This window comes from Apium graveolens, unplaced genomic scaffold (assembly GCF_009905375.1).
Source record: "Apium graveolens cultivar Ventura unplaced genomic scaffold, ASM990537v1 ctg7863, whole genome shotgun sequence".
Classification (NCBI taxonomy): domain Eukaryota; kingdom Viridiplantae; phylum Streptophyta; class Magnoliopsida; order Apiales; family Apiaceae; genus Apium; species Apium graveolens.
In genome coordinates this window covers 8,464-80,208 of record NW_027420692.1, presented here as the reverse complement: position 1 = coordinate 80,208, position 71,745 = coordinate 8,464, and the positions used below count along the sequence as shown (strand labels likewise).

General features: G+C 36.6%; 6 protein-coding genes and 2 pseudogenes across 23 annotated transcripts; 2 read left to right on the top strand and 6 right to left on the bottom strand.

The window, feature by feature from the left end:
• Positions 1-877: 877 nt before the first annotated feature.
• LOC141704458 (uncharacterized) lies at positions 878-1,821 on the bottom strand. Its single transcript, XM_074507710.1, has 2 exons — positions 1,573-1,821; positions 878-1,486 (listed from the first exon to the last, which is right to left on the bottom strand). The coding sequence occupies exons 1-2, from the start codon at positions 1,819-1,821 to the stop codon at positions 878-880; spliced, it is 858 nt and encodes a 285-aa protein (XP_074363811.1).
• Positions 1,822-10,198: 8,377 nt separating this feature from the next.
• Positions 10,199-14,930, top strand: LOC141704451 (uncharacterized). 18 transcript variants are annotated; one of them, XM_074507705.1, is made up of 8 exons: positions 10,199-10,623; positions 11,000-11,149; positions 11,248-11,325; positions 11,630-11,658; positions 11,848-12,304; positions 12,392-13,091; positions 13,344-13,532; positions 13,975-14,259. In XM_074507705.1, the coding sequence occupies exons 2-5, from the start codon at positions 11,117-11,119 to the stop codon at positions 12,059-12,061; spliced, it is 354 nt and encodes a 117-aa protein (XP_074363806.1). In that variant the 5' UTR covers positions 10,199-10,623; positions 11,000-11,116; the 3' UTR covers positions 12,062-12,304; positions 12,392-13,091; positions 13,344-13,532; positions 13,975-14,259. The 18 variants fall into 18 exon arrangements, with proteins under 18 accessions (XP_074363806.1, XP_074363807.1, XP_074363803.1 ...); XM_074507690.1 differs by adding exons at positions 14,330-14,462; positions 14,682-14,930 and having other exon boundaries at positions 10,281-10,623; positions 11,248-12,304; positions 13,977-14,138; XM_074507701.1 differs by having other exon boundaries at positions 10,281-10,623; positions 13,977-14,259.
• A 4,882-nt stretch (positions 14,931-19,812) lies between these two features.
• On the bottom strand, positions 19,813-22,813 carry LOC141704456 (transmembrane E3 ubiquitin-protein ligase FLY1-like; annotated as a pseudogene).
• A 906-nt stretch (positions 22,814-23,719) lies between these two features.
• LOC141704455 (uncharacterized) lies at positions 23,720-24,124 on the bottom strand. Its single transcript, XM_074507709.1, has one exon. It carries the CDS (start codon positions 24,122-24,124, stop codon positions 23,720-23,722), a length of 405 nt encoding a protein of 134 aa, XP_074363810.1.
• Positions 24,125-24,699: 575 nt separating this feature from the next.
• Positions 24,700-26,507, bottom strand: LOC141704454 (uncharacterized). Its single transcript, XM_074507708.1, has 2 exons — positions 26,202-26,507; positions 24,700-25,977 (listed from the first exon to the last, which is right to left on the bottom strand). Exons 1-2 carry the CDS (start codon positions 26,505-26,507, stop codon positions 24,700-24,702), a joined length of 1,584 nt encoding a protein of 527 aa, XP_074363809.1.
• Positions 26,508-35,039: 8,532 nt separating this feature from the next.
• Positions 35,040-36,579, top strand: LOC141704453 (amino acid transporter AVT6C-like). The gene is made up of 5 exons (XM_074507707.1): positions 35,040-35,185; positions 35,284-35,361; positions 35,886-35,961; positions 36,163-36,342; positions 36,428-36,579. Exons 1-5 carry the CDS (start codon positions 35,153-35,155, stop codon positions 36,577-36,579), a joined length of 519 nt encoding a protein of 172 aa, XP_074363808.1. The 5' UTR covers positions 35,040-35,152.
• Positions 36,580-43,690: 7,111 nt separating this feature from the next.
• On the bottom strand, positions 43,691-46,297 carry LOC141704450 (transmembrane E3 ubiquitin-protein ligase FLY1-like). Its single transcript, XM_074507688.1, has 7 exons — positions 46,190-46,297; positions 46,042-46,101; positions 45,780-45,873; positions 45,501-45,665; positions 44,572-44,900; positions 43,937-44,053; positions 43,691-43,808 (listed from the first exon to the last, which is right to left on the bottom strand). Exons 1-7 carry the CDS (start codon positions 46,295-46,297, stop codon positions 43,707-43,709), a joined length of 975 nt encoding a protein of 324 aa, XP_074363789.1. The 3' UTR covers positions 43,691-43,706.
• A 20,990-nt stretch (positions 46,298-67,287) lies between these two features.
• Positions 67,288-69,999, bottom strand: LOC141704452 (transmembrane E3 ubiquitin-protein ligase FLY1-like; annotated as a pseudogene).
• Between the last annotated feature and the right edge of the window lie 1,746 nt (positions 70,000-71,745).

Genomic DNA, 71,745 nt, shown 5'->3' with positions numbered 1-71,745 from the left:
GTAGGTTCCTAGCACGACGAGCCCTGTTACTTATTAAGATCCTTCCCATGGGGTTTTGAACTTTCTCGTGATGGTGGGTTGTGAAGCCGCCGACTCTCGAAGGACTAGATCCCCAACCAAAAACTATTTAACCTTTACTTTCTTGTTGAAATAAGCTGTTGTACGCACTTGCTGTTGGAGTACTCTCTTCGATGGCTCGTCCCTAACTTCTTCCATAAGAACATTATGAAGTTGGAATCCTTCTCGTGAGGCTTCAACATCAAAATACTCGACCCTTGATGAGTTAAGAAACACTTTGACGGGTAAAATTGCTTCCAAGCCAAAAGCCATCTTAAAAGGGGATATGTCCGTCGCACTTCTAGGGGTCGTTCTTTAAGACCAGGGCATATTCGGCAACTCATAGATTTCTTAAATCCTTGTTAGATTATGCGTTAGACACTTCAACTTGTCTGTTAGCCTGGGGTTATGCCACCGAGGATTTGATGTGTTTAATCTTAAGTTGTCAAAGTGTTTTGGTGAACTTTTCTCCTTCAAATTGAGTTTCATTGTCAGTTACCACAATTCTTGAGACCCCAAACCTGAATATAATGAACTCCATTAGAAACTCGATCATCTCCTTCTCTCGGATTTTGGCTAATGGTCTTGCCTCAATCCATTTTGTTACGTAGTCAACAGCCACTAAGATGTTTTGTGCCTGGTTTTTGGACTTCGGGAAGGGACCCACGATGTCTATACCCCATTGGTAGAAGAGACATGGGTTGACAATCTGGATCATTTCCACCGAGGGCTGATGAGATACCGCTCCATATATCTGACATGATTTACATTTTCGCAAGAAATCCTCACAGTCACTTCGCATTATGGGCCAAAATAAACCCTACCTCATTATTTTAAGGGCTAAATTCTTTCCACCCAAATGATCCCCGCAAATTCCTGTATGGACTTTGATTATCGAGGTGTGAGACTCTTCTGGTCCCAAGCATCGGAGTAGTGGCTCCACGAGCCCTCGTCGATATAATTTGTTTTCTAGCACATAATAGTTATTTGCCTTGTATGAAATGGCTCTGGCTTCACCCTTATCTTGTGGCAATTTATTCTGCAAGATGTACTTCAAAATAGGTTGACGCCAATCTGTAACAGAGGAGATTTCATTAACCTTCAGCATGTCGACGTATGGAGTATCCATATCAATAGAGGAAGCATTTCTTTCTTCGACATAAATTGCCTCTGATGTTGCAGCGACGGATGATGCTAATTTAGACAAGGCGTCAGCCCATTGGTTGTCTTCCCTGCAAATGTTCTTGATTGTCCATGACGAAACTTTCCCCAGCAGAGACATGGCTAGATTCAAATATGTCGACATTCGAACATCATGTGCCTTAAACTCGCCTTGTAGTTGTTTGGTGACAAGCTGGGAATCACCAAATATTTCTAAAACTTTCACTTCTAGCTCAATCGCTAGGCGTATTCCTGCTAACAATGCTTCCTATTCAGCTACATCGTTTGTTATCGGGAATGAGAATTTCAAAGTTTGTTGTATTTTGAAGCCCTCTGGACTGATCAAGATCACACCTGTACCCCCTGATTATGTTGTTGAAGATCCGTCGACATAAAGAGTATAGGCATCTGTGGGAACATCGTTTCTTCAGTTGTAGATGTGTCAAAATTGCATTCTACAACAAAGACTGATAGGATTTGGGATTTCATTGCACTATGGGATAGGTACTCGATGTGAAACTGGCTAAGTTCGACCATCCAAGCAGCGAGACGCCCTGTCATATCTGCTCTGTGCAAGATGCGCTTCAGGGGTTGATTAGTCATGACTTTAATAGGACGCCTTTAAAAGTAGTGACGGAGCTTCCTGCTTGTTATGGCGAGAGCATAAACTAGTTTCTCCACATGTGGGTAGCGAGTTTCTGCATCTTTCAGAGTATGGCTAACATAGTAAACTAGGGCTTCACATCCCTCGACATCTTTGACTAGAACGGAGGCTACCGACCCATCAGAGGCTGAGATGTACACTTCCAAAGCTTCACGAGACAATGCTCTTGCTAAAATTGGTGGGCTTGTCAGGAAATTTTTCAATACTTCAAAGCTTTCTTTACATTGATCATCCCACATCAACTTCTTATTCTTTGAAGCCTCTTTGATAACCTTAAAAAATGGACAACATTTTTAGAGGCTTGTGGTATGAAACGACGAAGGGCCGCTATCCATCTAGTGAGGCGTTGCACCTCTTTAATGGTCGAAGGCTCCTTCATTTCAAATATAGCTATTATTTGGGAGGGGTCAGCCTCAATCCCTTGTTGGGAGAAAAGAAATCCCAACAATTTTCCAGATGTTAGATCAAAAGAACATTTTAACGGATTTAATCACATTATTACGATGAACATTCTCAAAGGTTTCTCGAAGGTCTAGGGTATGACCGCTTAAAAATTTTGACTTTGTTATCATATCGTCGACATACACCTCGGGGTTTCGACCCAACTGATTTTTAAATATTTCATCCATCATATGCTGAAATGTCGCACCGACATTGATCAACCCAAAAAGCATGTTTCGATATTCGAAGACATCTCGATGTGTGATAAACGTCGTTTATTCCCAATCTTGATCATCCATCCTGATTTTATTATAGCCTGAGAAAGCGTCCATGAAAGATAGCATTTCATGACCCGCCATTGCGTTTATAAGTTGATCTATATTTGGCAAAGGATAATAATCCTTAGGGCATGCTCTATTGAGGTCGGAGTAATCAACACACATTCTCCATTTTCCATTACTTTTCTTAACCAGGATAGCATTAGCAATTCATGTAGGAAATTTCACCGGTTCGATAAATCGTGCCACTAAAAGTCGATCAAGCTCTTCGTCGATAGCTCGACATTTTTTATCTAAGAAAGTCCGCCTCTTTTGTATGACAGGATTCTTTTGACGGTCGACATGTAGAGAGTGTCTTGCAACATCAGTTGGAATTCCAGACATGTCGGATGGTGACCATGCAAATATGTCCGAGAACTCCCGAAGCAACCTCGTTAATTCATCTTTTATTTGAGGATTTAAATCTTTTCCAATTTTAACCGATTTGCTGGGGGAATTTTCATCAATCGCAATCTCGATCGTTTCACCGACAGGTGAGAACGAGGGATCCCTTGTAATGTCGAAAATGCTACCGGCATCTATCTGAACGACTTCATTGACAGATTGAGTGTCATTATCTTGCTTCTTATGCACAACAGTAGTGAAGTAGCATTGTCTTGACACAGCTTGGTCGCCACACATCTCTCCCACTCCAAACTCAGTCGGGAATTTCATTTTTAAGTGAGGGATCGATGTAATGGCTTATAATGCCGAGATTGTCATTCTCCCTAGTATAGCATTGTGACTTGAGGTTGCACTTATTACGTGGAACTTAGCTATCTTCCATACTTGACAAGGCATCGTGCCGAAAAGCACCGACAGGTCAATTATCTCGACCACTTTCACCTCATTACATGTGAAGCCATAAAGAGGTGAATGGGTATTTTCTAGCTTTCTATCTCCTGTATCCATTCACGGTAAAGCATGATGATAGAGGATGTCGACAGAACTACCGTTATCGACAAGGATCTTTTTTACTATGTTAGTGTTGATTTTGGCGGTGATAACCAGCGCATCTTGATGGCCTCGTATGATATTTGGGGCATAGCTCTAATCCAGAAGGATATGACGAGAGATGGAAAAGGCTTGTATCTTTTGGGACACTTAGGATTAACATTACACACTTCTCGAGCGTACGACTTACGAGAGTTGTTTGACACGCCTCCGGCGGCGTAACCCTCAAAAATTATGTCGACTATTCTGTCATCTTGTCTCTAATGAGTTTGGCCTTGTCCTTCGATATAATGGACGAAATGGCCTTTTCTGATTTTGGATTGAATGTGATTGCTTAATTGGTAACACTGTTCTATAGTGTGTCCAGTATCTTCATGATAGTCGCAAACTATGAGTTTGGTAAACTCTTTATCTTTTCTGTCCCGGGCCTGCCATTTTTGGTCTGAGAAAGACCATCATTGATATTCATGACCCCTCGCGGTTCGATGTTCTTCCATTCTATTATCTCTTCTTGCTGCTGAACGTCGAGGGTATTTGGAATTATATCCTCGCGATCTCGGAGTCCGGGGACTATGAGCTCTTGACCTGTCATATTTGTAACTAGAGCGTCTCAAAGATCTTATACTACCCACTGCCTCTTGGAGTGTCATACGGTGTTCAAAAATTTGGAATGTTGCATGAAGGTGTTGAGGATGTTTTTCTATGAGTTCTTCTAGTAAAATGTCATGTCGGTTTCCATCAATGTCTGCTGCTAAATAATTCACCGCCAAAGGCTCCTCTAGGTCTGTTATCTCAGATATAGCTTGACGAAAGCGACCTAAATAGCTTCTCAGAGATTCGCTAGGCCGTTAACTCATCGTAATCAAAGATTCCGTAATTTTGCCCCCTTTATAGTTGCTTGAAAATCTTTTTTGAAATTTAATCTTCAACATAGTCCAAGAGTCAATTAACCTAGATGGGAGATTGTTGTACCAACGTAGGGTTGTGCCTTATAAGCATGTAGAGAAGAATTTGCAACGGGCGACTTTTGAGTGTTCGTAAAACACCATTCGACCGTCAAAGGTGTTAAGGAAACCCGATGGGTCAGAGGATCCATCAAATTGATCAAGTGCCAGAGTTTTTAAAGTCCTGTCTATTTTTGCTTTCTCGATGCTTCGAGAGAGAGGGCTTTCCACCGGGGCTTCGAACCTCGATTGAGTGCGAACTAGATCTCGCAACTGGGCCATATCTTCCTGCATTTTTAAGAACTCCTCCTGTAAGATCGAGTCTTTTGACACCGACCCTTGCGAAGTTCCCCCTAAAGACACTGTCTTAGGATGTCGGGGTCTTGAATATATAGACTCAGTAGAAACCTCATCTTCATCATAATAGTAATCATCATCATCCTCCGAAAGCTTTACATAATCAAGTTCCTCATCACCACCTTCCTTAATCAACGCTTGTTTCAACTCTTACTGCAAATGTTGAATCTCTCTTATTTTTTCCAATTTCGCCTCTAGTCTTTGAGTTTCAGCTTCTAACATCTTGAGCTCTTCATATGAGCCTTCTACACCGTCTATCTCTTGTTCTCGTAACAGTTTCTTCTGCCGCAACTTTTGTAAATGCAACCTAGCATCACTGGAGAGCACCTGCTTCCCCTTTTCTGTTAAAATACGAGAGCGAGTATCCTTAATCATTTTCCTCTTGCGTTTGACTGGTTGTCTATGCGCCTGAGATCCTTCAGGTGGGGGGTTTTCCTCCACCGGAAGCAACATGTTCTGATTTTTGAACAGTTTGGATCTCTGTCGTGTTCCCACATTTCTCTAGATCTGTTTCTTCAATGATCATGTTGGAGTATCAAATTTAAGAGCTCCTTCTAGTATCAAATGATGACCCTAGTTTGAGCCATGTTTATATGAGGAACTATACTCTTTATTGATACTTATTTTTCCAACCTTTTACAAGTAGGGCAATTACACTATATTTATATGGAGTCTTTAATGGGTTTCCCCCTTACAATTGGGCTTCTATTGGGCATTTTATTACAAACATCTATTCTAAGGTTCTAATTTCCTATTCGAAGTCCTCCTCATTTCCTTGGCCCAACATTGTCCAAAAGTACCATGCAAAAATCTCGATGTTAAGTGAAATCAATGGCTGTCATGCAGATGACAAATTCACTGGCTCGGTTTATATCCCGATCCAACTTTTATCGTAATTATATTTTATTGGAAACATCTGCATGAGGATCTATGAAAGAAAAAGATTAAAGTTAGGATATGATTTTCATAATTTGATGAAAAAAATTACGAAGCCAAGGATTACATAGGACAAAAGTTGCAAGCAACAAAGAAAAAAAGCATTATACAGACATGACTCATGTATAAAGCAACTGATCTTTCTTGGAAACTGTTGTTTATAATGATCAAGTGAACCAGCAACTAAATTGACACAATACTACGCTCTAAAAAACATATCACGATTCCCGGCCTAAATGTTGGACAACATATTACAATTTACATTAAGGTTTTTTGAAAAACACAAGCAATTTAGAGTGATGTTTGATCACATCTATGTGAGAAATCCTAAGTATGAAATTGATTACAAATTTTAGATTTTCTTTCCTCATTTGTGCTATGTGATTTGTATTTTTAGTATATAATTATTTGATAACTACTTGGATTAAAAATATGAATAGTGTGTAGCCTTACTTGTAGACTGCAAATTTGTTGTATGGATGCATTAGAGGATATTTTACACATTAAATTGTAGGTAGGTAGCTAACTAATAGATGTGATGGAAGTTCATATACGATGCTGACCTTTTTATAAATAATTTTAATTCAAATAAAAAATTAAAATTTTACCTCCAAATAAATGTAGACCTCACTTCTTTTGAGAGCACTTTTTTCATTGTTTCCTGCAATATAAATATTTAATATTTTAAAATTAAAAAATGAAAATGATCCATGACTTCTGTTAAACCTTTTATATGTATCAATTTTTTTCTTAAGGAAAAAAATTCATGTTAACAATTTTAGGCTATATCTTAATAAAAAAATCTAAAATCGAACTTAATTTAATTTGATTTACCGTAATATAAATTAGTATAATTTTTATAAATAAACATAGATGTGTACATATATGCATGGTACACTTAATCATGGTTTGAATCACATATATCCGATCAGCTGGTTCCCCGCTGACCAGAAGATGACGGGGTAAGTCGATTCATATTAAAATCAAGATGGTTAGCATTTTATAATTATAACTAGTTATAATTGGGAAAAGTTGGAAAAATTTACCAATATAGGAAATTTTTTAATTGTATTATTCTTGTTTTTGATGATTTTATTGAGTTATAACTCAAAAGTAGTATATGATTAGAACAATTAAGTCAATTTTGGTATAATAGGAATGATAGGATAGCAAATATATTTTAAAATTTTGAGATTATATTGTTCAATGATTTTATTGAGTTACAGTTCAAAAATAGTTAGAGTATTACAACAGTGATTTAAATTTTTTAAAATTTATTTGGAAAGAGACGTAGATGGGTAGAATTTTAAATAGGGAAGGATGGATGATGTGTAAAATGTCAAGGCTAGATATAGATAAGGGATGGATGTAAGGGTAGATATAGATATGGGATGGATGTAAGGGTAGATATAGATATGGGATGGATGATGTAAAGTAAGGGTAGATATAGATAAGGGATGGATGGATAACGCACAGGGTAGATATAGATAAATGATGGATGGATGATGCAAAGTGCTCACACGAGGACGTGGGAGCGACTTTCAGCACATAAACATAATCGAAAAAAAATTAACACAAAAATACTAAAATTCATGAAAAATACTTAATTCAGACGCTCATATTAATCTTAATAATTGATTGGAGTGGGTAATGAAAGATGCATGAATCTCAATACAATCCACTCACACAATTTTTCTCTCTTGCTATGTCCAATTAAGGTACCGATGGATGATGAAAAATGGTTTGATGAGGAAGATGTGGGATTTGAGCATATAAACACAAATAAATTGTTAAAAAACCTAAAATCTTATCTTCAAGGATTCATGAAAAAATTGTTAATTCAGAGGCTCAGAATCTTATGAGTTGATTGAAGTGGATACCGAAAGATCTACAGATCCGAACATATTCCACTTGCACAATTTATGTTTCTTTCTATATCCAAGCAATTGGTTGAGAATCGTCCAACAATCTACAACAAGAACGATTGACCATGAATTGTCCAACGATCTGGAACAAGAACGATTATACAAACGCGTGCTCTCTCAGTGTTTCTCTCACTTGTGGGCGGCTAAGTATTTCACAGTATATGATATGAGTAATATTATTTTGAGAAGGAAATACATTTTGTGTGTATATAAAGGGAAGAGGAAAATCATATTTCCCTAAAGTGTTCAATAAAATTACTATTCCAACCCTTTATATCATATTTACAATTTTGTAATTAATTTATATAATTTTATCTAGTTAAATGTGAAATAATGTTATATTCGTAACTAGTATTTTTACAAACCAGAAGAATTTATCAATTTAGTACAATATATTTAACCAACTTGAAAGGCATGAAGAAATTTAGAAAATGTAATATTTACTTTCTACTCTTTTTTGGATAACAACCTTGTAACTAATTTTTTGACATTAACTTAAACACGGTATATTAATATACATATTAAAAAAATTATGTTGAGTAATGAGAAGAACTCCCTTCATCCAGTTTTTCCTTTTCATTAATCAGAATTCATATTTTATTCAATCAAACAAAAAAGGGTAATAATTGCGCTAATATAAAATTGAGACAATGATATTCACGCTCTATTTATCATAATTTTTGGATTGGACAAATCATTTAGGATAAGAAAAAAATAGTAGAAATGGACAACAAGACTAAAATGGACGGAGTGTATATAACATTACAAAAAAAAGTATAGTTCGGTGTAACATGTAAAATGGTCTAATATATGAAATTTACCAAATTCGATTCTCTAAGACATTAGACTTCTTTTACTTAGATTATATTCAAGAATATCGAATATCCTAGAGTTATATCACTATCTTCAATGGAAGATCAAGAACATAGGTATTCTACATAGTACTCATATTAATATACGACGTTCTTTTGCTTTTTCCAAACTTTCTAATATTCTTTTAAATTGTAAGAACGATAACTACAATTTTATAAACTTGCACGAACTTTATGGAATCATGATTTAAAGAAAAGTCTACAGAACATAGGATTTCATGTTCAATTGTTAGGTTCAAATCACATATATTTGAGAGGTGAAGTTGTCTCTTGGTGAAGAAAAAAATGGTCAAAGGTAAAGAATAATGATTTTAAATTTGCCTTATTTAGTTTGAAAGAGTATCGACAAGACTTGTTTTTTATCCTAAATTTCTAACAACTATTGTGTTCCTCCCATGTTAAGTTGTTCACTCATGGGTGTAAATTTATTAATGTGTTCTATTATGTTAGAATTAGGTGTGTAGATCTATTAAAGTATTCTGTTGTTGGTTTATGAAGATGTTATTGGTATTTCATGTTCATCAAGGGCATGGGTGTAGATTGATCATCAAGGTACTCTGTTAACGAGAATGTCCTATTGTTGAGGCTCTTTAAGCATATATATTTCTATTTACTACTAAGAAGCAGGCACCCAAAAAATCTTCTAAAAATATTCAAAATACTACCCTGCTACTCTAAACAAACAAAATAAAGATATGTTTACACAAAATCCGAACCACAAGATCAAAATCAAATCAACCGTAATCAGTAGGACTCTCTAGTTCTCTCACTAAGCAGGGATTTCTTTTGAAATTCCTACAATTTATAAGTATGTATTATATGAGTAAAATTCTATGAAGACCATGTTTTTCTTGGAGACCACGGAGACCACTTATGTTTTGATAACTAAAATCTTGCATAAACATTATAAAATATAATATTTTACGAATTATGTTCTACAAAGATCATTATTTTATTCAAAATATTGAATATCATACATGTACTTGCATGTAGAACATTACAAAATGTTTTATCCTACGAAACATGTTTAGTTTGCAAAAAAAATTGTTTAGATTGCAGAATATACACATTATACTTATTAAACTTAAATGATATTCAATAATTTTAATAAATTAGTGATATTCATAAACATGCTTCAGGAAATAATATATTTCATAGGGTTTTGATTGCAGAACATAGGTGGTCTGCGTGGTCTACAACAAAAATGTGGTGACTCATATATATATATATGCATTTTTTCAAATAGAAATAATCCTTAAAATGAAAACTAGAAAATAACTTTTAAAATTTGTATTAAGCTTTCTTTATTTTTAACACTAACATTTTACTAGTTCACACAATAACTTTCCTAATTTTAAAATTTAGCCCTCCACGTTAGTAGGGACCCACCACTACTAGAAATAGTGCCTACGACATCACCCTTTTAACATCGGTTAGAAATTTCACTAATGTTAAAAGCAGTTTTAACACCGGTCGCTTCAAAATCGATATTAAAGGTATTGTCAGACATCGGTATCTTAACTAACCGATGTTTATAATCGTTTTTTTTTAAAAAAAAAGGTCCGCTTGTTTCTTTCCCCCGTTAATACACCAAAAAATTCCCCGCTTAACCAAAAATTTTATTCTCAGTTTTTCCGGTGCCCCCTCCCTCTCTCATTCTCTCTTCTCTTTTCTCTCCTCTCTCTCACTGTCTCATCTCTCTTCTCTCAGTCTCTCTTCTCCCTCATCTTTCACTGCCTCTCTTCTCAATCACTCTCTCTAAACCTAATTATACCCCTATTTGTACTAACCTTTAATTAAACGGGATTAATTCCTAAATCGAGCTCGATTCGTGCTAAATAATCTTGAAAGAAGTTGGGTCTACTCAATTTATGTGAGAAAAGTAAGTTTATTTCGAATTTATTTTCAAATTTTATGTTTTTATTTTAATAAAGTTTTGTTTACAGGTCTTTGGAGCTTTGTTAGTGTTAAAAGAAATTGGGTTTGCTTGATTAGGTAAGATTAACTTCTAATCTACTCGATTAAAAGTTGGTGTATGTATTGTTAATCTTGAAAGAAGTTGGGTTTACAGATCTTTATAAGCTATACTGGTGGCCTTGTTATTGTTACTGCTAGACACGTGTTGTATTGATATTAATTTTTTAGAATTTCATGTTGAATCGGAATTTTTGGAGCAAAGCCTATTCAAATTAGAATTTACTGTTGTCATTTCGTACTCGCATAAATGATTTTATTTGTGTAGCTTATAGCTGAAGATTACATTGATGTTCTAACATTAGTGGGGGAATGCTGTGTTTTTCGGTGGCTGTGCAGGGTCCCAAATATTATATTTTCTTAATGATTTGAACTGTTATTTTATCCATGTCTTCAGAGTGCAGCACGTGTGTTGGTTCCTGCTGAATTTGGGGATCATGGGATTAAAGGAATCATACTGGCTGCTAATTATGCCAGAGAAAATAAAGTTCCATATCTTGGGATCTTCTTAGGAATGCAGATTTCTGTTATTGATTTTGATCGATCTGTAAGTTAGAGTTTAATTTATAGATTTATTTATGTAGAACGTTCACTGAAAGATAATATACACTTAAGATTAACTGCATTGCTTCATGCATCTTGTAGGTGTTGGGTCTAGAAAAGCCAAACAGTTCAAAATTTGATGCTCGGACACTAGATCATGTTGTAATTTTTATGCCAGAGGTACATGCCCGTTCATGATAATACTTGACGGTTATGACATCGACAGATGCCTTTTACATTCCTGAGCTCTAAATGCATCACTGCAAAGCTATATGTTATTAGTCGCGGTTAATTAGTGCCACAGGATATCTTGCATGTTCCAACTAATTAAATGTATAAGAATGTTACAACTAAAAAGTTGATTGATGCTGGTCTGGATTGCGGAGCATGCCCATAATATATGTATATAAGACTGGACAAGAGAAATAATGCTTGTCCAGGTATTGGATGGTTCTGACGATATGTTGGTTCGACATCTTATCAGGGAAGAAGTGCTAAAATGGCAAGGCAAAGGTTTGAACATTTTGTAGGAATCAACTTACTTTAAGCTAACCTTGCACGTGTTATATTCACAGAGTCTATTTACTCATCAAGAATCATGTATCTGGAAATTCCTACCGTTCATTAGAGTTTACATTACCTATTTATGGCACCTGAGTGTGTGTATAAATGTCTAATAACATTTTAATGTGTTGTTTACAGGGGATGTATTATCAGGAAACCAGCCGGACAGACCAGTTCACTTGGGAGTACTGCAAGAATGGTTTGGCATCCACTGGTGGAACACTCGAGCTTTCGCTCTTTTGTTTACTCTAATATTCATTTCACTACCACTAGTTTTGTTCGGTCGAGTAGGTCAATACAAATAATCAATGTAGACCTCTCTCGTACATACATTAGCTATGTTCCAGTTTAGTGATCCCTGTATCCGTGTTCTTTGTTTTTTGTTTTAAAGAATCATTAAGGTTTTGTTCAGCAGTATCAGTTCTGTTAGCATTGGTGTTTGTGGGGATATGCTCAGGAATGGCAATCTCAGCACTCTTAGAAGGCAAAACAAATACACCAAAGCTCATACCTCAGTTGGACAATCGAGCCTCCTTCTTTAACATCTTCGCTTTATCTCCAGTCACCGTCACTACATTCACTTTTCACTTCAATGGTTAGTTAAAACTAATAGAAACAAGTACTCTTATAAATGACACTAATTTTCTGAGGAAATTACTTATGAAAATGTTTTTAATTTCAGTTCATATTATTGGAGGGGCGCTTAGGGAAGCATCAGATATGACCTCAGTTGTTCGAATTTCTCTAGTACTTTGCTCAGGAATCTACTTTACCATTGGGATCTTCGGATACCTGTTGTTTGGGGATTCCATTATGGCAGACATACTTGTAAATTTTGATCAGGGTTGCCAGAAGTTAAAGCTACCCTTGTGATTTAATGGGTAAATGAGATTGATCGATTTAACTTAAGAGGTAGCAACAAGGTGCTAGTGTGTCATGGAGGCAACAGAGGCAAAACCCTTCATGAATTCTCAGATTATGATTTTGTTATTACTACATATTCTATTGTTGAAGCTGAGTAGAGGAAAAATGTTATGCCAGCTAAACATAAGTGCATTTGGTGTGGAAAGTTATTATTTTATGAACATAAGATATCTATTCACCTGAAATATTTTGGCGGTCTAAATGCTATTAGAACTAATAAGCAGTCGAAACAGAAGAAGGGTAAGAATCCTGAACTAAACAGATCAGAGAAAGGCAAGGGTGTTGAGTCGGTGGATGAAGGAAAGGAGGAGTCTTCAAAGAAAGGGAAGCATTACAACAAGGATAAGACTTTTGGAGCTGGTTCTTCTACCAACAAGTCGGAAGGAGTTGAATATGGATCCTGTAACGGCAAATCTACTTTACACTCCGTGAAATGGGATCGTATTATACTGGAAGAGGTGAGTAGGTGGTTACTGTTAGAAATTATTTCATACTTGGCTGGTCTGATTTCTTATCTCATGTGTGTGGATATGTACATATTTAATTCATCTTTCTCACGGTTACTCTTTTTTGCATCTCTTTGAATCCAGATGATGTAGAATAAATTAGGAGCTGCTCTAATCATTTTTTTTGTCCAAATTTAAGCTTATAAGTGTATTTTTTCTGGTCAAGAGTGTCACCAAATTTCTTACTTATAGCTGCTACTACAGCAGGAAGCATCCATTGGGATGACTTTTGTTCGGATGGGATTTTTCACAACAAATTGTATGTTTGATAAATTCCTGAATCGGCTACTGGTGATACCCCTTTCTACTCTAGCAGGACTATCCAGAAGTGTTATTGATTATTTGTCAGGAGCCACATTCCAAATTACAGGATTTTTTAGTGTTCATAATAAGGTAAGTTTCATATATTGCTTCGCTACACTATTATTTATATATTTTTGTAATTGATATGAAAGGCTCTACAAACATATTCTGATGTGACACGACCCTGGCTAATTTGGTAAAGTTGTTTTAGATAGATTCTCTTCTTCTCACTCTAGCAGCTACAACAAAGCCTTAATCAGTGATTTTTTTCTTATCTTGAAAGCTCTTTGAAGTACCCTATTTCGAATTATTGTTTAGTTGAGCTGAGAGCAATGGTTCCTAATCAAGGTCCAGGACACCCTACTTTAGTCATTATCCGAGCTGTTGAGCAAATTATGAGAGAGAATTTATTCAACTGTAAAAGTTTTAAAGCAATAGCGGCTAGAGATAACTTTTTAATTTCAGCTTTGTGCTAAATATTCGGTTGTATTGCTTTTAGACTGATTATTAACTCATATTGCTCTGCGACTAGAGAACACAAAGGCAAGATCTATGAAGTCATTGACAAAGCTAGAGCTTTTGTGGAAGTTGTACGTGATGCTACGAACTTTGCTTCAGCTAATACTATTTATGGTTTCGCAGCATATCCATCTGGGGAGAATTGCTTGGGGAATGCGCCTTTAGTGAGCTAGATAGGTTAGGAATGTAATTGTAAGTAGATAGTTTTTGATGTTGATGTAGATGTAGATATAGAAATATGTTGTTTGAATGCTGATATATAAGTTTTTTGGTATATATTTGTTCTCTTTTAAGATTATTTTTTATTGATATAGCTTTTAATTATTAAATGGGTTATTCTAATTGAGAGCTTTGTTTCTGTATTCAAGGGGTTATCCTCATTGAGAAACTTTGGAGGTAATTCTCCAATTTAAAGTTGTATGCTTGGAATCACTTACCTTGTAGTCTGGTGGATCAATTATCATGTAATCCGATGGATTATCGTCCTTGGTGGATAAGAGGGTAAGCCAAGGCTATACCTATACCTAAATTCAAGTGAGACATGTAATAATCGGAAATACCTAAAATCGTCCTTGCATGTGTTATATTCACAGAGTCTATTTACTCATCAAGAATCATGTATCTGGAAATTCCTACCATTCATTAGAGTTTACATTACCTATTTATGGCACCTTAGTGTGTGTATAAATGTCTAATAACATTTAATTGTGTTGTTTACAGGGGATGTATTATTAGGAAACCAGCCGGACAGACCAGTTCACTTGGGAGTACTGCAAGAATGGTTTGGCATCCACTGGTGGAACACTCGAGCTTTCGCTCTTTTGTTCACTCTAAAATTCAAGTGAGACATGTAATAATCGGAAATACCTAAAATCCCAATAACATATGTAGGCCTTGGTTCATTGTGACTAGGCCTTATTGTTTGGTATTTTCAGACCCAGTTGGAGTCATAGTTAGATTTGGAGTCGATTCGGGAGTTTTTGTATTAAACTTGGATTAAATATAATTAAATTAAAAATATGATATTTTTATAACCATACAAATTAATGAGCATGTTCAATTTTTAATTAAATTAATTTAATATCTAAATAATTAAAACAATAAAATTAGTTGTTGACCTCTAATTGAAGATGAAACAAAATTGAGTAATGAATTCATTGCTAAACTCTATTTCAATACGTCATTTTTACGTTAAGATTTTAGCGACACCAATGATTTAACCAATGTAAAAGTTTTACTTAATTCATTTCAGTTAATACCTTTTTAAGTTGGTAGTTCTACTCAAAATTTTGTTGTAATACAACCTCTATTTTTTTATATAACGCTTTAATTTTTGCACATATTTCAATCCGCTTATTTAGAAATATAATTTTTTAAATTGTTTTTGTGAATTAAAATACTTATCTATTTTTATTCACAGAAAGAAAATTGTGCAAATAAACTTTATCTGCCTAGTTAAAGAACATTGAAATGTGTGTAAAAGTTAAAGCGTCATATAAAAAGGGCGTAATGATTTAGCTCAATGCCAGTTATCATGTGAAAATTCCTTAGTATAAAAAACTAATAAGTTTACATAAGTTCATAAAGAGTTTTTTACAGTTAAGCATCGTGCGTGCATGAGTTCGTCAGTATGTGAGTTATCATCAAGAAGCACTTAAATTTTACTTTATTGTATTTGACTGGTTAACTACATATCACAACCGGCGTTTCTTGAACACTTTACATCCTCGGCTCTTCTATTTTTTAAGTATGCAATACAACATTTTACATTCATTCAATCAATTATACAAACATGAGCAAGTTAGCTAGGCTACAGCTAATTTGTAATCTGCATCCTTCAGAGTTTCTGGATTGATTGTTTTCTCTATTGTATCAAGTTACACATGGACGGATTTAAGGTGGGCATGGGTGGCCATAGTCCCCTCAAAACCTCTTCATGAGCTTACAATGTTCCAAATTATGTATAAAAATTGATTAGATAGTGTATTTCGTCCTCCCATAAATTTATGATCCCCATATAAATTCACAAATCTTGGAGCATCTCCAACAATGGATTGCCAAAATAGTTATTAACCTTGTCAAATCATCATGGATATTAATATTTTATTTTTACTTAATTTCATATTAACTTGGAAACATTGTACTCCAATAGTTAGTAACATTTGTAGTCCCTGAATTAAATTATAAATAACTCAAAAACTAAAAAAAGTATTATTAATATACACATTTTATACTTATATATATAGGATCTTACTCCACTGAGAAACTGTTTTATTGTGAAATATGAGATTCAATCATAACCACTGATTCTTATATATTATTTAATACTTTACCACACATTAATTTTTTAATATTTAAATATTTTATCACCCTATTCTTTCAAATTCCACCACCTGCCGCCTCCAACCACCGCCGACCTCCATTTTAGGCGACCAACATTTCCGGCGACCACTACCACGAGCATATATACAAACCACCAATTACATAAGAATCGCCAAATACAAGCCAAAATCACCACAATTAAATTAAAACGACTAATACACAACAAAGAAAAATGCAATTTTGTGATAAATTATATCCGTACATGATAAAAGGCTAGTGGAATTTTTGTGATCAAAAATATAAATCGGAGGCTATGTATATCTTTGTAGTCGTTAATTTTTAAGTGAAAGACGTCGGAGGCGATGAGGATGGTGCTGGAGGTAGGGGATGAAGATTGAGAGAGAGATATGGGAGGGGGAAGGTGAGAGAGAGAGATGAAAGTCCGAAAATGAGTGATGGAGCGGCGACGACATCGGGTGGTGGAGGTGGAGAGAGAGAGCAAAGGTTGGGGTTGTGTTGATGAGAGGGACTGATAAAGAAATTTTTGGGTTGGAACAATAATTGTGTGGTGGGGATTAAAAGAAATTTATAAAAAATTTAAAATAGAGGGCTGAGATAGTTCTCATATCTCACGTTTCTCATTTGACCAACTCCCTATATATATATATATATATATATATAGGGAATTGCTCAAATGAGAACCTCTATTTTGGTGAGATATAAGATCTAATCTCGGCCCTTAATTTTTATTAATTTTTTATAATCTAAACCACACATTTCTTATCCCTTCTTCCTTCCTGCCAATTTCATCTCCTCCGTTTCTCTCACCTCTCACCTGCCACAAATCATTCACACACACTTATATACATACATAATATATCCACCTTCTACACTCTCCTCTCTCCACCGCCCCCACCCTCCGCCACCCGCCGTCGCAGCCGCCTCATCAAACTTCCACCATTTCTTTTCACCTCCGCCACCACCATCCACCATTGCCGCCTGACCTCCTCTACATCTTTTACAATACACATCACATACCTCTTTTTTAATCTCCAACTCATCAACTCTCTACACTGCTTATTTTCTTTCCCACCGGAACATTCACCATCGATGCCGGAATCTCAATCCTTAACAACCACTTCAGTTTTAAAATCACTGATGACGGAGATTTACATGGCCTCCTCTATACCCCCATTGTAAAAAATTCATTCAACCTGTACATATTTAATTTATCACAAATTTTGTTTTTGTGTTATGCAACATCTCTGTAGTTTTAATTAGTTAATTAGAGTTTGTGATGATTGTTGGGATTGATTGAGGTCGTCTAATGATTTTTTGGTTGTGTGATTCGATTTTGGTGCTTATAGTTTATTCGTTGGTGATTTAAATTTAAATATGGTGGTCGGAGTTTATGAAAGGAGCTGGTAGCCGGATCTGGTGGACATAAATAGTTGTTAGATGTGGTAATTTTAGGTTGTCGAAGGCGATTTTTTATATTCTGGATTTGATTTTTCAATTTTTAGGTGGTGATTTTTTATTTTCCGGAGGTGATTTTTGATTTGACAGTGGTGATTTTGAATTTGACGATGGTGATTTTCCGGTGGCTGCCGGTGGTGGTGGTGGCGGTGGCGGTGGCGGTCGGCGACGGTGGTGGCCGAAAATGGAGGTTGGAGGTAGTGGTAAGCAGAAAGAAGATATGAAAGAGGTGATAGTTAGAGATGATGAAATATAAAAGGAGGTGATAATTAGATCTAGTAATTTTTGTGATGATATTGGTGATCATAGTCAATGAACGGAGTTGGTGGCCGGATCTGGTGGATAAAAGTGGTGACCAGTTGTGATGATTTTTTTTCTTCGATGTTGATTTGTTGTTTACAGGTGCCCGGAGGGGTGATTTTTATGTTTCCGACGGTGATTTCTTATTTTGACAGCGGTGATTATATGTTTGACAGTGGTGATTTTCTGGAGGTCGCCGGAGGTAGTGGTAGCTGGAAATGGTGATGTCCGACGATTGGAGGCGGCGGTGGTTGGCTGGTTTAGAAAGAAGATGGGGGAGGTGATAGTTGGTGAAGATGATGTTGAGATTTAAAATGAGTGGTGTAGATTAAAAGTAGTTTTAAATTTTGTGTGGTGTAAATTAGATCTCATATCTCATTTTAAAATGAGTTCTCATTTGAGTAAGACCCTATATATATATATAATTGGAACAATGTAAGCTCGTGGGGAGGTTTTGAGGGGACCATGGCCACCCCATTCCCCCCTAAAATCCGTCCCTGTGTAGTTTGATACAATAGAAACAATGATCAATTCGGGAACTGTGAAGGATGCTGAGTACAGGCTAGCTGAGCTAACTTGCCCATGTTTATATAATTGAATGGATGTAAAAAAATGTTTGTAATGGATACTTAAAATGCAGAAGAACTGAAGATGTAGAATGTTAAAAAATAGTAAAATCGCAAGTAAAATTTGAACTCAAGTAATTATATACATTGGAGGGCTTTTTGATGGATAACTCACCCAAATGCATGTAAACTTTTTATATTTTTACGGTTAAGAATTTTCACTTGGTAAACGCAATTGAGCTAAAGTATACTGTACTCATCAATCAAAATTTTCAAAACGACCAACTTAAAAAAAACATTTCATCAAATATTAATAAAGTATTTAGTATTTACTGATCAGAAGTCCATGTTAGCTACATTCTCCACATCATCCACTCACCATTCTCCTGGATCACTCCTCCGTCCTCTTGTCTTGCCTTTGGACTGATTAGGACCACCTTCATTTCTGGTATCCTTATAATTTTTATTTTATCCTTGTTGTTGGAAAATTTATGTCTTGGTGCTTATCATAAACTTTGTTCAACCTATTGAGACATGAATGAAATGTTAATAGAGATGTGCTGTTTTTGTTCAACACTTGTGGTCTTGTCCGCATTTCTTAGATTTTGTCTATTAATCATCATGGTAAAAGAGCTACTAATGCAGCACATTTCCTAAGTTTCTTTTGAGTTTTTTTAGTGCACTTTTTGCTTCTTTTTCATTCCTTGAAAGTATGAAGATGGAGAGAGAGAGAGGAGGGGGAAGGAGAGAGATATAAAAGTCCGGCGATGAGTGATGGAGCGGCAGCGGCGTCAGGTGGTGGTGGTGGTGGAGGTGGAGAGAGAGTGCACGGGTTGGGGTGGTGTCGATGAGAGGGAGGGATAAAAAACTGTTGGATTGGAGCAATAATTGTGTGGTAAGGATTAAAAAAAATTATAAAAAAATTAAAATAAAGGACTGAGATTAGATCTCATATCTCAATATAATTAGGCATCTCATTTGAGTAACTATATATATATATATATATATAGATTAGATAATTTGATGTGCCCCAGATATATTCACAAACCTTACACATTTTGAGGTTTTATACACATAAATTCACAGTATGGTTCTTGCGAATCCATAATGTCTCAAAAAATTTTGGCTTCAAAAGTCATGTTCTATATTTTGGCATTCCAAAAAAAATTTCTGGTTCCGGCCCTTAGCTACACTGGTGGAAGTCGCCGCCTGCATGGTTGGGCAATCCATCTTTATATCCATCCACTTAAGTAAGCAATGTGAATGGAAGACATGTTCACATGGCGTTACCTGCACATATAGGTTCGGACAACGTTAGTTACATAGCCTTAAACTTCAAGCTGAAAGCTGTCCAAAAGTACCATGCAAAAATCTGGATGTTGAGTGAAATCAATGGGCACCATGCAAATGACACAGTCACTGGCATGATTTACATCCTGATCCGGCCGTTATGATAATTATATTTTTGTGGAAACATCTGCATGAGGATCTATGAAAGAAAAAGATCAAAGTTAGGATATGATTTTCATAATTTGATAAAAAAAATTGCGAAGCCAAGATTTACAGAAGACAAAAGTTGCAAGCAACAATGAAAAAAAGCATTATACAGACAGGACTCATGAATAAAGCAATTGATCTTTTCTGGAAACTGCTATTTATAATGATCAAGTGAACCAGCAACTAAATTGACACAATACTACACTCTAAAAAACATATCACGATTCCCTGCCTAAATGTTGGACAACATATTACGATTTACATCAAGATTTTTTGAAAAACACAAGCGATTTAGAGTGATGTTTGATCACATCTATGTGAGAAATCCTAAGTATGAAATTGATTGTGCGGTTCCTCATTTATTTAAGAATCCTTTAAGCATTACAATTATTGCAGCTCCTCAGAATATTGGTTGGCACTCTCTTTACAACAATATACAGGGATTAGGCATTCTCTACCTTGATTTTATATAAAAATAACAGGGAAGAGTTACATAAACTAATTAACAAAATAGAGAAGGGTTGCACGAACTAATATATTGTGAAAAGTTACATCAAACCTGCCAAAAAATGAAGAATCGACATCCAAGATAGTGCTGCAGTAAAAGAATATTTGCTTGCAACCCAGCAAAACCCACCAAATAGAGGCACCAACTCCTTTCAGGCTTAATGTGCATGAAGTTGCGGGGATATCTAAAGATATATAAAGGAATTGCAAGCCGAGTTACACTCATTCCAATAATGTAACTAGGATGTAGTGGCTTTCTTGGGTCACGAAAAACATTTGTGGCAATCTGAGGTATCCAGTAGGAGTGCACAACCAGAGTAATAACTAGAAGGAATTTAGGGAACTCGTACGTGATCAGAATACCTCCCAGAAGGATACCACCTGAAAACGTAAACCATAAAGATGTGTGAGTGTGAAGTAGCACTACTTCCCTACTAAGAATAAATATCCATAACTTTTAGGTTAATATAATTGATACTAATGCTAATAAGTTGAAACATTTATTCCACAAAAAAGTTATATGCCATCAAATGTTTTTATCAGAAATCTTATTTTACAAGTACACAAATGCTTTTCTTTCAAATGTAGAAGAAGAGGATAGCTTAGGATTGCAACTGTTCTAGAGCAGAACTGGCAACTATATATATCCTCTCAAAAGATTCATGATTATGTTTTCTGGTATACTATTATCTTCTGTTACTAGAATGAACCTTACATATACTGCCAAACACTACAACAACACAACGTTGCACAAGCTCATGTAATAAAATGATCATAATCTTAGCATTTCATGTAGGAATGTCAGAACAGGTAATCCAAGTAACAAAGATACATGTTAAATTGGGGAAGCAATTCAAAATTTAAAATTAAAAAAAGGTATCTTCCTATACACAGTGGCCCGAGATTCAGGTATAAGTGCATTCATAGTGATAAATGTTCAATGTGAATCTCATGTTATGAATTTCAAAGGTATGCATACAGGACATAAATTCATTACAAACAGCTAAGCAAAAGTTTTACTCACAGAAATAAATACAAAGAACTGAAAGTTCACGCCTCGCTTCCACACTCTGTATGTAATTTGTAGGCCTATTTGCCTTCCATATATGGAGAAAAAATCTCAACTCACAAAAAGAGAAGACAACAAACTTGAAGAATGCGGCAGTGGCAAATGCGTTATACAATTGTTCTGCATACATGAAGAAGTGACAATTATGGAGAACACAAGTAGTGAGAAATAGTTTTTTAAAATAATAAAATTTGGTCAATGCCAAAGACAGAGAATAAGTTTTATTCTAATTACCAACTGTGATTCCTGCAGTCAGATGTAAAAGACAAAGGTATGCATCCATGATAGGCTGTTGTCCAATTGTGAAACTTGAAACTTTGACAGCTCCCTGACAGTAGGATGGAATATCCGTCAGCTAGTATATAACGAAACTGCAGATATCCATAAAATAAGAACGGTACAAGTGTCTCAAAACAACAAAACTGCAGTAGCTGATCACTGGCACAAATTGAGAATCCTGTAGAAGCAACAAATAGGATCAAGATGGAACCCTTACAGATTGCGTGTTGCTATGTTTCCTTTGCTGAATTAACAGGAGAACTTGAAGGAGAGAGATCTAATATATGGCAGACGGTTAAGGAAAATCAATCATTCTCAATCTATCAATACATAATGTTTTCCAAATCTCATTGATATAGTCCCAAGTTCTACAGCTTATCACGGTCCTGCTGCTGCATATGATATGCCAGTGTGCCACAAGTAACAGGGTAAATTATGTGAGAAGGAACCATACAATGGCAAATAACATTACTATTAATTTGTGATAACAATTACTGATATGAGATACTTTAATCAACAATTTACTATCAATTATCATATGGCCAAAACAACATTCAATTCAAATTGTTATGATAATTACCGAGTAATATGGATTGGAGATATTGTAATCATCTTTGTATCCAGATTCTCCAGATTTTTCTCTGCAGTATAATTATACATATATCAGTACTGAACACACTATAAGATTTAAAACTGGAGTCACGGGTGCAAATCATATCAATATGGGTAGGCTACTGCTCGAAGTAATCGTAAGGGCCATATATAATCCCCTTCTATTTTGATTGTTGCACCCCACACTTTATGTTCATCTTCAAACACCTTATAGAATATAACCATCCCCTACCGATTAAAAAATGGAAACTAAATATGAGTTCTTTTTAAGGAGAAAAACGACAAAAATGAGCCACATCAAGATTAAATCAACAATAGCATAATACAAACATCCTAATTAGGCTAAACATGCAAGATGATAATGTAAACTGAAGTAAACAAGTATGTTGCCTACCCCATAGAAGAACACTATAAAACATTAAATAATTACAGATGAAATCACTAGGCAAAAACTTCAGCCACAAAAATCAAGCGAGGGAATAAGGACGAAAATCATAACAAGAAAAGCTTGACATCTAATCCAGTAAACAAAACACACAAAGTTTGTCAAACTGAATCACAAGGTATAGGAGTTGATGCAGGCTTTTACGGAAACTCAACATAAAGAGCCAAACAGCAGAGCAGTAATTAATAGTGATCAGAAAACAAGAAGAAAAAAGGAAAGGCTCTTATATTTTCACTTAACAGGTGAGGCCCAAGTAAGGATCTAAATATTCTAACTTAAAGAACCTAAAGTTTTGTGCAATATATTCAAATCATAGTAGTCCTCGGTTCTGCCTTCCAATCAGCAGAAACCAATCCACTAGGCGATCTAGCCAATCATATTCAAAGCAACGTAGATCTGTTGAAGGTTTTCAGAAGTAACAATCCTTGTTGAAAGTGGTAGCTTGGTTTGCAAAGGTCAATAAGTCTGCTTCTCTATGGTAGATTCCTCCTAAAGGTTAAGAATGGAGTCATGGACGTTGAAATGCAAAACCATCTCTATCTTGTAACACCATAAACCTGGCTTGATCTTGTAAAGAGAAATAACAGGCTATTAACCGGGATCTCATATTAACCCCTTTTCATTAAGAATAATTTTTATAGTCTGAAAGTTGACATTTTTCATTCTCACAATTCAAATAACTTAACTATTGATAATACTTCTTCAAGTGAATAGCATTCCAAGCATTTTTTATGGGTGTACCATCGAGCATAGACAGTCGGTAGGTTCCTGGCGTGACGAGCCCTGTTACTTGATAAGGTCCTTCCCATGGGGCTTTGAACTTTCCCGTGATGGTGGGTTGTGAAGCCGCTGACTCTCGAAGGACTAGATCCCCAACCAAAAACTGTTTAACTTTTACTTTCTTGTTGAAATAAGCTATTGTGCGCGCTTGCTGTTGGAGTACTGTCTTCGATGCCTCATCCCTAACTTCTTCCATAAGAATATTGTGAAGTTGGATTCCTTCTCGTGAGGCTTCAACATCAAAATACTCGACCCTTGATGAGTTAAGAAACATTTCGACTGGTAAAATTGCTTCCAAGCCAAAAGCCATCTTAAAAGGGGATATGTCCGTCGCACTTCTAGGGGTCGTTTTGTAAGACCAGGGCACATTCGGCAACTCATAGACCCACGGTCTTAGTAATTCATCGACCCTTTTCTTAAGTCCTTGTAAGATTATGCGTTAGACACTTCAACTTGTCTGTTAGCCTGGGGTTATGCCACCGAGGATTTGATGTGTTTAATCTTGATTTGTGAAAGTGTTTTGGTGAACTTTTCTCCTACAAATTGAGTTCCATTGTCAGTTACCACAATTCTTGAGACCCCAAACCTGAATATAATGAACTCCATTAGAAACTCGATCATCTCCTTCTCTCGGATTTTGGCTAATGGTCTTGCCTCGATCCATTTTGTTACGTAGTCAACAGCCAGTAAGATGTATTGTGCCTGGTTTTTGGACTTCGGGAAGGGACCCACGATGTCTATACCCCATTGGTAGAAGAAATATGGGTTGACAACCTGGATCATTTCCACCGAGGGCTGATGAGATACCGCTCCATATATTTGACATGATTTACATTTTCGCAAGAAATCTTCACAGTCACTTCGCATTGTGGGCCAAAACAAACCTTACCTCATTATTTTAAGGGCTAAATTCTTTCCACCCAAATTATCCCCGCAAATTCCTGTATGGACTTCGATTATCGAGGTGTGAGACTCTTCTGGTCCCAAGCATCGGAGTAGTGGCTCCACGAGCCCTCGTCGATATAATTTGTTTTCTAGCATATAATAGTTTCTTGCCATGTATGAAATGGCTCTGGCTTCACCCTTATCTTGTGGCAATTTGTTCTGCAAGATGTACTTCAAAATAGGTTGATGCCAATCTGCAATAGAGGAGATTTCATTAACCTTCAGCATGTCGACGGATGGAGTATCCATATCAATAGAGGAAGCATTTCTTTCTTCGACATAAATTCCCTCTGATGTTGCAGCGACGGATGATGCTAATTTAGACAAGGCGTCAGCCCATTGGTTGTCTTCCCTGCAAATGTTCTTGATTGTCCATGACGAAACTTTCCCCAACAAGGACATGACTAGATTCAAATATGTCGATATTCGAACATCATGTGCCTTAAACTCGCCTTGCAGTTGTTTGGTGACAAGCTGGGAATCACCAAATATTTCTAAAACTTTCACTTTCAGCTCAATCGCTAGGCGTATTCCTGCTAACAATGCTTCGTATTCGGCTACATCGTTTGTTACCGGGAATGAGAATTTCAAAGTTTGTTGTATTTTGAAGCCCTCTGGACTGATCAAGATCACACCTGCACCCCCTGATGATGTTGTTGAGGATCCGTCGACATAAAGAGTACAGGCCTTCTGTGGGAACATCGTTTCTTCAGTTGTAGATGTGTCAAAATTGCATTCTACAACAAAGACTGATAGGATTTGGGATTTTATTGCACTATGGGATAGGTACTCGATGTGAAATTGGCTAAGTTTGACCGTCCAAGCAGCTAGACGCCATGTCATATCCGGTCTGTGCAAGATGCGCTTTAGGGGTTGATTAGTCATGACTTTTATAGGACGCCCTTGAAAGCAGTGACGGAGATTCCTGCTTGTTATGGCGAGAGCATAAACTAGTTTCTCCACATGTGGGTAGCGAGTTTCTGCATCTTTCAGAGTATGGCTAACATAGTAAACTGGGGCTTCACGTCCCTCGCTGTCTTTGACTAGAACGGAGGCTATCGACCCATTAGAGGCTGAGATGTACACTTCCAAAGCTTCACGAGACAATGCTCTTGCTAAAATTGGTGGGCTTGTCAGGAAAGTTTTCAATACTTCAAAGCTTTCTTTATATTGATCATCCCACATCAATTTATTGTTCTTTGAAGCCTCTTTGATAACCTTGAAAAAAAGGACAGCATTTTTTAGAGGCTTGTGGTATGAAAAGACGAAGGGCCGCTATCCATCTAGTGAGGCGTTGAACCTCTTTTATGGTCGAAGGGTCCTTCATTTTAAATATAGCTATTATTTGGGAGGGGTCAGCCTCAATCCCTCATTAGGAGAAAAGAAATCCCAACAATTTTCCAGATTTTAGATCAAAAGAACATTTTAACGGATTTAATCACATTATTACGATGAACATTCTCAAAGGTTTCTCGAAGGTCTAGGGTATGACCGCTTGAAAATTTTGACTTTGTTATCATATCGTCGACATACACCTCGAGGTTTCGACCCAACTGATTTTTAAATATTTCATCCATCATACGCTGAAATGTCGTACTGGCATTGATCAACCCAAAAAGCATGTTTCGATATGCGAAGATACCTCGATGTGTGATAAACCCCGTTTGTTCCCAATCTTGATCATCCATCCTGATTTGATTATAGCCTGAGAAAGCGTCCATGAAAGATAGCATTTTATGACCCGCCATTGCATTGATAAGTTGATCTATATTTGGCAAAGGATAATAATCCTTAGGGCATGCTCTTTTGAGGTCAGAGTAATCAACACACATTCTCCATTTTCCATTAGTTTTCTTAACCAGGATAGCATTAGCAATTCATGTAGGAAATTTCACCGGTTCGATAAATCGAGCCTCTAAAAGTCGATCAAGCTCTTCGTCGATAGCTCGACGCTTTTCATCTGAGAAAGTCCGCCTCTTTTGTCTGACAGGATTCTTTTGACGGTCGACATGCAGAGAGTGTCTTGCAACGTCAGTTGGAATTCCAGACATGTCAGATGGTGGCCATGCAAATATGTTCGAGAACTCCCGAAGCAACCTCGTTAATTCATCTTTTATTTGAGGATTTAAATCTTTTCCAATTTTAACCGATTTGCTGGGGGAATTTTCATCAATCGCAATCTCGATCGTTTCACCGACAGGTGAGAACGAGGGATCCCTTGGAATGTCGAAAATTCTACCGGCATCTATCTAAATGACTTCATTAATAGATTGAGTGTCATTATCTTGCTTCTTATGCACAACAGTAGTGAAGTAGCATTGTCTTGACATGGCTGGGTCGCCACACATCTCTCCCACTCCAAACTCAGTCGGGAATTTCATTTTTAAGTGAGGGATTGACGTAATGGCTTCTAATGCCGAGATTGTCGTTCTCCCTAGTATGGCATTGTGACTTGAGGTTGCACTTATTACGTGGAACTTAGCTATCTTCCATACTTGGCAAGGCATCGTGCCGAAAAGCACCGGCAGGTCAATTATCCCGACCACTTTCACCTCATTACCTGTGAAGCCATAAAGAGGTGAATAGGTATTTTCTAGCTTTCTATCTCCTGTATCCATTCATGCTAAAGCATGATGATAAAGGATGTCGACAGAACTACCGTTATCGACAAGGATCTTTTTTACTATGTTAGTGCTGATTTTGGCGGTGATAACCAGCGCATCTTGATGGCCTCGTATGATATTTCGGGCATAGCTCTAATCCAGAAGGATATGACGAGAGATGGAGAAGGCTTGTTTCTTTTGGGATACTGAGGATTAACATTATACACTTTTCGAGCGTACGACTTACGAGAGTTGTTTGACATGCCTCCGGCGGCGTAACCCCCGAAAATTACATCGACTATTATGTCATCTTGTCTCTGATGAGTTTGGCCTTGTCCTTAGATATAATGGACGAAATGGCCTTTTCTAATTTTGGATTCAATGTGATTGCTTAATTGGTAGCACTGTTCTATAGTGTGTCCAGTATCTTCATGATAGTCGTAAACTGTGAGTTTGGTAAACTCTTTATCTTTTCTGTCACGGGCCTGTTCGCGGTTCGATATTCTTCCATTCTATTATCTGTTCTTGCTGCTGAACGTCGAGGGTATTTGGAATTATATCCTCACGATCTCGGAGTCCGGGGACTATGAGCTCTTGACCTGTCATATTTGTAACTAGAGCCTCTCAAAGATCTTATACTACCCACTGCCTCTTCGAGTGTCATACGGTGTTTAACAATTTGGAATGTTGCATGAAGGTGTTGAGGATGTTTTTCTATGAGTTTTTCTAGTAAAATACCATATCGGTTTCCATCAATGCCTGCTGCTAAATAATTCACCGCCAAAGGCTCCTCTAGGTCTGTTATCTCAGATATAGCTTGACGAAAGCGACCTAAATAGCTTCTCAGAGATTCGCTAGGCCGTTGTCTCATCATAATCAAAGATTCCGTAATTTTGCCCCCTTTCAAGTTGCTTGAAAATCTTGTTTGAAATTTAATCTTCAACATAGTCCAAGAGTCGATTGACCTAGATGGGAGATTGTTGTACCAACGTAGGGTTGTGCCTTATAAGCATGTAGAGAAGAATTTGCAACGGGTGACTTTTGAGTGTTCGTAAAACACCATTCGACCGTCAAAGGTGTTATGGAAACCCGATGGGTCAGAGGATCCATCAAATTGATCAAGTGCCAGAGTTTTTAAAGTCCTGTCTATTTTTGCTTTCTCGATGCTTCGAGAGAGAGGGCTTTCCACCGGGTCTTCGAACCTCGATTGAGTGCGAACTAGATCTCGCAATTGGTCCATATCTTCCTGTATTTCTAAGAACTCCTCCTGTAAGATTGAGTCTGTTGACACTGACCCTTGCGAAGTTCCCCCTGAAGACACTGTCTTAGGATGTCGGGGTCTTGAATATATAGACTCAGTAGAAACCTCATCTTCATCATAATAGTAATCATCATCATCCTCTGAAAGCTTTATATAATCAAGTTCCTCATCACCACATTCCTTAATCAACGCTTATTTCAACTCTTGCTGCAAACGATGAATCTCTCTTATTTTATCCAATTTCGCCTCTAGTCTTTGAGTTTCAGCTTCTAACATCTTGAGCTCTTCATCTGAGCCTTCTACACCGTCTATCTCCTATTCTCGTAAGAGTTTCTTTTACTACAACTTTTGTAAATGCAACCTAACATCACTGGAGAGCACCTGCTTCCCCTTTTCTGTTAAAATATGAGAGTGAGTATCCTTAATCATTTTCCTCTTGCGTTTGACTGGTTGTCTCTGCGCCTGAGATCCTTCAGGTGGGGGGTTTTCCTCCACCGGAAACAACCGTCTTGGTTTAAGGGTCGACGATATTTTATCATTTTCTGCAGGAGCAACATGTTCTGATTTTTGAATAGTTTGGATCTCTGTCGTGTTCCCACATTTCTCTGGATCTGTTTCTTCAATGATCATGTTGGAGTATCAAATTTAAGAGCTCCTTCTAGCGTCAAATGATGACCCTAAGTTTGAGCCATGTTTATATGAGGAACTATACTCTTTATTGATACTTATTTTTCCAACTTTTTACAAGTAGGACAATTAGCCTATATTTATATGGAACCTTTAACGGGCTTTTCCCCATACAACTGGGCTTCTATTGGGCTTTTTATTACAAACATCTATTCTAAGGTTCTAATTTCATATTCGAAGTCCTCTTCCTTTCCTTGGCCCAACACTTTCCAAAAGTACCATGCAAAAATTTGAATGTTAAGTGAAATCAATGGCTGTCATGTAGATGACAGATTCACTGGCTCGGTTTATATCCTGATCCAACTTTTATCGTAATTATACTTTATTGGAAACATCTACATGAGGATCTATGAAAGAAAAAGATCAAAGTTAGGATATGATTTTCATAATTTGATGAAAAAAATTACGAAGCCAAGGGTTACGGAGGACAAAAGTTGCAACCAACAAAGAAAAAAAGCATTATACAGACAGGACTCATGAATAAAGCAACTGATCTTTCCTGGAAACTGTTGTTTATAATGATCAAGTGAACCAGCAACTAAATTGACACAATACTACACTCTAAAAAATATATCACGATTCTCGGCCTAAATGTTGGACAACATATTATAATTTACATTAAGGTTTTTTGAAAAACACAAGCAATTTAGAGTGATTTTAGATTTTCTTTCCTCATTTGTGCTATGTGATTTGTATTTTTATTATATAATTATTTGATAACTACTTGGATTAAAAATATGAATAGTGTGTAGCCTTACTTGTAGACTGCAAATTTGTTGTATGGATGCATTAGAGGACATTTTACACATTAAATTATAGGTAGGTAGCTAACTAATAGATGTGATGGAAGTTCATATACAATGCTGACCTTTTTATAAATAATTTTAATTCAAATAAAAAATTAAAATTTTACCTCCTAATAAATGTAGACCTCACTTCTTTTGGGAGCACTTTCTTCATTGTTTCCTGTAATATAAATATTGAATATTTTAAAATTAAAAAATGAAAATGATTCATGACTTCTGTTAAACCTTGTATATGGATCAATTTTTTTCTTAAGGAAAAAAATTCATGTTAACAATTTTAGGCTATATCTTAATAAAAAAATCTAAAATCGAACTTAATGTAATTTGATTTACCGTAATATAATAAATAAACATAGATGTGTACATATAAGCATGTAACAGTTAATCATGGTTTGAATCAAGTTCTTCTTCTCGTATGGTTACACTAAATATAAAATAATTTTTTTTTGTTTAAGAAAATCTGAACACAAAAAATCAAGATGATTTAAAATGTAATCATAATAAAGTATACATTCATTACTTTGTAAAATGACCCATTCCCGAGCACAAATACACACACACACATATATATATATATATATTAAAAATTGATTCAGATGACGGGGTAAGTCGATTCATATTAAAATCAAGATGGTTAGCATTTTATAATTATAACTGATTTTATTGAGTTATAACTCAAAAATAGTATACTACTAGAACAATTAATTCAATTTTGGTATAATAGGAATGATAGGATAGCAAATATATTTTAAAATTTTGAGATTATATTGTTCAATGATTTTATTGAGTTACAGTTCAAAAATAGTTAGAGTATTAGAACCGTGATTTAAATTTTTTAAAATTTATTTGGAAAGAGACGTAGATCGGAAGGATGGATGATGTGTAAAGTGTCAAGGCTAGATATAGATAAGGGATGGATGTAAGGGTAGATATAGATATGGGATGGATGATGTAAAGTAAGGGTAGATATAGATAAAGGATGGATGGATGATGCACATGGTAGATATAGATAAAGGATGGATGGATGATGCAAAGTGGTCACACGAGGACGTGGGAGCGACTTTCAGCACATAAACATAATCGGAAAAAAATTAACACAAAAATTATAAAATTCATGAAAAATACTTAATTCAAACGCTCATATTAATCTTAATAATTGATTGGAGTGGGTAATGAAAGATGCATGAATCCCAATACAATCCACTCGCACAATTTTTCTCTCTTGCTATGTCCAATTAAGGCACCGATGAATGATGAAAAATGGTTTGATGAGGAAGATGTGGGATTTGAGCATATAAACACAAACAAAATGTTAAAAAACCTAAAATCTTAACTTCAAGGATTCATGAAAAAATTGTTAATTCAGAGGCTCGAAATCTTACGAGTTGATTGAAGTAGATACCGAAAGATCTACAGATCTGAACATATTCCACTTGCACAATTTATGTTTCTTTCTATATCCAAGCAATTGGTTGAGAATCGTCCAACAATCTACAACAAGAACGATTGACCGTGAATTGTCCAACGATCTGGAACAAGAACGATTATACAAACGTGTGCTCTCTCAGTGTTTCTCTCACTTGTGGGCGGCTAAGTATTTCACTGTATATGATATGAGTAATATTATTTTGAGAAGGAAATACATTTTGTGTGTATATAAAGGCAAGAGGAAAATCATATTTCCCTAAAGTGTTCAATAAAATTACTATTCCAACCCTCTATATCATATTTGCAATTTTGTAATTAATTTATATAATTTTATCTAGTTAAATGTGAAATAATGTTATATTCGTAACTAGTATTTTTACAAACCATTTAGTACAATATATTTAACCAACTTGAAAGGCATGAAGAAATTTAGAAAATGTAATATTTACTTTCTACTCTTTTTTGGATAACAACCTTGTAACTAATTTTTTGACATTAACTTAAACACGGTATATTAATATACATATTAAAAAAATTACGATGAGTAATGAGAAGAACTCCCTTCATCCAGTTTTTCCTTTTCATTAATCAGAATTCATATTTTATTCAATCAAACAAAAAAGGGTGATAATTGTGCTAATATAAAATTGAGACAATGATATTCACCCTCTATTTATCATAATTATTGGATCGGACAAATCATTTGGGATAAGAAAAAAATAGTAGAAATGGACAACAAGACTAAAATGGACGGAGTGTATATAACATTACAAAAAAAAGTATAGTTCTGTGTAACATGTAAAATGGTCTAATATATGAAATTTACCAAATTCGATTCTCTAAGAAATTAGACTTCTTTTACTTAGATTATATTCAAGAGTATTGAATATCCTAGAGTTATATCACTATCTTCAATGGAAGATCAAGAACATAGGTATTCTACATAGTACTCATATTAATATACGTTCTTTTGCTTTTTCCAAACTTTCTAATATTCTTTTAAATTGTAAGGATGATAACTACAATTCTATAAACTTGCAGGAACTTTGTGGAATCATGATTTAAAGAAAAGTCTACAGAACATAAGATTTCATGTTCAATTGTTAGGTTCAAATCACATATATTTGAGAGGTGAAGTTGTCTCTTGGTGAAGAAAAAAATGGTCAAAGGTAAAGAATAATGATTTTAGATTTGCCTTATTTAGTTTGAAAGAGTATCGACAAGACTTGTTTTTTATCCTAAATTTCTAACAACTATTGTGTTCCTCTCATGTTAAGTAGTTCACTCATGGATGTAAATTTATTAATGTGTTCTATTATGTTAGAATTAGGTGTGTAGATCTATTAAAGTATTTTGTTGTTCGTTTATGAAGATGTTATTGGTATTTCATGTTCGTCAAGAGCATGGGTGTAGATTGATCATCAAGGTACTCTGTTAACGAGAATGTCCTATTGTTGAGGCTCTTTAAGCATATATATTTCTATTTACTACTAAGAAGCAGGCACCCAAAAATAATCTTCCAGCCTCTCCAATGTATTTGTAAATATCCATCTACAAGTCTAGTAAAAAAGTAATGTGTAGAATTAGAAGTGAAATTGGAAAATGAGGAGGATGGACAGACGGAGGATGATATCTATGCATCCAAAATTTGTAACACAGTAGTCTATCGCATGGTTTTCAACTATTTCATGTCATTCTAGTGTTGTATGTTTAGTACACATTGTTACGTATTAATCATTAGTAAACGACTACCTACAAAATTTTTAATATTTCATCTTTATATAATAGTATAGATATATCAAAATAAATATTTTATTTTATTTTGAAATTCTTCGAGGTGATTTTTAAGATCTAAAAATATTCAAAATACTACCCTTCTACTCTAAACAAACAAAATAAAGATATGTTTACACAAAATCCGAACCACGAGATCAAAATCAAATCAACCGTAATCGGCAGGACTCTCTAGTTCTCTCTCTAAGCAAGATTTCTTTTGAAATTCCTACAATGTATATGTATGTATTATATGAGTAAAATTCTATGAAGACCATGCTTTTCTTGGAGACCACTTATGTTTTGCAACTAAAATCTTGCATAAACATTGTAAAATGTAATATTTTACAAATTATATTCTACAAAGATCATTATTTTATTCAAAATATTGAATATCATACATGTACTGCATGTAGAATATTACAAAATATTTTATCCTACGAAACATGTTTAGTTTGCAAAAAAATTGTTTAAATTGCAGAATATACACATTATACTTATTAAACTTAAATGATATTCAATAATTTTAATAAATTAGTGATATTCATAAACATACTTCAGAAATATGGTCTCCATAGAACTTGACCCATATATATATATACATTTTTTCAAATAGAAATAATCCTTAAAATGAAAACTAGAAAATAACTTTTAAAATTTGTATTAAGCTTTCTTTATTTTTAACACTAACATTTTACTAGTTCACACAATAACTTTCCTAATTTTAAAATTTAGCCCTCCACATTAGTAGGGACCCACCACTACGAGAAATAGTGCATACGACATCACCCCTTTAACATCGGTTAGAAATTTCACCGATGTTAAAAGCAGTTTTAACATCGGTCGCTTCAAAAACGATGTTAAAGGTATTGTAAGACATGGGTATCTTAACTAACCGATGTTTATAATCGTTTTTAAAAAAAAAATAAAAAAGGTCCGCTTCTTTCTTTCCCCCCGTTAATACACCAAAAAATTCCCCCTTAACCAAAAATTTTATATTGAGTTTTTCCCCCTTTAACCAAAACCGTTCCCCCTCTCTCTCATTCTCTCTTCTCTTTTCTCTCTTCTCTCTCAGTGTCTCATCTCTCTTCTCTCAGTCTCTCTTCTCCCTCATCTCTCACTGCCTCTCTTCTCAATCACTCTCTACAAACCTAATTATACCCCTATTTGTACTAAATAATTTTGAAAGAAGTTGGGTCTATTCAATTTATGTGAGAAAAGTAAGTTTATTTTGAATTTATTTTCAAATTTTATGTTTTTATTTTAATAGAGTTTTGTTTACAGGTCTTTGGAGCTTTGTTAGTGTTAAAAGAAATTGGGTTTGATTGATTAGTAAAGATTAACTTCTAATCTGCTCGATTAAAAGATTAAAAGTTGGTGTATGTATTGTTAATCTTGAAAGAAGTTGGGTTTACAGATCTTTATATAATCTGTACTGGTGGCCTTTTTATTGTTACTGCTAGACAGGTGTTATATTGATATTAATTTTTTAGAATTTCATGTTGAATCGGAATTTTTGGAGGAAAGCCTATTCAAATTAGAATTTACTGTTGTCATTTCGTTCTTGCATAAATGATTTTATTTGTGTAGCTTATAGCTGAAGATTACATTGATGTTCTAACATTAGTGGGGGGATGCTGTGTTTTTCGGTGGCTGTGCAGGGTCCCAAATATTATATTTTCTTAATGATTTGAACTGTTATTTTATCCATGTCTTCAGAGTGCAGCACGTGTGTTGGTTCCTGTTGAATTTGGGGATCATGGGGTTAAAGGAATGATACTGGCTGCTAATTATGCCAGAGAAATAAAGTTCCATATCTTGGGATCTTCTTAGGAATGCAAATTTCTGTTATTGATTTTGCTCGATCTGTAAGTTAGAGTTTAATTTATAGATTTATTTATGTAGAGCGTTCACTGAAAGATAATATAGAATTAAGATTAACTGCATTGCTTCATTCATCTTGTAGGTGTTGGGTCTAGAAAAGCCAAACAGTTCGAAATTTGATGCTCAGACACTAAATCATGTTGTAATTTTTATGCCAGAGGTACATGCCCGTTCATGATAATAATTGACGGTTATGACATCGACAGATGCCTTTTACATTCCTGAGCTCTAAATGCATCACTGCAAAGCTATATGTTATTAGTCGCGGTTAATTAGTGCCATAGGATATCTTGCATGTTCCAACTAATTAAATGTATAAGAATGTTACAACTAAAAAGTTGATTGATGCTGGTCTGGATTGTGGAGCATGCTCATATTAGTATGTATATAAGACTGGATAAGAGAAATAATGCTTGTCCAGGTATTGGATGGTTCTGACGATATGTTGGTCGACATCTTATCAGAGAAGAAGTGCTAAAATGGCAGCGCAAGGGTTTCAACATTTTGTATAGGAATCAACTTACTTTAAGGTAACCTTGCACGTGTTATATTCACAGAGTCTATTTACTCATCAAGAATCATGTATCTGGAAATTCCTACTATTCATTAGAGTTTACATTACCTATTTATGGCACCTGAGTGTGTGTATAAATGTCTAATAACATTTTAATGTGTTGTTTACAGGGGATGTATTATCAGGAAACCAGCCGGACAGACCAGTTCACTTGGGAGTACTGCAAGAATGGTTTGGCATCCACTGGTGGAATACTCGAGCTTTCGCTCTTTTGTTTACTCTAATATTCATTTCACTACCACTAGTTTTGTTCGGTCGAGTAGGTCAGTACAAATAATCAATGTAGACCTCTCTCGTACATACATTAGCTATGTTCCAGTTTAGTGATCCCTGTATCCCTGTTCTTTGTTTTTTGTTTTAAAGAATCATTAAGGTTTAGCTCAGCAGTATCAGTTCTGTTAGCATTGGTGTTTGTGGGGATATGCTCAGGAATGGCAATCTCAGCACTCTTAGAAGGCAAAACAAATACACCAAAGCTCATACCTCAGTTGGACAATCGAGCCTCCTTCTTTAACCTCTTCGCTTCATCTCCAGTCACCGTCACTGCATTCACTTTTCACATCAATGGTTAGTTACAACTAAGAGAAACAAGCACTCTTAAATGACACTAATTTTCTGAGGAAATTACTTACGAAAATGTTTTTAATTTCAGTTCATATTATTGGAGGGGCGCTTAGGGAAGCATCAGATATGACCTCAGTTCGAATTTCTCTAGTACTTTGTTCAGGAATCTACTTTACCATTGGGATCTTCAGATACCTGTTGTTTGGGGATTCCATTATGGCAGACATAATTGTAAATTAATCAACTTGTGATATGTCCTCTTGTTGTTATTATTTAATGGGTAAATGAGATTGATCCATTTAACTTAAGAGGTAGCAACAAGGTGCTAGTGTGTCATGGAGGCAACAGAGGCAAAACCCTTCATGAATTCTCAGATTATGATTTTGTTATTACTACATATTCTATTGTTGAAGCTGAGTACAGGAAAAATGTTATGCCAGCTAAACATAAGTGCATTTGGTGTGGAAAGTTATTATTTTATGAACATAAGATATCTATTCACCTGAAATATTTTGGCGGTCCAAATGCTATTAGAACTAATAAGCAGTCGAAACAGAAGAAGGGTAAGAATCCTGAACTAAACAGATCAGAGAAAGGCAAGGGTGTTGAGTCGGTGGATGAAGGAAAGGAGGAGTCTTCAAAGAAAGGGAAGCATTACAACAAGGATAAGACTTTTGGAGCTGGTTCTTCTACCAACAAGTCGGAAGGAGTTGAATATGGATCCTGTAACGGCAAATCTACTTTACACTCCGTGAAATGGGATCGTATTATACTGGAAGAGGTGAGTAGGTGGTTACTGTTAGAAATTATTTCATACTTGGCTGGTCTGATTTCTTATCTCATGTGTGTGGATATGTACATATTTAATTCATCTTTCTCACTGTTACTCTTTTTTGCATCTCTTTAAATCCAGATGATGTAGAATAAATTAGGAGCTGCTCTAATCATTTTTTTTGTCCAAATTTAAGCTTATAAGTGTATTTTTTCTGGTCAAGAGTGTCACCAAATTTCTTACTTATAGCTGCTACTACAGCAGGAAGCATCCATTGGGATGACTTTTGTTCGGATGAGATTTTTCACAATAAATTGTATGTTTGATAAATTCCTGAATCGGCTACTGGTGATACCCCTTTCTACTCTAGCAGGACTATCCAGAAGTGTTATTGATTATTTGTTTTGTCAGGAGCCACATTCCAAATTACCGGATTTTGGTAAAGTTGTTTTAGATAGATTCTCTTCTTCTCACTCTAGCAGCGACAACCAAGCCTTAATCAGTCAGTGATTTTTTTCTTATCTTGAAAGCTCTTTGAATTACCCTATTTCGAATTATTGATTTAGTTGAGCTGAGAGCAATGGTTCCTAATCAAGGTCCAGGACACCCTACTTTAGTCATTATCCGAGCTGTTAAGCAAATTATGAGAGAGAATTTATTCAACTGTAAAAGTTTTAAAGCAATAGCGGCCAGAGATAACTTTTTAATTTCAGCTTTGTGCTAAATATTCGGTTGTATTGCTTTTAGACTGATTATTAACTCATATTGCTCTGCGACTAGGGAGCACAAAGGCAAGATCTATGAAGTCATTGACGAAGCTAGAGTTTTTGTGGAAGTTGTACGTGTTGCTACCTACTTTGCTTCAGCTGATACTATTTATGGTTTCGCAGCATATCCATCTGGGGAGAATTGCTTGGGGAATGCGGCTTTAGTGAGCTAGATAGGTTAGGAATGTAATTGTAAGTATATAGTTTTTGATGTTGATGTAGATGTAGATATAGAAATATGTTGGTTGAATGCTGATATATAAGTTTTTTGGTATATATTTGTTCTCTTTTAAGATTATTTTTTATTGATATAGCTTTTAATTATTAAATGGGTTATTCTAATTGAGAGCTTTGTTTATGTATTCAATGGGTTATCCTCGTTGAGAAACTTTGGAGGTAATTCTCCAATTTAAAGTTGTATGCTTGGAATCACTTACCTTGTAGTCTGGTGGATCAATTATCATGTAATCCGATGGATTATCGTCCTTGGTGGATAAGAGGGTAAGCCAAGGCTATACCTAAACCTAAATTCAAGTGAGACATGTAATAATCGGAAATACCTAAAATCCCAATAACATATGTAGGCCTTGGTTCATTGTGACTAGGCCTTATCGTTCGGCATTTTCAGACCGAGTTGGAGTCATAGTTAGATTTGCAGTCGATTCAGGAGTTTTTGTATTAAACTTGGATTAAATAAAATTAAATTAAAAATATGATATTTTTATAACCATACAAAAATTAATGAGCATGTTCAATTTTTAATTAAATTAATTTAATATCTAAATAATTAAAACAATAAAATTAGTTGTTGGCCTCTAATTGAAGATGAAACAAAATTGAGTAATGAATTCATTGCTAAACTCTATTTCTATACCTCATTTTTACGTTAAGATTTTAGCGACACCAATGATTTAACCAATGTAAAAGTTTTACTTAATTCATTTCAGTTAATACTTTTTTAAGTTGGTAGTTCGACTCAAAATTTTGTTGTAATACAACCTCTATTTTTTTATATAAGGCTTTAATTTTTGCACATATTTCAATCCGGTTATTTAGAATTATAATTTTTTAAATTATTTTTGTGAATTAAAAAACTTATCTATTTTTATTCACAGAAAGAAAATTGTGCAAATAAACTTTATCTGCCTAGTTAAAAAACATTGAAATGTGTGTAAAAGTTAAAGCGTCATATAAAAAGGGCGTAATGATTTAGCTCAATGCTAGTTATCATGTGAAAATTCCTTAGTATAAAAAACTAATAAGTTTACATAAGTTCATAAAGAGTTTTTTACAGTTAAGCATGGTGCGTGCATGAGTTCGTCACTATGTGAGTTATCATCAAGAAGCACTTGAATGTATAATTTTACTTTATTGTATTTGACTGGTTAACTACATATCACAACCGGCGTTTCTTGAACACTTTACATCCTCCGCTCTTCTATTTTTTAAGTATGCAATACAACATTTTACATTCATTCAATCAATTATACAAACATGAGCAAGTTAGCTAGGCTACAGCTAATTTGTAATCCGCATCCTTCAGAGTTTCTGGATTGATTGTTTTCTCTATTGTATCAAGTTACACATGGACGGATTTAAGGTGGGCATGGGTGGCCATAGTCCCCTCAAAACCTCTTCATGAGCTTACAATGTTCCAAATTATGTATAAAAATTGATTAGATAGTGTATTTCGTCCTCCCATAAATTGATGATCCCCATATAAATTCACAAATCTTGGAGCATCTCCAACAATGGATTGCCAAAATAGTTGTTAACCTTGTCAAATCATCATGGATATTAATATTTTATTTTCACTCAATTTCATATTAACTTGGCAACATTGTACTCCAATAATTAGTAACATTTGTAGTCCCTAAATTAAATTATAAATAACTCAAAAACTAAAAAAAGTATTATTAATATACACATTTTATACTTATATATATAGGATCTTACTCCACTGAGAACCTGTTTTATTGTGAAATATGAGATTCAATCATAACCACTGATTCTTATATATTATTTAATACTTTACCACACATTAATTTTTTAATATTTAAATATTTTATCACCCTATTCTTTCAAATTCCACCACCTGCCGCCTCCAACCACCGCCGACCTCCATTTCAGACGACCAACATTTCCGGCGACCACCAATAATCATCACCGTCAAATATAATATCACTTACCACCAGAGAATGAAAAATCACCACAATAAGAAATCACCACCATAATAGCATAAATCACTCTATCTGACCACCGGTAAACAGAAAATCACCGCCGGAGAAAAAATCACCATAATTGATCACTTCCTCTACCCACCAGATCCGGCCACTAACTCCATCATTAACTCCAATCACCAATATCATTACCAAAACCTCCAAATTTAATTAAAGAACACCACATTTAAAAAAAAATTATCACAATATCACTACCACGAGCATATATACAAACCACCAATTACATAAGAATCGCCAAATACAAGCTAAAATCACCACAATTAAATTAAAACGACTAATACACAACAAAGAAAATGCAATTTTATGATAAATTATATCCGTACATGATAAAAGGCTAGTGGAATTTTTCTGATCAAAAATATAAATCGGAGGCTATGTATATCTTTGTAGTCGTTAATTTTCAAGTGAAAGACGTCGGCGGCGATGAGGATTGTGCTGGAGGTAGGGGATGAAGATGGAGAGAGAGAGAGAGTGGGAGGGGGAAGGAGAGAGAGAGAGAGAGATGAAAGTCCGAAAATGAGTGATGGAGCGGCGACGTCATCGGGTGGTGGAGGTGGAGAGAGAGAGCAAAGGTTGGGGTTGTGTTGATGAGAGGGACTGATAAAGAAATTTTTGGGTTGGAACAATAATTGTGTGGTGGGGATTAAAAGAAATTTATAAAAAAATTAAAATAGAGGGCTGAGATAGTTCTCATATCTCATGGTTCTCATTTGAGCAACTCCCTATATATATATATATATATATAGGGAATTGCTCAAATGAGAACCTCTATTTTGGTGAGATATGAGATCTAATCCCGGCCATTAATTTTTATTAATTTTTTATAATCTAAACCACACATTTTTTATCCCTTCTTCCTTCCTGCCAATTTCATCTCCTCTGTTTCTCTCACCTCTCACCTGCCACAAATCATTCACACACACTTGTATACATACATAATATATCCACCTTCTACACTTTCCTCTCTCCACCGCCCCCACCCTCCGCCACCCGCCGTCGCAGCCGCCTCATCAAACTTCCACCATTTCTTTTCACCTCCGCCACCACCATCCACCATTGCCGCCTGACCTCCTCTACATCTTTTACAATACACATCACGTACCTCTCTTTTAATCTCCAACTCATCAACTCTCTCCACTGCTTGTTTTCTTTCCCACCGGAACATTCACCGTCGATGCCGGAATCTCAATCCTTAACAACCACTTCCGTTTCAAAATCACTGATGACGGAGATTTACATGGCCTCCTTTATACCCCCATTGTAAAAAATTCGTTCAACCTGTACATATTTAATTTATCACAAATTTTGTTTTTGTGTTATGCAACATCTTTGTAGTTTTAATTAGTTAATTAGAGTTTGTGATGATTGTTGGGATTGATTGAGGTCGTCTAATGATTTTTCGGTTGTGTGATTCGATTTTGGTGCTTATAGTTTATTTGTTGGTGATTTAAATTTAAATATGGTGGTCGGAGTTTATGAAAGGAGCTGGTAGCCAGATCTGGTGGACATAAATAGTTGTTAGATGTGGTAATTTTAGGTTGTCGAAGGCGATTTTTTATATTCTGGGTTTGATTTTTCAATTTTTAGGTGGTGATTTTTTATTTTCCGGAGGTGATTTTTGATTTGACAGTGGTGATTTTGTATTTGACGATGGTGATTTTCCGGTGGCTGCCGGTGGTGGTGGTGGCGGTGGTGGTGGCGGTCGGCGACAGTGGTGGCCGAAAATGGTGGTTGGAGGTAGTGGTAAGCAGAAAGGAGATATGGAAGAGGTGATAGTTAGAGATGATGAAATATAAAAGGAGGTGATAATTAGATCTAGTAATTTTTGTGATGATATTGGTGATCATAGTCGATGAACGGAGTTGGTGGCCGGATCTGGTGGATAAAAGTGGTGACCAGTTGTGATGATTTTTTTCTCCGATGTTGATTTGTTATTTACAGGTGCCCGGAGGGGTGATTTTTATGTTTCCGGCGGTGATTTCTTATTTTGACAGCGGTGATTATATGTTTGACAGTGGTGATTTTCTGGAGGTCGCCGAAGGTAGTGGTTACCGGAAATGGTGATGTCCGGCGGTTGGAGGCGGCGGTGGTTGGCTGGTTTAGAATGAAGATGGGGGAGGTGATAGTTAGTGAAGATGATGTTGAGATTTAAAATGAGTGGTGTAGATTAAAAGTAGTTTTAAATTTTGTGTGGTATAAATTAGATCTCATATCTCATTTTAAAATGAGTTCTCATTTGAGTAAGACCCTATATATATAATTGGAACAATGTAAGCTCGTGGGGAGGTTTTGAGGGGACCATGGCCACCCCATTCCCCCCTAAAATCCGTCCCTGTGTAGTTTGATACAATAGAGACAATGATCAATTCGGGAACCGTAAAGGATGCTGAGTACAGGCTAGCTGAGCTAACTTGCCCATGTTTATATTATTGAATGGATGTAAAAAAATGTTTTTATTGGATACTTAAAATGCTGAAGAACTGAGGATGTAGAATGTTAAAAATAGTAAAATCGCACTCAAGTAAAATTTGAACTCAAGTAATTATATACATTCGAGGGCTTTTTGATGGATAACTCACCCAAATGCATGTAAACTTTTTATATTTTTACGGTTAAGAATTTTCACTTGGTAAACGCAATTGAGCTAAAGTATACTGTACTCATCAATCAAAATTTTCAAAATGACCAACTTAAAAAAATATTTCGTCAAATATTAATAAAGTATTTAGTATTTACTGATCAGAAGTCCATGTCAGCTACATTCTCCACATCATCCACTCACCATTCTCCTGGATCACTCCTCCGTCCTCTTGTCTTGCCTTTGGACCGATTAGGACCACCTTCATTTTTGGTATCCATATAATTTTTGTTTTATCCTTGTTGTTGGAAAATTTCTGTCTTGGTGCTTATCATAAACTTTGTTCAACCTATTGAGACATGAATGAAATGTTAATAGAGATGTGCTTGTTTTTGTTCAACACTTGTGGTCTTGTCCGCATTTCTTAGATTTTGTCTATTAATCATCATGGTAAAAGAGCTACTAATGCAGCACATTTCCTAAGTTTCTTTTGAGTTTTTTTAGTGCATTTTTTGCTTCTTTTTCATTCCTTGAAAGTATGAAGATGGAGAGAGAGAGAGAGGAGGGGGAATGAGAGAGATATAAAAGTCCGACGATGAGTGATGGAGCGGCAGCGGTGTCAGGTGGTGGTGGTGGAGGTGGAGAGAGAGTGCACGGGTTGGGGTGGTGTCGATGAGAGGGAGGGATAAAAAACTGTTGGATTGGAGCAATAATTGTGTGGTAAGGTTTAAAAAAATTATAAAAAAATTAAAATAAAGGGCTGAGATTAGATCTCATATCTCAATATAATTGGGGATCTCATTTGAGTAACTCCATATATATATATATATAGATTAGATAATTTGATGTGCCCCAGATATATTCGCAAACCTTACACATTTTGAGGTTTTATACACATAAATTCATAGTATGGTTCTTGCGAATCCATAATGTCTCAAAAAATTTTGGCTTCAAAAGTCATGTTCTATATTTTGGCCTTCCAAAAAAAATTTCTGGTTCCGTCCCTATAGCTACACTGGTGGAAGTCGCCCCCTGCAGGTTGGGCAATCCATCTTTATATCCATCCACTTAAGTAAGCAATGTGAATGGAAGACATGTTCACATGGCGTTACCTGCACATATAGGTTCGGACAACGTTAGTTAAACAGGGAGTGCCTAGCTACCTTTTAGCCTTAAACATTTTTAATTCACTAAATTTTACATAGCCTTAAACTTCAAGCTGAAAGCTGTCCAAAAGTACCATGCAAAAATCTGGATGTTGAGTGAAATCAATGGGCGTCATGCAAATGACACAGTCACTGGCATGATTTACATCCTGATCCGGCCATTTATGGTAATTATATTTTAGTGGAAACATCTGCATGAGGATCTATGAAAGAAAAAGATCAAAGTTAGGATATGATTTTCATAATTTGATGAAAAAAATTACGAAGCCATGGTTTACAGAAGACAAAAGTTGCAAGCAACAATGAAAAAGAGCATTATACAGACAGGACTCATGAATAAATTGACACAATACTACACTCTAAAAAACATGTCACGATTCCCTGCCTAAATGTTAAACAACATATTATAATTTACATCAAGGTTTTTTGAAAAACACAAGGGATTTAGAGTGATGTCTTATCACATCGATATGAGAAATCCTAAGTATGAAATTGATTGTGGTTCCTCATTTATTTAAGAATCCTTAAGCATTATAGTTATTGCAGCTCCTCAGAATATTGGTTGGCACTCTCTTTACAACAATATACAGGGATTAGGCATTCTCTCCCTTGATTTTATATAAAAATAACAGGGAAGAGTTACATAAACTAATTAACAAAATAGAGAAGGGTTGCACGAACTAATATATGGTGAAAAGTTACATCAAACTTGCCAAAAAATGAAGAATCGACATCCAAGATAGTGTTGTAGAAGAAGAATGTTTGCTTGCAAATTAACAAAACCCACCAAATAGATGCACCAACTCCTGTCAGGCTTAATGTGCATGAAGTTGCGGGGACATCCAAAGATATATAAAGGAATTGCAAGCCGAATTACACTCATTCCAATAATATAACTAGGCTGTAGTGGCTTTCTTGGGTCACGAAAAACATTTGTGGCGATCTGAGGTATCCAGTAGGAGTGCACAACCAGAGTAATAACTGGAAGGAATTTAGGGAACTCATACGTGCACAGAATAACTCCCAAAAGGATACCACCTGCAAAACGTAAACCATAAAGATGTGTGAGTGTGAAGTAGCACTACTTCCCTACTAAGAATAAATATCCATAACTTTTATTCCACAAAAAAGTTATACGCCATCAAATGTTTTTATCAGAAATCTTATTTTACAAGTACACAAATGCTTTTCTTTCAAATACAGAAGAAGAGTATAGCTTAGGATTGCAACTGTTCTGGAGCAGAACTGGCAACCGTATATATCCTCTCAAAAGAATCATGATTATGTTTTCTGGTATAATAATATCTTCTGTTACTAGAATGAACCTGACATATACTGCCAAACACTACAACAGCACAACGTTGCACAAGTTCATGCAATAAAATGATCATAATCTTAGCATTGCATGTACGAATATCAGAACACGTAATCCAAGTAACAGAGATACATGTTAGATTGGGGAAGCAATTCAAAATTTAAAATTGAAAAAGGTATATTCCTATACAGAGTGGCCCGAGATTCAGGTATAAGTGCATTCATAGTGATAAATGTTCAATGTGAATCTCAAGTTATGAATTTCAAAGGTATGCATACAGAACAGAAATTCATTACAAACAGCTAAGCAAAATTTTTACTCACAGAAATAAATACAAAGAACTGAAAGTTCACGCTTCGCTTCCACACTCTGTATGTAATTTATAGGCCTATTTGCCTTCCATATATGGAGAAAAAATCTCAACTCACAAAAAGAGAAGACAACAAACTTGAAGAATGCAGCAGTGGCAAATGCGTTATATAATTGTTCTGCATACATGAAGAAGTGACGATTATGGAGAACACAAGTAGTGAGAAATAGTTTTTCAAAATAATATAATTTGGTCAATGCCAAAGACAGAGAATAAGTTTTATTCTAATTACCAATTGTGATTCCTGCAGTCAGATATAAAAGACAAAGGTATGCATCCATGATAGCCTGTTGTCCAATTGTGAAACTTGAAACTTTGACAGCTCCCTGACAGTAGGATGGAATATCCGTCAGCTAGTATTTAACGAAACTGCAAATATCCATAAAATAAGAACGGTACAAGTGTCTCAAAACAACAAAACTGCAGTAGCTGATCACTGGCACAAATTGTGAATCCTACAGAAGCAACATATAGGATCGAGATGGAACCCTTACAGATTGTGTGTTGCTATGTTTCCTTTGCTGAATTAACAGGAGAACTTGAAGGATAGAGATCTAATATATGGCAGACGGTTAAGGAGAATCAACCATTCTCAATCTATCAATACATAATGTTTGATCAAGTAATGTTAGAGAAGGATACAAAAGTGACCATCAGGTTATAATTAAATGCTTTGTCAAAAAACATCTCAGTGTTTACAGAAGTTGCATTCAATTGCATGGGCGGCAGACAATCTCCATTGTCATCCATCAAAAATCTTACCAATGCGGCCATTAAAGGCCTTGAGCTCCCGAATCTTAGTAATAAATACAGCAAATAATAACCTTAGTTTTTTATCCATAACATTTGGCGCCGTCTGTGGGAAAGCACAACAACAACCATGGCGAGAACACGGAGAACAATTAGAGCTCTGGAGGAAGGAACACCATCAGGGACAACTCAGGTGATTTCGTCAACCATGGAGATTCCTCCCCATTCAACGTATGCATCTACTCAAGGGAAAGCCCAGATAGGGGCAACTCAACCTCAGCCACAAGGGACAACTCCCCCGACTATTCAAGGTACAAATCCTCAAGTTCAACAAGTACATGTACCTGTGAATTCTCGACCCGTCGGGTATGAATATTCAACTATTGTTACTACTAACCCCCCTTATGGGATGCCCCTTCACCCTTAGGTTGGAGGAAGTGGATATGCTGGGCGAAGTGAAGCACGAGGGCAGTCGCCCCCCATATACGAGGTTTGGCTCCTATCCCCGAGGATCGGGAGTTTTCTGGTCCTTACACTGAGAGAGACTCCGAATCTTCGGATGATGAAGTGGCCCCGAGAAGGAGGTGTCCTGGCAAAGAGCCAATGGCCGATGGGAGGCAATGCCCTCAAAGCACCCCAGGGGCGAATCCCCAAGAAGTGCAGGAAAGGATCAGGGCTCATGTGGCTGAGATCCAAAGGCTGAGGCGTGATTTGGAGGCTCACCAGGCCACCAGACCCCAGATACCTCCTAGGGGGAGAAATCCTCCTCCTGTCATAGACCTGGATGGTCCGGTACGAAGAAGGGCTGTCGTCCCAAGAACTGATCCAAGCAATCTCCTTCCCCTTGGAGATCCTGATGATCCAACTCCACCCTTCACAGAAGAGATAATGAATGCCCATATCTCAAAAAAATTCAAGATACCCACTATCAAAGCCTATGATGGCACGGGAGACCCCGCTAATCATGTTAGGACATTCTCTAATGCACTGCTGCTGCAACCCGTGAATGATGCTATAAAGTGTCGGGCCTTCCCTCAAATCCTGTCGGGTATGGCTCAAAGATGGTAGAGTCGCTTGCCCCCAAACTCCATTGGATCGTTCAGAGAATTAAGTCAGGCTTTTATTAAGCAATTCATCAGTGTAAGAGTCCATGAGAAAAGTTCAGTATCTCTTATGAGTCTTGTGCAGGGAGCTAAGGAATCCTTGAGAGATTACCTGAATCATTTCACAAAAGAGGCTTTAAAAGTCCCGGACCTTGATGATAAGGTAGCCATGATAGCACTGCAACAAGGAACTAGGGACGAGTTTTTCGAGATGTCCTTGGCCAAACGTCCCCCTGAAAGCATGTTGCAGCTCCAAGAGAGGGCAGGGAAGTATATCAAGGTTGAAGAAAGTATGAGGAAGACTGTAGTAAGTAATGAGCCCACTGGAGGCAAGAAGCGGAAAACTGATTTAGAATATATTGCAAAGGACAAATATCCTAGAACCGAACAAAACCCTGATTTAACCCCCAAGAAGGGAGGACCTGGGCAAAAGTTCACTGAATACGCTAAGCTGAATGCTCCTAGAAGTCAGATTTTGATGGAGATTAAGAAAGATAGAGATATTCGCTGACCTAAGCCCTTGAAGGCTGATCCCGCCAAGCTAGATAAGAGCAAGTATTGTAGGTTTTATAAGGATGTTGGCCATGACACCGATGAGTGTAGGCAATTGAAAGATGAAATTGAGTTTTTGATTCGAAAAGGAAGATTGAACAAGTATACTGGAGATGGAGGGGACAGAAATAATAATGGAAGGAAGAACTTTGAAGATCGTAGGAGGGACCAAGACGATCAGGGGCGGAATCCCCAACCTAGAGGGCCGGTTATAAATGAAATTTTTGGAGGACCACGACGCCCTCGAGGACCTGTGATAAACACGATCTTTGGAGGTCCAACTGCTGCTGGATTGTCCAAAAATTCCAGAAAGGCATATACTAGGGAGGTTATGCATATTGTTGGAGAAGCCCCGAAGAGGGCCAGGACAGAAGTAACGTTGGCTTTTGATGATTCTGACCTAGAGGGCGTGAAGTTCCCTCATGACGACCCGCTGGTCATAACACCGATAACAGGAAATAGCCCGGTTAAGAGGGTCCTTGTGGATAATGGTGCTTCTGTGGATATCTTGCTCCACGACACCTTTCTAAGGATGGGGTATAACGACTTCCAGTTGACACCAACCGACATGCCGATATATGGATTTGCTGGAGTAGAATGTCCTGTGGAAGGGATAATTAAATTGCTAACCACCATAGGTACGGAACCAAGGCAAGCAACGCAGATGCTGGATTTCGTGGTGGTAAAGGCTAGTTCAACTTATAATGCTATCATGAGGAGAACAGGGATACATGCCTTCAAGGCAGTCCCCTCTTCCTATCATTCAGTTATGAAGTTTCCCACCCGAAACAGGATTGGAGAAGAGAGAGGAGATCAAAAAATGGCTAGAAGCTGTTATGTGGCCTCTTTGAGAGCGGATGGAGTCGGGGGGCAGGTTCTTCCTTTCAAAGATATGGATGTCCTAGAAAATGACGAGAATGGAGGAAGGCCAGCAGAAGACTTGGTTTCCGTTCCTTTAGACCCCGAAAATCCTGAGAGGATGACTTTCATTGGAGCCACATTAGAGGAGCCCCTTAGAGGGCAGTTGGTGAAATTTTTGCAAGAAAATAGTGATGTATTTGCATGGTCAGCAGCTGATATGCCAAGCATAGACCCAGAATTGATTACTCACAGGTTAAACATGGATCCAAGCCGGAAGACAGTAAAATAAAAGAAAAGAAATTTTGCCCCAGAAAGACAAGAGGCTATAAAACAGGAAGTAGAAAAACTCTTAGAGGCTGATTTAATTGAGGAGATTCAATTTCTGGAGTGGTTAGAAAACCCTGTAATGGTGAAGAAGGCTAATGGAAAGTGGAGGATGTGTATAGACTTCACTGATCTGAATGATGCATGCCCCAAAGACTATTTTCCGCTGCCAAGAATTGATACTTTGATTGATGCCACTACTGGACATGAGATGCTGAGTTTCATGGATGGATTTAGCGGATACAACCAGATCAAAATGCATAAGGATGACATTCCAAAGGTATCATTTATCACTGACTTTGGTGTTTATTGTTATCTTGTTATGACGTTTGGTCTCAAGAATGCAGGAGCCACCTATGAAAGGTTGGTGAATAAACTTTTTAAGGATCTTATTGGTAAGACTATGGAAGTCTATGTTGATGACATGTTAGTCAAGAGTCTAGTAAAGACTGATCATATAACCCATTTGACGGAAGCTTTTGAGGTCCTGAGGTACCACAAGATGATGTTGAATCCTACGAAGTGTGCTTTCGGAGTAAGATCTGGAAAATTCTTGGGATTGATGGTCTCAAAGAGGGGAATTGAGGCTAACCCGGATAAAATAAAGGCGATCCTGGACATGGAACCACCAAAAACTGTCAAGGATGTTCAGAAGCTCACAGGAAGGGTTGCTGCGCTAGGACGATTCATCTCCAAGTCGGGAGACAAGTGTTTGTCATTCTTCAAGTTACTAAAGAGCATCAAAGACTTTGTATGGAGTGAGGAAAACCAGAAGGCATTTGAAGAGTTAAAGAAGTATATGGCCCAGGCCCCGTTGTTGGCCAAGCCAGTTCTGAGTGAAGTTTTATTCTTGTACTTGGCTGTTTCAGAGAGCGCCTTGAGCGCGGTGTTGGTTAAGGAGGAGCTAAAAGTCCAGAAACCCGTGTATTATGTCAGCAAAATTCTGCATGGTGCTGAATTAAATTATTCAACTATTGAGAAATTTGCTCTAGCCTTGGTAATGGCTTCAAGAAAACTGTGTCCTTACTTTCAGGCTCATCAGATTGAGGTGCTAACGAATCAGCCACTAAGAAATATCATTCACAGTCCCAAGATAAGTGGGAGATTGATTAAGTGGGCAATAGAGTTGGGAGAGTTCGATCTCAAGTATAAGCCACGTACGGCCATAAAAGCCCAGGTACTAGCTGACTTCATGGTGGAATGTACCATACCCAACCAAGAAGTCGGGGGGCAGGAAGATACCATACCTCAAGATAAGGGAGTCGATAATGGGGACAGAGAGAAGGATGATAAGGAGAAAGAATATTGGGTTCTCTATTTTGATGGAGCATCAAAAACAAATTCCAGTGGAGTAGGGTTGGTTTTGCAAAGTCCTGATGGGTTCTTAATTGAGTATGCTATGAAGCTAGACTTCCTAACCACAAACAATGAGGTAGAGTATGAAGCCCTGATAGCTGGCCTTGGTCTAGCTGGGACACTTAGAGTCAAAAACTTAAAGGTCCGTGGAGACTCGAAGCTGATCATATCCCAGGTAAAGGGAGAATTTGAGACAAGGGATGATACGATGGCTAAGTATGTCCGCCTAGTAAGGGCTGTGATGACCCAATTTAATGAATGCCATGTTGAACACATTCCAAGGGAAGAAAATGCTAAAGCAGATGCGGTATCAAAGTTTGCTTCATCTGAGATAGAAGAAAGTTCAGGAAGTGTGTACTTCCGTGTTTTGAAGACACGAAGCATAGATGTTAAGCTTGTGGCTCCCATAGGCCTGGGGACGTCATGGATTGATCCTATCAAGGCTCACATTCAAATCGGTTGGTTACCAAGTGATGCAACTGAAGCACGGAAGATAACTGTTCGAGCACTAAGGTACTCTTTGATAGATGGGATTCTTTACAAAAGATCTTTCGTGGTTCCCTACTTGAGGTGTCTCAGGCCCGATGAGGCACGCTTGGCTCTTGAAGAAGTGCATGAAGGTATTTGTGGACAACACTTGGGGGGCATGGCCTTGGCTCATAAGATAACTCATTTAGGCTTTTATTGGCCAGAAATGATGCCTGATGCCAAAAAATACGTGAAGAAATGTGACCGCTGTCAGAAGCATGCACCTGTTGTTAGACAACCCCCCGAGATGCTGACCTCTATCAACTCGCCCATTCCTTTTGCTATGTGGGGAATGGATATTTTGGGGCCTTTTCCCATGGCCACAACACAAAGGAAGTTTCTGATTGTAGCCATTGATTATTTCACCAAGTGGATCGAAGCCAAACCCTTGGCCAAGATCACAACTAAGCAGGTTGCACAATTCCTGTGGGAAAACATTATGTGCCGATATGGAATTCCCCGTATCCTCGTCAGTGACAATGGAACACAATTCAACAATGAGGAATTCAAGAAGTATTGTGAAGAAAATGAAATTGAGTTACGGTTCACCTCTGTGCCTTACCCGCAAGCCAATGGGTAAGCGGAGGTAGCAAATCGGATAATCCTGGATGGACTAAAGAAGAGGATCGAGAAGTCAAGAAATAATTGGGTGGATGAAATACTTCCAATATTATGGGCCTACAGGACTACCTGTAGAGTCACGACAGGAGCAACTCCCTTCATGTTGGCATATGGGGCAGAAGCAGTAGTTCTAGTAGAGATATCACATTCCTCTCCAAGGATTCAGGCTTTCAATGCAGAAGAAAATGAAGAAGGGCAGAGGTTAGCCCTGGATTTAATCGATGAAGTACGAGATAAGGCTAATGCAATGATAGTAGAATATCAGAAAAAGGCTTCATTCTACTACAACCTAAGGGTTAAAGAAAGGTTTTTCAAACAAGGTGACCTAGTCTTGAGAAAGATAGAAGCTTCTTGTGTCGGACAAAAAGGAAAGCTTGCCCCGAATTGGGAAGGGTCGTACAAAGTCAAGAGCGTTCAGGGTAGAGGAACCTACAAGCTGGAAACTATGGATGGTTTTGAAGTCCCGAGAACCTGGCATGCACAAAACCTGAAGGTTTACTATGTGTAAGATAGTCGAAGTACGATTCTTGCTTGTCATTATGACAAGCAGGTTTAAAAGCACCTTGAAGCTTTGCTTACGTAGGACTTTATATTCTATTAGAGTTTACATTGTCAAGTTATTATTGATTAGGGTTGAACCCATGCTATGTAAGGTTTTGGAAAACCAGACTTCGTATTAAAGAGTTTGAAATTATTTCAATCTAAGGATGCTTAAAGTTTAAGTGCATATTAAGTACTATAAAGAAGAAAGAGGCAAATAAGGAAAACAGCATATCTAATATAGCCCCGAAGGGTAACAACTTCTGACATAAACTAAATTCACATATTTTCTCGAAAAAAGATATACAAAAAAAACTTAGGCCTCGGAAGCCTCGGATTCTTCAGAACCACTATCTGAAGTCTCCTCGGACGTCTCAGTTGTCCCCTCAAAAGTCCCCGTAGAGGTCCCATCAGATCCACCTTCGGATGCTTTGGATGATGCGGGAGACACTGGATTCTGAGGCGCAGCCCTTGGAGGCTCTTCCACCCTGACCTTCTTCTCAGCAGGCGCAGAATCTTCTTCGGAAGAAGTCTCCTCCTCCCCAGAGCTGGACTTGAGTTCTTTCCTCTTGTGGCCTGGGCTCCCCGAAGGGCCGTCTTTGATCAAATCAACCAGCTTGTCAGTAACACCCCCAAGCTCCGGGACTCGCACAGGGCAAGGAAAGGAGGACCGCTCAAGGATTTCTGGAAACTCATCTTGGACGGCCTCTACAGCAGCATCCCAGCCTTCTTTATAGCTAATTGGGTGAAGAAGGGCATCGTGCTCCACCATCAAGTCTTTGAACTCCTGGGTGTCCATCCAGCCGTCAAAGGCTTTATCTTTCTGCGCCTTCAGAATAACATTTTCGACCCGGGCCGTTTCCAGGTCAGAAGTGGAAGAGGCCAGTTGAGCTTCAAGGGCCTCTATTCTCTGGTTGGCCTCCTCCAACTTCTTGTTAGCATCTTCCAGGCCAACCTTCCAAGCCGTAGCTTGGTGAATTGCCCCTTGGAAGTGGGCGTTAGCCTGCAAGAGAAGCAGCAAAAGTATGAGAAAAGAAACATGAAAAGGCAAGTATGAAGGGCATAGGTAAATGACGTACCGTCGTCAAAGCCTGCGCTCCGAAAAGCTCATTCCCCTCTAAGTCCTGTTGAAGGACAAAGTCTTGATAATCCACCGGGGAGATGGAATGCTTGGACCATTCCTTGGACAGCGCCGTGCTGCCAGTGATTGAATCCTTGCCCCGGATCCCCCAAGCAGGTTGAAAATAGGCCCCTGGCCTCTGCTTGGTGCGCAAAACCTGGCTGGGGCCTTCCTCGCCCGGTTCTATTGCTTGAAGAAGGAACTCAGGGAAGCGGTCACCAAGGCGTGGGACTTTAAAGACCTTTCCAGCCCTCTTCATCCTGGTTGTCTCCAGGTCCTTAGGCTTGGTAGCCTCCTCAATCTTCTCAGCCACTGCAACAAAAGAAGTAAGTTGAAAAATCAATGGAATAGAAAATGAAGGAAATAAAAAGGAGGTAAGGAAGGGAACTTACTTTTCTTATGAACGGGCGAGAGGCCGCGTTCTACCAGGACGGTCTCCCGGATAAGGTCCCAAGAATGGGAAGTCCCATTGTCTTGCGTAAGGAGGTTGAAAGCTCTAGCCTCCTCCTCAGACAAAGTTATATCATTTGGGCTCCCATCCACGGCCAGCCCAAAGGACGACCGAAATAGGGTGCCCCAATCTCCACCTTCCCAAACAATGAATAAAAAATCTTTCTTTCACCCCAAGTTGTTGTCGAGGATGGACTTCCCATTCACAATATGGGGAATAGTGGGGCGCTGGTTTAGAGAAACCCAACCCGGACTTTTATCAGGGCTGTTTTTGAACTGGAAAATTTTCCTGAAAATGGCAACGGAAGTAGGGACCTCGTGCTTGGCACATTGTGACAGTTAGCACAGAATAAGCCTCCAAGAATTGGGGGGGGGGGAGTTGGCAAGGGCTGATGCCCACATCAGCCAGTAACAAGGGAATGAATGGATGAAAAAGGAGTCTGATACCTACCCTTAGAGTATCCCTATAGACGCATAATGCGTCCTTTTTCCACTGGCAAGCCCTGTCAGCCGGACCCGCGAGAACAAGCTTAAAAGGTTCCTTGATTTTGAAGCAGCTGCTCAACTTTTCCAGCTCCTTGAGATCCCATAAAGCGCTAATATGGTCGTGCGCGTCCAGATGCGCATCAGACGGGTACTCGTCCCCTCGAGTGTTGATCATGTCGATCAAAGAAGTGTACCTCGATCGAATAGGAAATTCATTGGACTTTCTAGCCACATTCATCTCGGCCAAGCGAGTTATTTTTTTGTCAGCCATCTGAAAAAAGGGGGGCACGTAAGCAGGCTATCTTAAAAGGGCACACAATGGAAAAATAGACACGAAAAGTAATGGGAGGAATTTTACCTGAAAAAGCACTCCTAAAAAAGGATTTGAGCTCCGACTTGTTGTTATTGCTCTGAGAATCTTAGCAGGAGGAGAAAGAAGAAAACTTAGAAATGAGAAGGTGAGAAGTAGTAGTCTCTCCTCAGTCCTTTATGTAATTGGAAAAGGAAGTTGAAGGGACGAAGGCCCATTAAGGACAAAGGCCCATAGGAAAAAGCCCAGAAAAAAGGAATATTCTAGAATATTCCTAGGGATTCTAGAGGATTCTAAACAGGGTATACTAAGCTCAGATTAATATTAAGCCCAATAAAGATTTGAAAAAGCCCAAATAAAAAAGGCCCAGTAAGATTTGGAAAAGCCCAATAAAAGAGGCCCATTAAGATTTGTAAAAGCCCAATAAGATTTGGAAAAGCCCAATAGAAGAGGCTCAGTAAAATTTAATAAGGCCCAATAAAGAAGGCCAGGCCCAAATCCAATTAGGATTTGGAAAATACAATACCCTAAATTAAAGCCAAATGAAGAAGGCTAGTGGAAGACCAGAATCCAGGTCGAAATCCAGGTCGTGAATCCTGCCCGAAATCTTTCGAGCAGACACCCGAAAATAACGGGTAAAAAAGACCAGAATCCAGGTCGAAATCCAGGTCGTGATACCTGCCCGAAATCTTTCGAGCAGACACCCGAAAATAGCTGGAATAACGGGACTGAATTAAGGTCGAAACTTCAACCAGGAATGAGGTCGAATAAACCAAGCATCTTTCAAGAATGTGGATTAAAAATCCAGGTCGAAGTTCGACTAGGATCCTGGTCGAATTCCAGGTCGTGGATCCTAGTCGAAATCCTTCGACAGGAAGCAAGAGAATCAAAAAAATTTCGAACAGGATTCAGGTCGAAATGTCGACTAGAATCCTGGTCGAAATCCTAGTCGATAGGCTCAAGACCAGGAGCTAAAAAAAGTGGGGGAGTTTTCGACCTAGATCCAGGTCGAAAGTTCGACTAGGATCCTGGTCAAATTCCAGGTCGTGGATCCTAGTCGAATTCCTTCGACCAGGATGGCAAGGCTGACCCCTATTTCGACTAGGATCCAGGTCGAAATTTCGACTAGGATCTTGGTCGAAAAAGGGCTGGAAATCTAAAAAATCAAGAAATTAAGGATAAATCCCAGAAAATTAGGGAAAAATCCAGAAAATTAGGGAAAAAAAACCCAGAAAATTAGGGAAAAATCCCAGAAAATTAGGGAAAAAATCCAGAAATTAAGGGAAAACCCCAAAAAATTAGGGAAAAATCCCAGAAAATTAGGGAAAAATCCAGAAATTAAGGGAAAAATCCAGAGAATTAGGGAAAAATCCCGGAAATAAGGGAAAAATTCCTGGAAATTAAGATAATTCCTGAATAAAAGGAAAATTCATTGTAAATGTGTAGGTCGCTCCACACTTTACGTAAAACGAAACCCTGTAAGGGAACGAATAGACTTAACTTCTGCGAAACCTAATCAATGTTTCCCAAAAGTTGGGGGGCAAATGATAGGGATAAATAAATTATGATAGTATAATTAAATACTGCATTAATTGTACAAGGTGTGGACTGCTAGGCCCAATAAGAAGATGTATGACATTCAGACCAGAAAGGTTAACATGCTGATCAGGCCTGATGGACCAGATCAGGCCTGATGGAACAAAGAAGGCCCAAAAACCCTGATTATTAATTAATTTCGTAATTAATTAATAAGGGAAAAATTAGCTATTGAGAAGAGTCCCGATAAGGATATAAATCCTTACAGATTAGCCTCAAGGGGACCTAAAAGGATAAGGAATCAGTTTCCTACTATCTAGGACTCCAAAGTCCATTCTAATTATGAGACTTGCCCACCAAGTCTCGTATACCAAGTCCAATTCAAGGACTCCCAACATCTATATAATGGGCCTCACCCCACAGATCAGAACTATGTTTTTTGGCTTGATTCTCTAATTCACAGAGATACGTAGACATCTCGTAAAGGTAGAATTAAGCTACGAAACACGAGAGCAGCTATTAAAGGCCTTGAGCTCCCGAATCTTAGTAATAAATACAGCAAATAATAACCTTAGTTTTTTATCCATAACACCGGTCAACGTCGATTTCAGAAGCCGTAGCTTCACCAACAACCATGTTCACTACAGGCCCAATTGCTGTTCCAAGCACAACATTCGCTTGCGCTACCTCAGTTTTCTTCGCTTTCTTCGTAGGGCAGTCCTTACTCCAGTGCCCAACCTACCCACAAGATGTGCATGGTTTGTTTGCCTTGGGTTTCTTGGCCTTGTCCTTGTCACTCTTAGGTTTATTACTATTAGTTTTCTTAGCAAGAGCCTTCCTCTTCTGTCCTACAGTTGCTATGTTTACCTTCAAGGTACCATGTTTAGTAGGCATCACATGTCCCTTTTTGGACTTGTGTTGTTCTTGCACCGAGATGTCCAGCATAAGGTTGGTCCAGGTGATCTCTCCTTTCTGTCTTTTCAGGGAGAGAGAGAACTCTTCCCAAGACTTTGGGAGCTTTTCAATCACACTCATCACCTTGAACTTCTCTGGGAGGTCCATTCCAGACTCCTTCAAAGCATGCACTATCATCTCGAACTCATGCACTGCTCAGTCATGGACTTATTTTCCACCAGCTTGAACTCGAGGAACCTTGCCACAGAATATTTTTCTAGACCTTGTGAGTGAGTATTATGTGTCTAGTCCAGCTTCTCCCATAAGAGTTTTGCAGAGTAGGCATCAGAAGAATAGACATTAAACAAAGTGTTTGTTAGTGCCGCCAAAATGGCCGCCCTAGCCACTCCATCCTTCTCAGCCCACTTTGCAAAAGCCTTAACTATGTCAGCCTTCTTTTGATCCACTACTGGTTTCTCATATTCCACAACCGGCCACTGACCCTTTATAGTCAGCCACAACTTCATCCTTTTCTGCCAGCGAGAAAAACCAATGCCACCGTTGAATTTCTTCGGTAAACCGGTAAGTTCAACAGCTTCTGGGAAACTATAGGTGGTCCAATCAATGGCCCCAACAGTTGCACCCGAATCGCTACCACCACCAACGATAACCTCACTTTCGTTAACCATTATGCTAAATTCTAAATAACTAATATTCTCTTTAAGAATGTTGTAAATTTCACTAACAAATATTGCAACATAGAGGCAAGTATATATAAAATTTAGCAAGTCCAGGCCAAGACCACAGTTAACAAAACAAAGCATGCATGTAAACAAAATTAGTAACTAAAATAACAAAGAGAAAAATAAAGATGTACCCGAAACCATAGCTTTCAAATGTGTCTGAAAATAATAGTACACAGATACAAAATGCCAAGAAAATACGATCACAGCTGAGTCACCAGGCCTTGCTTGAAGCCCTGGCTATTCTTGAAGAGAATATTGCCCCCTACCTACTGTATTTGGGATGCGTGCAATATCTCCACCAGGATAAAACAGCTCGGAGTTTATGTTAACAGCAGCAACAAAACCTCCACCTCGACTAGCACCTCAGTCGCTGGAAAAATAACAGCACTTCGAACTTGTATTTTTGGGAGAGAAATGCAGAGAGGGAGAAGAGAAGAGAATGTTGTGTGGTGTATTTCATCAACAACTTAGGCCTCTATTTATAGTAGAAGCTAAGTGTAACTTACAACCTTGACATTAATAGACTTTAATATACATTAATATCAGAAATCAAAACTGCTCATTTAATACATAAATCAAAACTGCTGATTTTGAATTTAAATAAAATGTAACAGCTTTTGTATTTAATCCACACATTAAATCAGTTTTAATGTTTTTAATTATGAATCTTTATTTATCAGTTACATGTTCAGATTCATTGAATCTGACTCAGCCCACTTACAAAGTGACCAAGCCCAACAGAGACAATAACCCAGCCCGACTGATAAATTAATTCTAATTAAAAAATTAAATCACAAATAAATATAATCCTCACTTTATTTATTTTCAATGTGGGACAAATGACACATTCTCCATTTCAAGCTTTTACAAGCTACTAGTTTCAACTCTATTTCTCTATGGATTTCATTAAGAAAAATTCTTAAAACCATACATGAAAGGTTAAGCCCACATATCATGGAACAACTTCCAATCATTAGATTTTAGGGTTATTATCAAGAACATAATAAAACTATGATCTAAAAATCCAATTTTTCTAACAGATGGATCATATATCATGGAAGTAGCCACCTTGAAAGTGGATAGTATATTATCTAGCCAAAGATAATAAATGAAGGCGCTTATTCGGAGACACATCATATATATTTATGTACTTGATTTTTGGGGAAATTTTTACTTTTGGAAGGGGCCTAATCTAGAAGACTTTAAGCTTGATCGCACAACTTCCTTGTCAACACATGGTGAGTTTATTCCCTTTAGCATGTCCATGTGATTACATTGCATGCTCATGCTGCCGCCCTATTGCTTGCCTATGCAGTCATCCACACTCTTGTCACGTATATCTACTATTAGGTTTTGTCTATTTGGCATGATCAATCACACCAATTAACTCCATGCTCACGCAACCTTACAAGAAGCGTCTGCCATATTTTTCCATTTTAGCATGAGCATGCCAATATTAAGCATGGTCATACAAGCTTCACATTATTGTCTTCACGCACACTTAGGTTTCAGGACTGTAGCGCTTTGTTTATTACGGGCCCAATTGCTTACCAGCCCATTACCTGTTCCTTAATGTTTGCCGTGTAAAAAAAAATTCATGACTATCCCGCTCTATTTCTTATGGGCCCAATTACTTACCAGGACATTTATTCGTTCCTTCATATTTGCTGTGTAAAAAAATAATTGTACTGCTGTTGCATGAGCTCCAACTCCTGATCTTGTAGAGATCAAACATTTTCAAGTTGACTAAACAACCAGATGAGCTGATTCATATTTGTTCAATAATATGATCTTAATTATTATCTAAGGAAATTGAGCCTCAAGTTTGGTTCAATGGAGGGGGCAATTTTTTTTTCTCTTTTTTAAGGATGCACCTCATGCAAATGCAAGGGGAGTATTCTTAACTGTCTTTTGTATAATATTATTTTTTTCTAATTATAATTAGATATCATATTCATTGGGGATAATGAACCATTCAAGTGTGGGGATGTGTCCTTAATATTAATAAATTTAAAAATAAAAAAATAAAAAATTGTAATCTTGTAAAATAGTTAAAACATGCCATGTTCGACTAAATTGTTGCATATTTATTAATTAATTCATATACATTGTATCAAATCATATAGTTGTATAATATATTAGTTGTATAGCATTGCGTAACATAGCATGATCTCAGATTAGTAGTAGTTCAAGTCAGTGGCCTATGATAATTTTATGTGTAGTTTGTGTGTAATTAAGTCTTGCTATGACCACTTTATATTACACTAGATAGTGCACTAGAGCGGAATTTATTTTCCTATACAATCTTTTTACGCTCTTGAACTGAGACTTAGATATCCTTATCTCTTGAGGGGTAGCCGTTTGTTGATAATTAGGATTTTGACTATTCATGTTTTAGCTTAGCACATAAATGCTTAACTTTGGGGGAAGTTGTGGGATGTAAATGTCTTTAAAAAACATAGAATCAATAAAGTGCGCGTCAAAAAATAGTGGTATAATTGACTAGGTTGGGCTCATTAATACTCGAGTATTTAAGTCTGAGGGGACTTTGTGCCTTTAACCTAGAGCCTTTTATGGTTTGGGATTGCTGACCCAACACTCGCTACATGGGTATTAGAGCATAAATCTTAAGGGATCTCGACCATTGCACAGTTAAAATAAACCACTTATATACATATACGTGTATAATTTGATTGGCAAAGTCTGAGAGTGGTCGTAACTCACTTACCATGAGAAGCCACCCGATCTTAAACTTAGCTTGTGAAGTCTTATGGTGGTCATTACTCACTTACCCTAAGGAGTTTCCTGACCTTAGACCAAGCATTTTAAAAAATCATGTGTGTATATATTTAGTAGTATTGTAGCAATAAAATAAAACATAAAAATTCATGGTTAAACTTGAACGATGATTGGTTCTAAGTAACAAAGTGCTTAAGATCTATTCTAGTGATCAACTTGGGAGCTATTAACTCACGTTGCTTGTCATGTTAAAACTTGTGTTTCTTTGCTCTTAGTTTAGTAGAGAGCATTTTGTGAATATAAGAACACTCGCACACTCCGCACACTCCGCACTTGTGTTTACTATATGTGGTAATATTTAGTGTGAGCTGGATGTGTTTAACTTGTTGCATATTCTGGAGGTTATTGCTCACTTGGTGTATACGATTATGTTTGAGATCCTTTGTAATCATTTAGTATCATTCATCTACATAGTTTTAGTCCTCCATTTCTTGAGGACGATTGTATCATATGCATTATTATTTCATGAGTTAGATATACTTTATGGGTTTATCTTCTATAAACCCTCACGAGACTCAGCTTGTCCTACTAAGGCTGCCTATGGGTTAACGACTTGTTGCATATGCTCAATACAATTGTGTCACTTACGAAAGTGGAGTTAGTTAGTTAAAAATAATTTTATTTTTCTTCTTTGCCAGAGGACGTGCAAAATGCTAAGCGTGTGTCAGATATTTGATAGGATATATATTTGTGTATACTCTAGATGATTTTTATTTCCATATTATTTATATTTTGCATTTAATTGGATTTTTTGTTAATTAAATTTTAATTTTTTATTGTATAAAGCAAGAAATTCTAAATTGAAAAGGATTGAAGCTAAAATAGAAGAAAATTCGGATTTATTGGGTTATACGCGCAAGACATATTGTTGGGGTCGTATCTTGAGTTCTACTTATCATATTTGAGAGATTCAACTGCCCATGTGAAGATAATGAGATTCTCTTTCATTATAGACATGCACATATATCAAATTTCACTTTGAACATTCCAGGATCAGATGAAAAAAGCCAACTACGAATTTGACTTTGAGAAACCTTTTCGGTTTGGTAAATATGTGTTAATTCCAAGAAATAATAAAAAAAAGACTTTATATTAAATGATTATTATTAAAGATTGAATATAGGTATTCATAGCCATCAAGATGAGAATCCAAGAAGAGAAGAAGGAGGACATTATGCTTGGAGATTTCACCGATAACAACATAGGGATAATTCTTCATTCTCTACACTCTGTATTGTATTCTAATGATCTTCTCATGAACCTTTTAAATTTTATTATGAATATGGTTGGCAAGATTATTATTATTATTATTAGATGGCTATTTTGAAGCTCTAAACTTTATGATAATTATACAATTTTGATATTTTAAGATGTGTTCTTGGTTGTGCCTGTTAGTGTATACTGAAAATATTTATTTGAAGTATGTACATTTATTTCTGGCCAGTTTATTTGAGAATCATTTGAATGTTTACATGTTGTCTAATATTATATATTATGAACAATCTAGTATCAAATGAGATACAGAATATTAGATTGTTAAATACGGTTATATAATATAATAAGGTTCACATCACAAGTGGTGTTGGACAATCCACTGGTATGGTTGTAGTATTATTTAGATTAGTTTATATTGACTAATAAATAATACTTGTATACTTTGTGTATATTGAACAAGATCAAATTTAGAATTGTTCCCTTAATACTGATTAAGAAGGAGAACTAAGATTCTATGTTATTATTAATTCTTAGGTTCTTAATCCGGAAATAGTAATTGACACGTGTATATTATTTACATGCTTTGATTTATATATGAAATAATTCTTTTGAATTATATCATTATATTTTGGGTGATGGAATTATATACATGGTGGATATTATTTATTGAAGGAATCCATGTCCTGATAATATTCGGGTTAATGATGTCCCCTTGAAAGCTCAAAAGATTTAATTATGTGAAACCCTACAGGGGAATTTATTCTGGCATAATTAAATAAAGGTTGAGTGGATGATCAAGGATAAAAAGATATTAATTAAATAAATTATCAGTAATTTATTTAATTAATGTACATGATATTTTAAACATGGGGAATTTAATAAGCAAATAATATTGGAACCGAATTAATTAAATTACGGTATTAGAAAAGGTAGTGCAAATATTAATTCTTTAGTGGATTGAATTAATATTTAATTACATTGGGCTAGGCTCAAGATGTAATTAGAAGGCCCAACCTAATATCCATGGTCCCTATTGTAGCCTATATATATTCTTATTCTCTTCTTGCTTGGGATTGTGTGAAAACATATTGTAGCCACCAAGGAGCAAGAAGAGAGGATAACTTGAGAAGACGGAGGTCACACTTCGCTCAAGGGAATTTGGGAATACAATAGAAGAGCGTGGAATCTACCATTAACAAGGTAATCCTCTTTCGTAATCTTTATCGTAAAACGTAGTAACACCCTAAGCCCGTGGATAGAAGGCTTTTGGGAATACAATAGAAGAGCATGATTTTGCTCTGTCCTGCATGAATGTGCTTATAACTAGTAAAAACAAATTGGTGTTAGTTGTGTAATATTATAATTAAAGGATGAATGTGCTTAAAGGATGTATGTGCTTATGGTAAAAAATGTTAGTAAATTTTTTGTAGAAAAAGATGAAGGAGGAGGTTAAGGAAGGAAAGCTTAAAGTTGAAGATACTAATGATGTGTTAACAATGGCGCTCGTAAGCCTGAGCACGGAGGCAAGTACGTGGTCAGGGAATTCATGTGAAGCAGTCGGTTTATTTTGATCTTCCGAGGGAAAAAAAAAGCGAGGACAGTGGAAGAAAGGTACGTGAGGCAATTCAAAAGTACATGGCAGAGGAGACTCCAAAAATTATTAAAGAGAGAGATGCATTTTGGGCTGCTAAATTTGAAAATACAATGCACATTAATCGAAAAATGGTGTACAACATGATGGTAGTCCGAAACCAAATTCCCAGCAGGCAAGCTGTCACTCTAAGGGTGGGGTTGATGTGGATGTGGATGTGGATGTAGGTGTTCATAAAAAATGTGACATTGATAGATAATTTGTTTATGGATTTAGCGGTGGAGCTTGAGGATAATAAAAAGGTGGCGGGTGAGGATGATAGTGGAAGGGCTGTTGAGGAAATGAAAGTGGATTCTTCGGGTAGTTCTGTATGCCGATTGGCTGTTGGATCGTTGAGCAACATTGTTGTTTGTGCAACAATTGATGAAGTACGCGTTCCCGAAGGACATGAGAAGGACTATCCATGAAGTAAGTCTTGGAGAAAAGAAGCAAGGGTGTCTATCACTAAAGTCATTCAAGGAGATGCTAAGATTCCCTTCCCTATTGGGGATGAAATTTTGACTGTTCAAGAAGCCATGGGAACTTTTATTGCATGGCCGAGAAACATGATAATTGTAGGAAATAATAGCAGTACTTCTCATGTTTTGGCCACCAAGGTCAGAATGCTTTTTAGTATGGTTAATATATGTACTATGTGTTTGTTAGTCTGTTTTTTAATTATTTTTATTTGCAATTGTTTTAGAAAACCAAGAAAGCCCATGCTAAGAAAATGAAGAAGATGTATAAAGTAATTGAAGATGTTGAACCAGAGCTTGTTGTTCAAATTGGTTCAAATTATCCTTCTGCAATGAAACGTTTGTGGACATGGGCAAAGGAAGCCTTGAGTGGTGGCCGAACAATTTCTTTTGAGCTAAGCAAAGAAGCATTTGGCTTTACAAAGAAGCAAATCATGTTCTTATCTGAAATACATGCAGTGTGCTCTGGTGGTGAAATGGCCGGCTCTGTCATTTGCCTTTTTATTCAGTAGCTTTTCATTCAAAGTTTTTTTTTCGAAGTATATAGCCTTGGAATAAATATGACAATCTTTACTAAGGACTTCTTAATTTAATTTGTAGCTTCTTGAATGAATATGTGAAGAAGCATAAGATGGTCAACATGATTAGCTTTGTAGATCCGGGCACAATCGGTGCCATTGGATGTGGGCAGTGCAGTGTAGAGGTCGCGTGAATTGTGTACAAGATTTAAAGATTCTAGGAAAGGGCAACATTTTCTCCTGCCGTACAATGATATGTAAGTATTTTTACTATCCCAAGCTATTAAGCTGTTAAGCCTTGCCATTTTTTTATTAATTTTTTTTAAGAATTTAGCTTTTATTTTAAGGAATGGATTCAATTGTATAGTTAAACTCGATTATATTTGTTGTTGAAATTTATATTAATTGCATTGGTTCAGTATAAACGTAATCAAATACCTTGACAGTTTTAAAGTTAATATAAAAGTAATCACATGCCTTACAGTATTTAATTGATTTTGTTACTAGATGTTAGGTTTGTTTCTAAGACGGGGGAAATTGTATAGTTCAACCTCATAATATTTGAACTTCAAATTTGATGATAATTGTATAGGTTCAGTTTTAAAGTTGATTTATTTACCGGAATTTAAATTTATGAGTACGAGCCTTCAATTTTTGATGTTATACCTGATCATGTTTATTACAGTAAATTACACTCTACTAGTATCACATTTTGGATTATTTTTCACAAATAGTGAGTTTAAATAATTTTTAGGTTGATTTTAATTCAATAGAAATGTAATTTTTTTGATGATATTTAGTTGTTTGGTTGAGAAAAAAGCATCAAATTTAGGCTTTACTATTTAACAAGCACCTCTATTTATTTTTCGTAGCAACCACTGGACCTTGACAGTTGTCAATCTAGACGCAGAGGTAGTCTACTATATGGACCCTCTTAACGCCGAATTGCAAATGGAGAATGGGTGGAAGTTGTCGACAAGTAAGAGTTCACGTTATAAAATTTGATTATTAAGTCTTGACTTATAAATCTTGTCCGACCATATTTGTAGTGGTTATTTTATGTTTTGATATATCTCGTTTTGGTTGCAGTGCCATTAAAATGTACAAGGAGGATTTGAGAAAGGTTCTGAAGAAGAAAGTATTGTGGGAGAACATGGCGGTATTTATTTATTTTGTGATCATATATTAATTATGTTATTAAAGGAGACTGGATATTTAAATGAATTTTTGTTTGATATTTTAGGGAGTTCCAGTGCAGACCGGGAACAAGGATTGTGGCCTGTTTGTGATGCGATATATGATGGAAATCATTCATGATAAGGAGCTGGACTTTGCTAATAAGGTGACAATTGACTATCTGTGGGCCTTTCATCCACTTTGTATTTACTCTTATAAGGGCAGAACATGTTACTTATACAAAATTTTGGATGATTTTTCAGTGGTTGCGTAGATCAAACCTGGTTTACACTGAGGATGACATCAACGAGATGGGTTGAGTTTGCAAAATATTTTATGAAACATTGTGCAAGCTAGGTCTCGCCTTTCTTTTCTTTTGAACTTATCGTAAACTGGATGTTTTATGTATGTAGTTGGTGATAAGTAGACTCGTTTGAACTTATCGTATGTTGACAAGTAGACTCGTTTGAACTTATCAAATGTTGAAAGTAGACTCGTTTGAACTTATCGTAAAGTGGATGTTTTATGTATGTAGTTGGTGATAAGTAGACTTGCGATAATGTATTTTGTGTTCGGTGGATTGCTGATAGTTTGGTAGGTAGATCTGGTTGTTTTGGATTGTTGAACGGATGGATTATGGTATGGTATGGATTATGGTATGGTAGTGAATTGGTTTTGTTTTGGCGGGGGCCTAGATTATGGTATGATTTTGTTTTGGATTATGGTATTTTATTTTGGCAGGGGCCTATTTTTTGTGGTTTTTTATGCAACTAGTTTTAATTAAATATGAAATTAATATGCAAAATGTATATACCTAATAAGATAATGGTTTTTTTTAAATCAAAAGTAAGCATTATATCATTTTCGGACAACGGTTACCTCAGTACATAATTTTGTCAAAATATAAGTCATTGTCTAAACAACAATTCAATAACACCAGTTAGTTATTAACTGTGTTTGAACTATGAAGACATGACTTAGAACACAATATAAAAGAATTGGTTTAAAAGGTTTTACACAATTGTTACTTTAAACAAACCATTGCTTGAATAATAAGGAATTAGTTTTGAACTATTTCTTGCCATTGACTCCTGTTGTCTATTACTTAGTAAACTGTCGTGTTACAAATGTTTCTTCAATGGTTCCCGAAAAGTAACCCGTTATCTCTTTTGCATTATAACACCACCCTAAAATTGTTGTCTAAAAGATACTTATATTACTACCTCTGAAAATAATTGTTGTTGTTCTTTTATATAAATAATAGATGTATAAAATAACTGTTGTTTGAAAAAGATATTTAAAATTGGAAAGAAAATTTAGAACTTTCTCTTGACGTAAATAACTGTTGTTTATTACTAAGAAAACTGTCATGTTAAAAATGTTCCAACAATAGTTTTTCTAAAACAACCGTTGTGTCATCCAGATTGTAACCAGTGTTAAACATTGTTGTTGAATCTCCCTTATTACAACTGTATTAACGACTGTTGTCCAACCTTCGATCATACGAGTGTTGGATACACAACGGAAAAACTACCTTTCAGACAACGAAAAAAATAGTTGTATGATTGCAAAAATGTTGTAGTGTAGTCAGCATCCTTTACGGTTCCCGGGTTGATTGTTGTCTCTATTGGGATGGATTTTGGCGGGGGGCATGGGTCGCCATGGTCCCCTCAATGTTCCAATTATATATATATATATATATATATATTAGATAGTTTGATGGTCCCCCTCCCGGTTCCGTCCCTGTAGCTACACTGGTGGAAGCCGCCGCCTGTAGGTTGGGCAATCCATCTTTATATCCATCCACTTAAGTAAGCAATGTGAATGGAAGACATGTTCACATGGCGTCACCAGCACATATAGGTTCGGACAACGTTAGTTACACAGGGAGTGGCTAGCTACCTTTACCCTTAAAACATTTTTAATTAGTTTTACATAGCCTTAAACTTCAAGCTGAAAGCTGTCCAAAAGTACCATGCAAAAATCTGGATGTTGAGTGAAATCAATGGCAGTCATGCAGATGACGCGGTCACTGGCCCGGTTTATATCCTGATCCAACCTTTTATGGTAATTATATTTTATTGGAAACATCTGCATGAGGATCTATGAAAGAAAAAGATTAAAGTTAGGATATGATTTTCATAATTTGAGGAAAAAATTACGATAGCCATGGTTTACAGAAGACAAAAGTTGCAAGCAGCAATGAAAAAAGCATTATACAGACAAGACACAAGAATAAAGCAACTGATCTTTCCTAGAAACTACTATTTATAATGATCAAGTGAACCAGCAATATACAGGGATTAGAATATTCAGCAACTAAATTAAGTTAGAATATTGGTTGGCACTTTCTTACAACATATGCAGGGACTAGGCATTCTCTACCTTGATTTTATATATAAATAACAGGGAAGAGTTACATAAACTAATTAACAAAATAGAAAACGGTTGCACGAATATATGGTGAAAAGTTACATCAAACCTGCCAAAAAAATGAAGAATCGACATCCAAGATAGTGCTGCAGAAGAAGAATGTTTGCTTGCAACCCAGCAAAACCCACCAAATAGATGCACCAACTCCTGTCAGGCTTAATGTGCATGAAGTTGCGGGGACATCCAAAGATATATAAAGGAATTACAAGCCGAGTTACACTCATTCCAATAATGTAACTAGGCTGTAGTGGCTTTTCTTGGGTCACGAAAAACATTTGTGGCACTCTGAGGTATCCAGTAGGAGTGCACAACCAGAGTAATAACTGGAAGGAATTTAGGGAACTCGTACGTGATCAGAATACCTCCCAGAAGGATACCACCTGAAAACGTAAACCATAAAGATGTGTGAGTGTGAAGTAGCACTACTTCCCTACTAAGAATAAATATCCATAACTTTTAGGTTAATATAATTGATACTAATGCTAATAAGTTGAAACATTTATTCCACAAAAAAGTTATACGCCATCAAATATTTTTATCAGATATCTTATTTTACAAGTACACAAATGCTTTTCTTTCAAATGCAGAAGAAGAGGATAGCTTAGGATTGCAACTGTTCTGGAGCAGAACTGGCAAACTGTATATATCCTCTCAAAAGATTCATGATTATGTTTTCTGGTATACTATTATCTTCTGTTACTAGAATGAACCTTACATATACTGCCAAACACTATAACAGCACAACGTTGCACAAGCTCATGCAATAAAATGATCATAATCTTAGCATTTCATGTAGGATTGTCAGAATAGGTATCCAAGTAACAAAGATACATGTTAAATTGGGGAAGCAATTTAAAATTTAAAATTAAAAAAGGTATCTTCCTATACAGAGTGGCCCGAGATTCAGGTATAACTGCATTCATAGTGATAAATGTTCAATGTGAATCTCAAGTTATGAATTTCAAAGGTATGCATACAGGACAAAAATTCATTACAAACAGCTAAGCAAAAGTTTTACTCACAGAAATAAATATAAAGAACTGAAAGTTTCACGCCTCGCTTCCACACTCTGTATGTAATTTGTAGGCCTATTTGCCTTCCATATATGGAGAGAAAAAATCTCAACTCACAAAAAGAGAAGATAACAAACTTGAAGAATGCGGGCAGTGGAAATGCGTTATACAATTGTTCTGCATACATGAAGAAGTGATGATTATGGAGAACACAAGTAGTGAGAAATAGTTTTTTAAAGTAATAAAATTTGGTCAATGCCAAAGACAGAGAATAAGTTTTATTCTAATTACCAACTGTGATTCCTGCAGTCAATGTAAAAGACAAAGGTATGCATCCATGACAGCCTGTTGTCCAATTGTGAAACTTGAAACTTTGACAGCTCCCTGACAGTAGGATGGAATATCCGTCAGCTAGTATATAAAAAAACTGCAGATATCCATAAAATAAGAACGGTACAAGTGTCTTAAAACAACAAAACTGCAGTAGCTGATCACTGGCACAAATTGAGAATCCTACAGAAGCAACATATAGGATCGAGATGGAACCCTTACAGATTGCGTGTTGCTATGTTTCCTTTGCTGAATTAACAGGAGAACTTGAAGGATAGAGATCTAATATATGGCAGACGGTTAAGGAGAATCAACCATTCTCAATCTATCAATACATAATGTTTGATCAAGTAATGTTAGAGAAGGATACAAAAGTGACCATCAGGTTATAATTAAATGCTTTGTCAAAAAACATCTCAGTGTTTACAGAAGTTGCATTCAATTGCATGGGCGGCAGACAATCTCCATTGTCATCCATCAAAAATCTTACCATTGCAGCTTCATCTAAACAAAGTAAAAGCACATGATAAAATGAATAACACTTTAGGCCACTACACCCAGCCGGAAATTATTTTCACACAAATTTTGAGCAATTGTGCCATTAAAAAGATTTTTTTTATAAATTGCAAAATTTTTAGGATCCTAAATATAACTTACCATTGGGGCACAGTGCAATGGAAGACATAATACTTTGCATTATTTATATTATAATTTCTGAAACTGAAAAAGTAAATAACATTGAGAGTTTACGCTCCATGGAAAAGGACGTACTACTTTGCATGGACGGGACACGTGATATCCGAGCCCTTACTGTGATGTTACAATGTTTCTCTATGTCGATCACAGGTGCTACAACAAAAATGAATAAGTTAGTAATTAGTATGGACTCTAGCCAATACAGAGTTAGAAAAAAAATTACAAATAATGAAGTAGATATCACACAGAGTTTTCTGTTCCAAATCTTGACCCATTGAAAATCTTGAAAATCCTGGGATGTGAGAAGTCCAAACTGTTTCAAGGCATAGCACGTCATGTAAGTTAAAAAATTTCAAAACTCCAGTCGAACACCCCCCCTCCGAACAGGCACCAAAGTCTTGTTGATCCTCAAGAAAGGGTAACAATGAGTAATTGATGTCCCGAAGTTGCTAGATCTCATTGATATAGTCCCAAGTTCTACAGCTTATCACGGTCCTGCTGCTGCATATGATATGCCAGTGTGCCACAAGTAACAGGGTAAATTACGTGAGAAGGAACCATACAATGGCAAATAACATTACTATTAATTTGTGATAACAATTACTGATATGAGATACTTTAATCAACAATTTACTATCAAGTATCATATGGCCAAAACAACATTCAATTCAAATTGTTATGATAATTACCGAGTAATGTGGATTGGAGATATTGTAATCATCTTTGTATCCAGATTCTCTAGATTTTTCTCTGCAGTATAATTATACATATATCAGTATTGAACACACTATAAGATTTAAAACTGGAGTCACGGGTGCAAATCATATCAGTACGTGTAGGCTACTGCTCGAAGTAGTCGTAAGGGCCATATATAATCCCCTTTTATTTTGATTGTTGCACCCCACACTTTATGTTCATCTTCAAACACCTTATAGAATATAACCATCCCCTGCCAATGGCAAAATGGAAACTAAAAATGAGTTCTTTTTAAGGAGAAAAATGACAAAAACGAGCCACATCAAGATTAAATCAACAATAGCATAATGCAAACATCCTAGTTAGGCTAAATATGCAAGATGATGATGTAAACTGAAGTAAACAAGTATGTTGCCTACCCCATAGAAGAAAACTATAAAAAATTAAACAGTTACAGATGAAATCACTAGGCAAAAACTTCGGCCACAAAAATCAAGCCAGGGAATAAGGACGAATCTCATTTTTTACCAAATCAATCAGACAGTTGTTACTCCTCAGTCAGTTGGTATCCCCTAAATGAAAAGGTTTTATCACAGATAGAGGGAGAACGAATAATAGAATTACTTTTGATTGGTCGTCCCTTGATAAGATTCTGCATTTCAAAAATGTTCAAAAACCCATAATATTTAGTGCCAAAGCCTTTCAACATGGAAGAGCCATAAAATCATAACAAGAAAAGCTTGACATCTAATCCAGTAAACAAAACACATAAAGTTTGTCAAACTGAATCACAAGGTATAGGAATTGATGCAGGCTTTTATGAAAACTCAACATAAAGGGCCAAACAGTGGAGCAGTAATTAATAGTGATCAGAAAAGAAGAAAAAAGGAGAGGCTCTTATATTTTCACTTAACAGGTGAGGCCCAAGTAAGGATCTAAATTTTCTAACTTAAAGAACCTAAAGTTTTGTGCAATATATTCAAATCATAGTAGTCCTCGGTTCTGCCTTCCAATCAGCAGAAACCAATCCACTAGGCGA

Excerpts from the sequence above, each read along its gene's own strand:
- LOC141704458 (XM_074507710.1), bottom strand. The coding sequence starts at position 1,821 with ATGACTAATCAACCCCTGAAGCGCATCTTGCACAGAGCAGATATGACA. Across the intron at positions 1,487-1,572 it reads AACATAATCAGGGGGTACAG|GAAGCATTGTTAGCAGGAAT; the intron begins GTGTGATCTTGA and ends GTAGCTGAATAG.
- LOC141704451 (XM_074507690.1), top strand. The coding sequence starts at position 12,744 with ATGCCAGCTAAACATAAGTGCATTTGGTGTGGAAAGTTATTATTTTAT. Across the intron at positions 13,092-13,343 it reads ATCGTATTATACTGGAAGAG|CAGGAAGCATCCATTGGGAT; the intron begins GTGAGTAGGTGG and ends CTGCTACTACAG. Across the intron at positions 13,533-13,976 it reads TTTTTAGTGTTCATAATAAG|AACACAAAGGCAAGATCTAT; the intron begins GTAAGTTTCATA and ends CTGCGACTAGAG.
- LOC141704455 (XM_074507709.1), bottom strand. The coding sequence starts at position 24,124 with ATGGCTTTTGGCTTGGAAGCAATTTTACCAGTCGAAATGTTTCTTAAC.
- LOC141704454 (XM_074507708.1), bottom strand. The coding sequence starts at position 26,507 with ATGGCGGGTCATAAAATGCTATCTTTCATGGACGCTTTCTCAGGCTAT. Across the intron at positions 25,978-26,201 it reads AGAATGTTCATCGTAATAAT|GTTATCAAAGAGGCTTCAAA; the intron begins GTGATTAAATCC and ends CTTTTTTTCAAG.
- LOC141704453 (XM_074507707.1), top strand. The coding sequence starts at position 35,153 with ATGCAAATTTCTGTTATTGATTTTGCTCGATCT. Across the intron at positions 35,186-35,283 it reads TTATTGATTTTGCTCGATCT|GTGTTGGGTCTAGAAAAGCC; the intron begins GTAAGTTAGAGT and ends TTCATCTTGTAG. Across the intron at positions 36,343-36,427 it reads ATTCACTTTTCACATCAATG|TTCATATTATTGGAGGGGCG; the intron begins GTTAGTTACAAC and ends TTTTAATTTCAG.
- LOC141704450 (XM_074507688.1), bottom strand. The coding sequence starts at position 46,297 with ATGGATGACAATGGAGATTGTCTGCCGCCCATGCAATTGAATGCAACT. Across the intron at positions 46,102-46,189 it reads ATAACCTGATGGTCACTTTT|ATCTCTATCCTTCAAGTTCT; the intron begins GTATCCTTCTCT and ends GCCATATATTAG. Across the intron at positions 45,666-45,779 it reads GACTGCAGGAATCACAATTG|AACAATTATATAACGCATTT; the intron begins GTAATTAGAATA and ends TCATGTATGCAG.